The sequence below is a fragment of the Microtus pennsylvanicus genome, chromosome 11 (genome assembly GCF_037038515.1).
Source record: "Microtus pennsylvanicus isolate mMicPen1 chromosome 11, mMicPen1.hap1, whole genome shotgun sequence".
NCBI classification, from domain to species: domain Eukaryota; kingdom Metazoa; phylum Chordata; class Mammalia; order Rodentia; family Cricetidae; genus Microtus; species Microtus pennsylvanicus.
In genome coordinates, this window is record NC_134589.1 from 1,362,115 (window position 1) to 1,427,821 (window position 65,707).

Consider the following 65,707-nt stretch of genomic DNA (forward strand, 5'->3'; position numbering starts at 1 on the left):
TTTTAGCTTTTTTCCCCCTGATCATTACCCAGAACAACTTATAACCAACATTCTAAACAAAGGAAATATCCATAGTCCATTTTTTTGGGAATGTGGGTGTAGTTTTCCAGGATACTTCCTGCTGATTGGGGGTGCCTGATGCTTGATTTTTCTCCTAAGCCTACAGATATTTTTAAACACACACTAAACCATTTAGAGGTTTTCTTCTTTGAATCTATCTTTACTGAATATCACTCTCTTTTTCTGACCACATGAGTCTTTAATTTGCTAAGCAATATAGCTAGGATTAAAGCCGTGGCTTTGATGGCTGGATCCAGCCCATTCTTTAGCTTTCTGAGAGTCCAGCCTCATGGCAGAGGTACCAACAGGAGCCATGTTTATTGCCACAACTCTATGGCATTTTAAGGTTCCTGCCACCTCCCAAAAGCATGCAGTCAGCTTTTCATCAACACCATTTAAGTGTTTTGTGTCATGACCTCTTAAAAGAGCTGCAGGGTTTTGCAGCCAATGCTGTGTCAGGAAGCCTCTCTTAAATGAGAGCACTTGCCTCTAGCAAGCAGAGTCTACCCAAGAAAGTGCTGCTATCAATAAGCCATGCTTTACTCTGTTGACTGAGGTTTCTGTCCTGCCTGGTTCCCACAGTCATTAAGTCTCAAAGAATCACACAGAGGTCTAAATTATAAACTCATTGGCCCAGTATCTCAGGCTCCTCTTATTAACTAATTCTTATAACTTATATTAGGCCATAATTCTTATCTCAGTCACGTGGCTTTTCGGCGAGGCAGTCACATCTTACTGTCTTGCTTCCTCTGCAGCTGGGTCACGACTGCGGACTGAATCTTCCCTCTTCCCAGAATTCTCGTTGCCCAGCCTCTACTTCCTGCCTGGCTACTGACCAATCAGCATTTTATTAAAAATAATACAAGTGACAGGGCACAGACCATTGTCCCGCAGCACTCATACATATAAACATTTAAAAATGTATTTTAAAAATTAATAAATGAACTGGACAGTTGTGGTACATGCTCTTTTTGTTGTTGCTTTTGGTTTTGAGTAAGGGTTTCTCTGTAGCTTTGGAGCCTGTCCTGGAACTCACTCTGTAGACCAGGCTGGCCCCTCAAGCACAGAAATCTGCCTGCCTCTGCTTCCTGAGTGCTGGGATTAAAGGTGTGCACCTGGTACAACAGACCTTTTTACAGAGGCTGTGAATGCTCATGTTTCTCTAAATAGAAGCCACTGACCATGGAACTGGGAAGATGAGATCCCCACCTCAAAAGGTGATATATGCTTTCTTTGGGGAGCCTGAGAGTTGACTGGGAGCACAGGTGAGCCAGAGTCTCCCCGTGCAGTGGAGAGCGGGCTGCTCAGAGGAAAGATGTCTTTCAGGGGGCTTCGTATCAGCATCTCACTCCCTTTTCCTAGTTTCCCACAAACATCTCAGAAAGAACCAAGACTGGTTGAGACAACTGAGAGGGTTGGAAGACAAAATCCAGCTGTGGTAAGAAACAGCGCTGGAGGCATGGGGGACCAGGAGGTTTGAGCCACTGCCCAAGAGCTGGTTGTACTGAAACTGTGTGGCAGATGGGTTGCCTGGAAACGAAACTTCTTGAAGTACCATTCTGTAAAAGAGAGCTTTGTTTGAAAGACTCGTGCAACGAACCTACTGAACCTCTCTGTTCTCTATTCTCCACCACTATTCCCGGGACAAGTATGCTGAGCCCGTGTGGGGAGCCAGGCGAGGGTTTCTGAGTGGGTAGATTTACATGGTGAGGCAGCTCTGCCCTTCACCAGTGACAGGCTACAGTTATATGCTCCTGGGGTCTTGTTTCAATATGGATTCTAGTGTTCCTCAGGCCTCCCTGCATGAATATAAGCACATTAGTTACCGCTCTATAGAACCCTGCCGACCCTGAGGAAGAGTCTGGAGAGTGGGTCACCTCCTGGAGTGTTCCCCTCGCCATGGAACCCTTGGGATGAGTGGCGTGACATGAAGAACCAGCCTCAGGGTTAACCCCGATCCCAGGGCTCTCCACCCTCAAGAAGCAGCTCCACACCGCAACCCCACCGACTCCAGAAGAGTTCATCCCTGATTATTTCCTGTAACATGTGTGGCCCTGGGTGTGTACATGCCCACACTTTGTAACAAGGCGAGGTTCCTGTGGATGCTGAGCAAGGACGGGGGAGCAAGGCTCCCTGAAAGCGGAAGGAAAGATGATTCTGATGTGTGATTGTAAGTCAGACTGAATGCTGCAAGGACCAGGATGTAAAGGAACTGGGAACATGACTGGGGATCAGCCCGGCAGCTGCCACCCTTCAGAGGCCACCCCAGGACCCCATAGCACGTACTGACTAAGGGTACTTGAGCAGGTGACACAAGGGCAAGGAGCATCAAATGAAAGAACAAGTCCTGATGCCAACCTGCACCTTCTGCCGGGCTGCCCTTGACTTGGTATTTCCCTAGCCCAATACTACTGTAATCCGATATTTCTCTCCCATCTGCCTGCTCCCAACTACTCAGCTGCTGTTTCCCAAACAATTGACTCAAAGGCTTATAGGAATTATCAATACCCAGCCAATAGTTCAGGCTTATTACTAACTAGCTGTTACCTTTTTTTTTTTTTTGGTTTTCCAAGACAGGGTTTCTCTGTAGTTTATGGAGTCTGTCCTGAAACTAGCTCTTGTAGACCAGGCTGGCCTTGAACTCATTAACCCATATTCCTTATTGATGCTCTACCACATGGTATTAGCATGGCACATTCATATCCTGCTTCCTGTGTCTGCCTGGCGACTCCTGACTCCACCCTTCTCCTTCCCATCATCCTTGGTTGGTCGCTCCGCCTATACTTCCTGCCTGGCTGCTGGCCAATTAGCGTTTTATTAAGCCAACGGGAGAGACAAATCTTCACAGTATACAAGAGGATTATTCCACAGCACACTACACCCACCCTTCCAGTCCCTCTCAGCAGGGTGGGTGAGTGGCTCAGGGGCTCCCTGGAACCAGCACTCAGTGATGAAGATGAAGATACTGAACACAAGGATGCACGAGGCCTCTCCTCTGACCTAATATTTGCTTGTATCTGTGTGTGTGTGTGTTGTGGGTGTGGTCCAGTGATAGTTGTGGGCGTGGTCCACAGATAGAGCATTTGTCTAGCATTGCCTCATACCCTGGATTTAACCCCTAACATTGGTAGGGAAAAGCTTGAGAAGTTTGCATGCCTAGAATCCCAGTTCTTTTCTTAAGATTTATTATATATATAATATAATATATATTACATATATATTATTCTGCATGTATATATGCCTTCAGGCCAGAAGAGGGCACCAGATCTTATTACAGATGGTTGTGAGCCACCATGTGGTTGTTGGGAATTGAACTCAGGATATCTGGAAAAACAGACAGTGCTCTTAACCTCTGAGCCACCTCTCCAACCCCTGTTGTTTTTTTTCAAGACAGGATTTCTGTGTAGCCCTGGCTGTCCTGGAACCTGCTTTGTAGTCCATGCTGGTCTCTGCCTCCTGAGTACTAGCATTAAAGGTGTGCACCACCATGGCCCAGAAAGTCCCAGTAACTCTTGGGTCCAAGAGTTCCAAGCTAATCTGAACAACAGAGTGGAACTCATCCTCATAAATAAAGACGCTAACAAGGAGGGCATGGAAGCTCAGGCCTATAACCCCAGCACGGAGGCTGGAGCAGGAGGGTTGCTGCTGAGTTTAAACCAGCCTGGGCTACAGAGTGAAACTCCATCTTACAAGTACGACAAAAACAAGGGGAAGGAGGGTGGAGATAAAGAACAGAAACTCCGAGGCATAAGGAGTAATTCCACGTTCACAGAAGCCCTGTACTCTGAGACTCTAGCTACACCCAGCGAGAGATAAAGAGCCCCTACACACTCCCCAAAGAAATACCACATTCAGAACAACTTTTAGCCCTACAGTTCAGATGGGGTCAATAAATTGAGGTGCGGGATTCCAAAATAATAATAATAATAAGTTTCTTGAAGCTGGCAGAACGGACTAGAGGATCCTGGGTTAGCTTCTGCCGTACCTTCATCCGTTACTCAGTGGCAGTGAATCATGACGAACACACACAAACCCATCGCCAGCCCTCTTGACCCTTTTTCCTCGTCACCCGCTTTTCAGGATGAATCATCTTCCCAGGCTTTCCACCTGAGAAGGGAGGGCCAAGCAGAAAGTTCTGAAACTGGAATGAAAACTTGATCTCTCCCATTATCCTTCTTTTCCCCTTTTATTTTCACTTCATTCTCCGGGATTATCAACAGCAGGGGGAAGTTTCTGCACAGGAAGAGTAGCGGCAGAATGCACCGGAAGCAGTTGTAGTTGGGGGTGGGGGGACGGGTGCTGGGGAGGTGCACAACTCTTAATGACAGAGCATGCATGTACCCAAAGAGATACTGCACGGCTGCAGGTGAAGTCCCTAGCACCGTGTGGAGATGAGGATCACCCGTGAGCATCCTCCAGGGCCCAGTACCATCTTGGGGCATTTTGGGAACATGGGCTGGGGTCTGGACTGTGCCCCTCAACAGCCGCGTCCTTTCGAGCTCTCTGACCCATGCAGAACCGAGAGGACACCGCTGCAGAATGGGGTAAGAAATTACACCACTGTGTCCCACCATCAAAACAGGACCCCGCGTGGTGGCGCTCGTACGATTCTGGCTCCCAGGAGGCAGAGGCAGGAGCATCGCCCGGAATTCAAAGCCAGTCTGTGTCCGCTATATAACGAAACCTGTATCCAAGTAGAAATAAAACAAAAACAAACAAAACCGAAAATACCCACGCAGGTTCTGTCCCATAGACCTCGGCCTTGGCTGGCGTGGAGATCTGCAGGGAGCGTGAGCCGTCAGCGTCCGGGTCCGTGACAAAACCTAACCCGGCAGGAGCTCGCTCCGCCGGGCGAGCCCCGAAACCAGTCCCGCGAGACGTCGCCTGGGCGCGGCGCGTTGCCAAGGACGACGGCGCGGGGCTGCGCAGGCGCGCTGGGGGCGCGCTCGCCTCGCGGGTCGCCGCCGCGCCTTTCCCTTTAAGCTCGGGCCAGCCGCGTCGCCGCTTCATGAATGGAGCCCACGTGACCAAACATCATGTGACGTCTGAGGAGCGGCGGCGGCGGCGGCGGATTCTGAGCCCGGTCCGGCCCGGCCTTCCTAGCGCGCTCGGCCCGGCCCGCGCGAGCGCCCAGTCCCCCTACGCCCCCGGCCCGGACCCCTCCACACCCGCCCCAGCCCCGCGCAGCCCCGGAGCGCGCGCGCGCGGCCCCGCCCCAGCCCCGCCTTGGCCCGCCCGGGCCCCGCAGTGTGGTGAGTGCGCGCGGGGCTGGGGCGGGCGGCGGGGCCTGGCCTCGGGGTTGCGGCGCACCCCACGGCGGCGGCGCGTGCCTCGGTTTCTCCGCCGGCCCGAAGCCGGCTGGCTCTTCGCCGGTGCCACCCCGGAGCTGGTGGACCGGGCGAGGGCGAGACTGGGAGCGGGCGTGCTCGCGGCGGACCCCGGGTGCCCCGCGGGGGGCGCGATTGCAGGGCGAGGTCCGCGCGTCTGGCCCCGGGTCAGCGCGGTGACTCGCACCGAGCTGCTGACTCATCAGGTGTCCGTCGGCTTCCGAGCGGGCGGGGTCGCGCGGGCTGGCAGGGGTGGCGGGGAGACCCTGCTGAGCGGCTTGGGCTCGCCACGCGCGTGCGAGCCCAGCGGAGACGTGCTGAGTCATCAGCATGAGGTCACTCGGTGCTCCTGCTGACGCTGGGCCGGGGCGGGGGGCCCAGGCCCCGCTATCGGGCCGTCTGAGCGGGAGGCAGGGCTAGATCCGGGCGGCGAAGGTCGGGCCAGGATCCGGGGTCGTGTTTAAGTTTGACGGACCTGTGAGTTGGAGGCAGAGGCCGAGGCATTGCAGGGGCGCGCCGCAGGTTACTCCCGCGGTGGAAGGTAAAGCCCCAGGCTTACGCATCCCTCCAAGGCTCTTGGGCTCCCGGTCCAGGTCCCACGCCTGGTCCAGTTCCCCAAACTGGGAGACCGGTCGGAGTACGCCGAGGGGAGGAGCTTAGGTGGGCCGAGCCTGCTTGTCTGAGAAGGAGGCTTTCCTTCTGAGTGACCCTGGCTGAGTCGGCCCCGGACGGAAAAGCCTGGGAGCCAGGGGAGAAGAAGGGTGTGTGGCTGGAAGGAAGCCGGGGCAGCTCTGCCAGCTAAGGGAGGAAAGGGTGGATCTAGTAGCCGGTGGGAGTTTTCAGGTGCAAGCATAGAGCGGAGAATGTAGTTCTCATTTACCTCTACGTTAACCCTGTCAGAAGAGTTTGGGGTCCCACTGTTGCCTGTAGTTGGGGAAAAAGTGTGTGCCCTGTTGGATGTCTGACCTGATGGCTGCGAAGTCTTGGGAAGTGACAGCCTGTGTGAGGTGTGGCCTCCACCTTTGTGTGAATGTGTGGATATTTACGGTCTTCTCCGTACTGCTTTCCTTGCCCGGGGTGTCATGGCTAGCTGAAGTTGACCTTGTGGATTGTGCATAGGGCTGTCCCCTCAAACACTTACCACACCGAGCTCCGAGGCTGTTTGTAGGTACCAGCTGTTTTCATTTAGGGGTGGGACTTTATGGCCTATGAAAATTCCAGGTCTCAGAAAGCTGTTTAAGCTTTGGAGTCACCGTGCTTCTGTGGACGCAAAGTTTGAAGTTCTTTTCCAATAATGTCAGTATCTGAAGGAGGAGAGACCTAAGTTCATGTCTCTTGAACTGGAGTTTGCAGGCAAGGTTGAGCAAGGGTCGGTGTCTTGCCTGAGTCTGATGTTCAGATTGTCCAGTTGTTAGCCTGAGTGGGTGGCCCCAGTCCCATGGTGCCTTGTGATTATCCATAGCTGTCAGTATTAGGAGGAGGGCTGAGTTTGGGGGGGGGGGGGCTGGTCTTGACCGACTTCTCTGAGCTTCTTCCTCAGGCTCTGCAAAGCGCTCTCTGAACTACCCCCCAGCACAGCTGTCCCCCAAAACTGTCTGCCTAATCACTGTGTGAGCCAGGCAGGCAGCTGGAAGCACTGGCTTTGCTGAGGCTTGCTGCTCCCCCTTAAGCGTACATATGAGTATACCATGCACGTTTGCGCGCGTGCACACACACACCTTTGATCGGGAGGCAGTTGGCTGTACTTGTGCTGAGTTCAGGCCTTCAGTGGAGGGTGAAATCTGTTGAGGAGGCACTTTTCAGCTCCCAGCCACCACACTCTGCACTTTCTGTGCAATCGCAGGAAGTTGCTGTTTTGAGCTGTGAGGGGAGCTCCTACTAGGGCTGTCTCTCCCACCTCTGCTTGCGCTCCTGGTGCGGGTCTGGGGCCAGCCTGTAAGAAAGGCTGATGCCCTTCAGACCTCCAGTTCTGGCTTCCCTTTTTCTCTTTGATCTGACAGGACTCTTGTCTTTGAAAATGCTCTTAATCTGGTCCTGGAGAGAAGGTCCTCTGCGTAATATTCGCATGTAGCCACACCTCCTGTGCAAGACCAGGAGTGGCAGGGCCTCTGCCTCCTTAGCTCACACGCTGGTTCTCTTGAGAAGTGTAAGGCGCACCCCACCCCGCCCCACCCCGTACCCCCAGCACATTGTTGCCCGAGGTGCTTACAGCCTCCTCTGAAAGAGACTGCAGCCACCTCACCTGCAGTCCCTTCCCACTTCCCTGCTTCCAACCTGGAAAGGGGAGGAGGTCGCTTTACCTGTGGGACCGATAGGTGTTGGACTAAGCGGGGATTCCCAGCCTGGGTGTACACAACTGTTCTTGGCAAGGCTTTAGAAAGCTGAGCACGAGAGTGAGAGCCAGAGGGGAGGCTGACTGTAGGAGGTAGCTGTTTTGCTTTTGTTCCCTGGCCCTGTGGTCACTGACCCTAGGCAGAGAGCCAGAGACTAGCCTGTGACCCAAAGGGGCTAACTCTTGCCTGCTTCCAGCCAGCAGTGCCCTCCCCTCTGCTCATTGTGGGGCCCTTGTGAAACGCACAGTGTCGGGTGGGGCAGGAGCACAGGATGCTGCAACCAAGCCACAGGATGGTTACTCCATCTGTAGAGGAGGTGGACAGGGAGGACTGGAGGGCCTGGGCTCAGCTCCTCCCAGCTGGACTGCCTGCTACCTGGAAGGTGAGAGGGTTCCCAGTCAGCAGTTAGAGCAAACCTGGTTGGTCCTCTGCCAAAAGGAGGCAGGAAGCAGCCTCCTAAGTCCTAGAGGGAGAAAGGACTTTCTTTTGTCCTCAGGGTCAGCTTAGGGAAGCATGTGTGGGAAGTAGGACCCTGGAGTACAGGTTCCCGGACTGACCCTTGCCTGCTCTTGGTCCCAGTAGTGGGTCTCCTGGGGGACTGTTGGCTGGCCTCAAGAACGGGAGAACCGCTCAGGAAGAGAGGGAGGCGATGTGCTGAGTCAGCGTGAGTCGCCAGGAACAGCGCGCTCCGGGGCAGCACTGGGGTTATTTTTAAAGCTCAGCTTCCTTCTAGGCTTGCCCCTCCTGCAGCCCAGACCTTCTAATCTCGCTCTGCTCCTTTTGTCTTTTGCTTTCACACCGCGGGTTCTTCCCTGGGTAAGACCTCCTGATCTCCCCGCTGGCTCTCTAGGGAAGGGCCTTCTGAAGCAGCCCGGCTCAGGAAAAGCAAGGTGCCAGGGCTGTCCTCAGGTCAGGTGAGGGGCAAAGTTCTGTGGGCTGAGCTCTGGACAACAAACTTCCTGTTGGGGTGTGAAAGGAGTCTACAGGGTCCTGACCTCTGCTCCATGTCTTACAGAGTGCCTGCTCATTGTGCCCCCGGGTTATGACGACCCCCAATAAAGGAAACAAGGCCTTAAAGGTGAGTGGAGACGCTGGGTTTGGGGGGTGGGGAGGTAGCAAGCTTTCCTGCTCTGCTGTGACCCCGTGTGCTGTTCCGCTCCAGGTGAAGCGGGAGCCAGGAGAGAATGGCACCAGCCTGACCGACGAGGAGCTGGTGACCATGTCGGTGCGAGAGTTAAACCAGCACCTGCGAGGCCTATCCAAGGAAGAGATCATCCAGCTGAAGCAGCGCCGGCGCACACTCAAGAACCGCGGCTACGCGGCTAGCTGCCGAGTGAAGCGGGTGACGCAGAAGGAGGAGCTGGAGAAGCAGAAGGCGGAGCTGCAGCAGGAGGTGGAGAAGCTGGCCTCTGAAAACGCCAGCATGAAGCTGGAGCTTGACGCGCTGCGCTCCAAGTATGAGGCGCTGCAGAACTTTGCCAGGACCGTGGCCCGCAGCCCTGTGGCCCCAGCTCGGGGTCCGCTTGCTGCTGGCCTGGGGCCCTTGGTCCCTGGCAAGGTAGCTGCCACCAGCGTCATCACGATAGTAAAGTCCAAGACAGATGCTCGGTCATAGGGACACGTGCAGTTGCCAGGCAGGTCTTTAAGGGGCCACTAAGTGCGTGGCAAAGTTGGCAGCCCTGTCCCTCTTCCTTTCCTTTTCCTGTCTCTTCTCTCCCTTCCCCTTTTTCTTCCCTGCAAAGCACAACCTGCACCCAGGGGCGTTGGGCTGAGCCCCCTTGATATCATCCTTGTCGTCACGCGTGTGTTTTGTACGTTGGGATTGGTCAGTTCAACAGTGATGTTGGGTTGCCCCTAACCCCTTTGTACCAAGGCCATGCAGGCTAGGAGTCCAGAGTGGGCACCGTGGGAGTGGACAAGAGTACAAGTGGGCTGGTGTACTGGCTTAGGTCTGCCCTTCCTCTCTGGTGGCTGCAGGGGGACTTTAGAGCTCTCTCTTCAGATTCCAGTGGGCCTGTCAGCTTGATCCAGAAAGGGGAGATGGCTCTGTCCTGAAAAGTGGTTATGTCTTGAAGGCCCTGGATGAGTAGGGCCATCAGCCCTGGCACTGGGGCAGGAACCATGGTGCTGGAGCCTGGCACAGTGCACTGGATAAGACCAAATCGCCGGTTATAAGTGTGGGTGGCCGGTGTGTCAGTGTGTCCTGCGGTGGGTCCGGTGTCGCTGTTTACATGACCTGTGTGTGGTTATATAGCCCTTTATTTAAAAGAGAAGTTCCTTTTACGAAGTTATTAAATTATATGTTTAAGAGCTAAAAAGAAAAAAAAAAAAAGAAGAGCTGCAGAGTATTTATAAAATTGTCTTAAAAACAAAAAAAAAAAGAAACACATTTGACCGTATAAATGGAAAAGGGAAGAAAGTATAGTAGAAACTTTGCTAGTTAAAAAAAAAAAATCCCTTTCTTGTAAACTTGGGGACAGCTCTGTGGCTGTTGGAGTTTAGTTTTTATACACAGAGTTATGAGACATTACTTATAAAACTTAGTTTAAAAAAAGAAAAAAAAATAAGCCAAGCTGCGAGCCGACCAGAGGCCGTCCTCTTTGATATCTCTTTTGCAATTGTACCGAAAGTGACTTACTCCTTTGCCCTTCCTGCTTCCGTCTTGCCGGTGCCGTGGTGTTGTCCGTGCCTGGTGAGGTTTTGTGCAGCCGTAGAGTGCTGGTGCTTCTGGTGACCTTTGACCTGTGGCTGTCCCTGTGTGTGGGTCTTTTTTTCGTGTGTGTGTTTGTTCGGTTTTTTTTTGTTTGTTCTTTTTTTTTTTTTTGTCGTTGTGGTGGTGGTTTTGCTTCTGCTGGCTTGCTGGACCTGGGTTGGGCTGGGGTCCCAGGCAGAGCTTACTCCACTGGAGTATGGGAGACTGCCTGCCGGCTCACATTCTGCACTTGTCCGTTCCCCTGCCACGGGGTCCCTCTGAGCCTTGGCTTCGCATGTGGGTCTAGGGCTTGGGTTGGCGGAGTGGCAGAGTCAGTGAAATTGGGAGTCGTGTTGGGCCCCCATGCTGCTTCCGCATCCACCACCTCTGGTCCTGGATGGTGGCATTGCAGGGACCAAGGAGTCACTGTGGGTGCCCACGGGGCTGCGTCCTACCTGTCCCTGGCTGTCTTCCTCCTGGCCTCAGCTTTGTTCCTCTAGGCTTCAACTGGGGCCTCGGCTAGGCCACCCCAGAGGCCTACCTTGTGGGTTGGGAATCCTATCACCCACCTATCCCTAAAATCCCATTCTGTGGGATGTTGTTTCCCGGGCAGATTGGTCAGGGGCCCCGCTTGGGGGCCACCTATTCTTCCCTGCCTCACTGTGAGAGCCTGGAGGCCTCCACCATTGCCAGACAAGGGCTTTGGCTTCAGGGCCGGGTCTGTCTCTTCCCCATTGTCTGCAGCTCTTGGCTCTGGGCCCTTATGCCTCCCTTCAGGATCTGTGTCTTCCAGGGATCCGCTGTTCGGCTTGGAGGTGCTTCTCCGCAGGGTCCAAGCCTGCCTCCTCACCCCAGCTATCCAGGGGAGGCTGCCCACCTTCCAGGCTTGGCTCAGGAAGCTCCTCGTAGGCGGATGCCCACCTGGTCGCATGGCCCTTGTCCTCTTGCTGGCGTTGCTGGTGTCTTCTCTGGGGGCCTGGATCCCTGACAAGCACAGAAGTGTGAGCTGGTGAAAGGAAACACAGGCCTAATAGGCCTTTACCTCGTGGGCAGCGGATTTTCACTCAGTTTAACCCAGCATGCAGTGCTCTGGGAGCAGGACCTCTGCCAGCCCTGGCGTTGTGGTGGGCTTCTTTGGCTTAAGGTGCTCAGACACTCCCGCTGATGCCGGGGTCAGATGTGAGTGGGAGTCCCTACTGTCAGTTATACGTTACCAGGTGACCTCACCCCCTCCCTTGGGCTCTCTAACTGGTGCCCAGATGAGTTGCTGATCCTGACCGTGGCAGCAGAGCTGGGTGGATTATGCCCATGCCTAGCAGAGGAGAGGGGCGGGCTTTTCAAGTTCTCTGGTCCTGGCTGAGTGGTAGCAAACAGTTGAGCGTGGCCGTCCATGTGGGGAGAGGAGGCTGAGGCCGTGCGTGTGTTGAACAGAAGCAGCAGATGGTAGCTTCTGCACTGGGTAGGGCCGTGCTCGTGACCTTCAGATCTGCAGCCTCTGCGCCCCAAGTCGGGAACATTCCCTGCTGAGCCCCTCTCTTCCCTTCTTGATTTCGCGACAGTAGATCTGTGTCCAGGCGTGACTCCTGGCTGTCTCTCTGATCATTGTTTATCCTGTTTTCCTACTGTGAGGGTGTTGTGTTTGACTTTCCGACACAGCTACGGAGAGCTTTGGCTGAGGCTCTCCCAGATTACTCTGCTAAGTAAACCGTTATTGTGCGACTTCCCTCCTCCCTTGACTCTGCCTGACCTCCTTCCTTGGACATGGACACTCAGATTTCACAGGAGAGTATGGTCCCGGAGAGTCCTCCCCCTCCACTGTGTCTGGCTGCTAACCTGGGTGTTTGTACCGTTAGCGTAGGGCCTCCATGGCAACCCTGAGTTATTCTGGGTTCGCTGTCTTCACCAGGCGTTCCTGCAGGCTCTCCTCAGTCCACCATCTCGGTCTGTGTGTACTCTGTGTGTGCTAGCAGCAGCCTTGGTGTTCGCTGCCAGGGTGTGCAGCTTTGATAAGCTACAACCCACTTGGAGATGGTGAGGCCACTTCCCTGCTACCTCCCTCTGTGGTGTGGCCACTTGGCCAAAGCTCCCATCCACAGCTGGGATGTCTGAGCCACAGCCTGCTGCACTGTTTCCGCTCTGGGATCTTCTGAGTTACTTTTTTTAGGCTGTGGTTTGGTGAAAGGAACCAACACATTAACGATTTTTTCCCCCCCAAAAGCCACTGAATAATTCCTCTTGGCATGTTTTCATGTCCCCATTGGCTGCCTGGTTTGGGAGCCCTTGTGGAGAAGAGGACAGAATCGGTACCACGCAGAGGTGTGGAACTGTGAGAGCGGCTCGTGGACTGCCTGTTTCTGGCATGTGTCCTGGGTGTGTGCTACACCTGCTGGGCCCGCTGCACACGATTCTGTCCCTGGAGTGGCAGCATTAACAGCATGGGTATCTCTGGAAGTTTGAAGTGGACTGTCCTAGGAAGTGTCCCTGACAGAATTCCCTGTTCTCTACGACCCCAGTTGGGTTTTCAGCCCCTCCAGCAACTCTATGCCCCCAGTCAGTCCTATCTTTCCTCCCATCCTCTCTGTCTGCTAGTCCTTGAAGCCTTTAACCAAATGGGAGTGGGTACAGAAAGCCTTCTCCTGGCAACTTAGGGCAACAGGACAAGGGCTATTGTGTGTCCAGCTCTGTTGGTCTCCTGGTGCTGAGAGATGTGTCCAAGCAGAGTTGATCAGCCCCTGCCTGCCCTGCAGGGCTGAAGCCAGGGGGAGGTTAGCAGAGAGTACCCTAAATGGGGTGGGAGTCCTAAGATCTAAGTGAGGGGGGTCTGGGGTGTGGCTGCAAGGTGAGACCCAGTCTCCTGCACCTGGGTAGAGTCATCAGGGATCTGGCTGCGAGGTGAGGCCTGGGTGTTCGCACCAGTGCAGGGCGATCAGCCGTCTGGCCTCAGCAGACAGCAGCCTTGGTGCCCACCCGTGCCCTGCGCAGTATTTATTGCTAAATTATTGTCCAGGAGGGGCGGCGCTGGGCCTGACCCCCCGGGTATTTATTGCTGTACATAGTGTATGTTTGTGATATATAAGGTTTTCTTTATTTTGTATATGATCAATAAACGCCTTTTAAAGAGACCTGCTGGTGTTTCTTTGCAAAGAGAAGGGAGGGGGCAAAATTAGGGTGGGAAGGGCGAGTCGGAAGGGGCGTGGTGCACCGGGCGCGCGCATGCGTCTCTGCGGCTGCCGGGCGAGGCGGAAGCGGAAGCCGGAAGCGCAGTCCACGGAGCGATGGCAGCCGGTGGCGGTCTGAGCCGCTCGGAGCGCAAGGCAGCTGAGCGTGTCCGGAGGCTGCGGGAGGAGCAGCAGCGGGAGCGCCTCCGCCAGGTAGGCTACCGTCGCGTCCGCGGCCGGACCCGCGCGTGCAATCGCTCACCTCTCGCCCGTCCGCAGGTGTCACGCATCCTGAGGAAGGCGGCTGCAGAGCGCAGCGCGGAGGAGGGCCGGCTGCTGGCCGAGAGCGAGGATCTGGTGACCGAGCTGCAGGGTCGGAGCCGGCGGCGTGAGGGCCTCAAGCGGCGTCAGGAGGAGGCGAGTCGCGGGCTGCAGGCTGCGGGAGGCGGGCTGCAGGCTGCGGGAGGCGGGCTGCAGGCGGCGGGCTGCGGTCCGTATGACCAGCCCGGATCCCCGCAGGTGTGTGATGACCCGGAGGAGCTGCGGAGGAAGGTCCGGGAACTGGCCGGAGCTGTCCGGAATGCCAAACACTTGGTGGTCTACACAGGCGCCGGGATCAGCACGGTAGGCGCGGGCCTGCGGGCTGGGTCAGGTGTAGGGCGCCCCCTTCTGGGACACAAACTTGGACTGCGCAGTGCTGGAGTTGGGTAACTACCCAAGTTCAGTCACCTCTGAAGCAGCTCCAAGGCGTCCTCTTTTCTCAGGGACCCAAAACAACTCTGGATTTAAGATTTAACTAAGGCAAGCAGAGCATGGTGGCACACTCCTTTAATCCCTAGCACTCCGGAGGCAGACGGATCTTTGTAAGGTCAAAGCCAACGTGGTCTACATAGGGAGTTCCAGGACAGCTAAGGCTATGCAGAGATTTTGTTTTAAAAATGGTAATTAATAATAATAATAACAATACCTTGTTTTAAAAATGGCATTGTTATTATTATTAATAATAATAGTAGTAAATTAACTAAGCGAAAGACTTTGGGGGCACTTGACTTCTGACAGCCAGTTAAATAGGGCATAGTAGCCAACTGCCTGCTGGTGTCTTCTCCGTTAAAGTGAAGGAGACAGACTATTGGCCCCCATGATGTGGACAGACTGGAGCCCTAGACTTTCTCCTGGTCTCCTACTCCTTAAGAAAGACAATAGAAAACCAGTGTTATATCCCAGACCTCTAACCTCGGGACTCAGTAGGTGGAGCCTGGGAGAGGAGGAAGAGCAAAACCAAAAGCTTGAGGCTACCCTGGCTCACAGCTTGAAGCAAAACCCTGTCTCAAAACAAACAAACAAACAAAAAAGAAGAAGGAAAGATTCACAGTACAATGGGTACAGATGAGAAATGCCGTACTCTTGGCTCGGAACTGACATATTTATATGATCAAGGGTGAGTGTGGCCTGTCTGGCATAAGTAGGGTCAACCTGTTCTCAAGCATCCCCGAGGTGGTCTGGAGAGAAACCTCCACCTCCGTGGAGCACTTGCCGTGTGAGCTCGAAGACCTGGGTTTGAAAAGGCTGCGCAGTGGCACCCTCCTCTAATCACAGCCCTGGAAGGACAACCCAAGAAGACTCCCGAAGCCTGCTGGCTAGCCAGCCCAGCCAAATCCATGAGCTCCGGGTTCAGTGAGAGACCTTGTTGTGGAGCACGAAGCGGGAAGGGTAGTGAGATGGCTCAGTGCTTGAGCTTGGCCCTCAGAACCCGCGTGGTGGAGGAGAGAACTGACCGCTACAGGCTGTCGTCTGACTTCCACTTATGTGTTGTGGCGCTAGCGTGCCCCCCTCAACAAATGGGTTCAGAACGAATAAGGTGGAGATCGATTGAGAGTCACGTACACAGGCACACATACATGTGCATGTCTGCACATGTGTGCACAGATGTAAATACATATAGAAACATACGGTAAAGAAGGCCTTTGTTAGAAAATAACAGCCACAGTCATAAACAGACGAGCACAGTGTCAAACACGCGAACCTCAAGGCTGGGGAGCCCTTGGGCAGCCTTGCTGTTGGCATGGCACTGGCACTCTGCAGGGAATCGTGGCATTGGGGAGCAGACAGCCGTGGCCCAGTAGCAATGTAAGGAGCATTTGCTGCTCTTACTCGGACGTCTGGGACTCTCAGCCCTGCACTGATCGGCCCAGTTACAACTTTATAGCAGTGATATCGAATCATCGCCTCCTCCAACCTGGCCATAACTAAATACTGCGTGCAGCTTGAAAATGTTCTCATCCTTTCTCGTCCTTCGTGTATTGGGGTTTCTGGTCAGGGCGGGTACCTCCCCAAGCCTAAGCAGCAGTGAGGACACAGGGTTGCGCCAGCCAGGATCCAAAGACTCTTAGATCCTAAACGCTTTCTGTTTTCCATAGAAAATTAGCTGACATTTATCTCATCCAGGAGGTTTTGTCTATAAACTCGGAGTTAAAGCTACTCAGAACTCCAGGATATAAGAATTTGGACAGAGGTGTGCTTCCTCGCGGGGCTTACTCTTTGCTGAACATGACTTGAACACTAAGTCCTGTTCCTTTGGACACCTGTGAGCCCTTCAATGTTTGAGGTAGATGCCCTGAGGTAGGGCAGGATTCGGAGGAGTCTGGAAGGGTGAACTTGCCCAGACAGGTCAGCGGTGGATGGAGCGGACACTGGTCTGTTGACAAACCTGGAGTACGGCATTCCCTACATGGGCGTTCTGTGGTGCCTGGGGTGACTCCCTCTCAGTAGACTTATCTTTTGGTCCAACTGTGCAGGCAGCTTCTATCCCAGACTATCGGGGCCCTAATGGAGTGTGGACACTGCTTCAAAAAGGAAGGCGTGTAAGGTGAGCATCTTCCAGCTTTTTCGCCTGCCTAGAGAGCACTCGGACCTGCCTGATGCAGCTCTCACCTCTGTTCTCCTGTACCCCACAGTGCCACCGACCTGAGTGATGCGGAGCCCACTCTCACACACATGTGTATCACCCGTTTGCATGAGCAGAAGCTGGTAAGAGCCCAGGAGGGAAGCTGCTGCGTCACCTCCCAGTCGACCCCATGAAGAACGGTCCCAAGCACCTCAGGCTCCTGTTTGACCCCTGTCACGAACTGTTAGTCCCAGCTTCCCATTCAGTCTCGGTTGGGTTGGGGTGAGTGGCGCTTTAGACAACATCGTGGCTACCGGGGAGGTTTGTCAGAAACCTCCAGAGAGCTGCTGAGCAAGTAGAGGAAGGAATCTGCCTGGGCTCTTGGGGGACCTGAAAGAGAATGACCCGAGAGGGTATTGGTCCAATGCCCCAAGCTGCTCCCCAACTTGAAGGAGTAGTACAGACGCTTGCTCTCCTGGATGCTCCCAGTGTATCAGAGCTAGTCAGGGAGCATATGGCTCCTTCCCTTGGCCAGACTGGGCTCAGGAGAATCTCCCTGCTGCGGGGTGCCTCCTCCATCCCCTCCTGACTGGGCCCAGGATAATCTCCCTGCTGCGGGGTGCTTCCTCCATTCCCTCCTGACTGGACTCAGGATAATCTCCCTGCTGCAGGGTGCTTCCTCCATCCCCTCCTGACTGAACTCAGGATAATCTCCCTGCTGCGGGGTGCCTCCTCCATCCCCTCCTGACTGGGCCCAGGGTAATCTCCCTGCTGCGGGGTGCCTCCTCCATCCCCTCCTGACTACCTCCATGTTCTGCTTCCCAGGTGCAGCACGTGGTGTCTCAGAACTGTGATGGACTCCATCTGCGCAGCGGGCTGCCGCGCACTGCCATCTCCGAGCTCCACGGGAATATGTATATTGAAGTGAGCAGTACCAGAGGGGCACAGGGCCTGGGTGACGGACAGATCTCACTTATCGTGCCCTCTTGTCCCCAGGTCTGCACCTCCTGCATCCCTAACAGGGAGTATGTACGAGTGTTCGATGTGACAGAGAGAACCGCCCTTCACCGACACCAGACCGGCCGGTCCTGCCATAAGTGTGGGACTCAGCTTCGGGACACCATTGTGCACTTTGGGGAGAGGGGGACATTGGGGCAGCCTCTGAACTGGGAGGCAGCGACCGAGGCTGCCAGCAAAGCAGACACGATCCTGTGTTTAGGGTCCAGCTTGAAGGTGCGTGCTGGCAGTCCCGTGAACTCATCGCAGGTTGAGCGTGTTCCGGGCCTGCCTGCCCAGCACTATTTAGCGAGCTTTAGATTCGCCGTCTTAATCATCATCTCTTACTGCATTGCATCTGTCCATCCCGGCAGGTACTCAAGAAGTATCCCCGCCTCTGGTGCATGACAAAGCCTCCTAGCCGGCGGCCCAAACTCTACATTGTGAACTTGCAGGTAACATGGGTGCTTAGCGCGTCTTCATACCCGAGTCTTAGCTCAGAAGGGCCAGGGAGATGTGCCGCATCAGTGTGTCCTGGGAGCCTTGTGCAGGATGTGTTCCTGGAGAGGGCTGCAGCCTGCAGGGGAAGCAGAGGACGGGAGGTCACTCTTGTCTGCCTTTCTCGTCTTCAGTGGACCCCTAAGGACGACTGGGCTGCTTTGAAGCTTCATGGGAAATGCGATGATGTCATGCAGCTCCTCATGGATGAACTGGGCCTGGAGATCCCTGTCTACGACCGGTGAGTGGGTGCAGCAGGGCCCCGTTCCTGCCCTTCCGTGTGACGGGCTGTGTCTGTCTTCTGTGAGCCTCCAGAGGGACTGGCTGAGGCGAGGCTCCATCACCTGTGCACACCCTTCCACCCTGACTGGTATGGCGCCTCGAATCTCTGTGAGGAGAGGGGGGCCTGCCATCGTGTAGATCTCTGCAGCCTGGGTGCACCTGTGCGGGTGAGCATGGCGCGACTCCGGTCAGACAGAATCTGTGTCCTTGGTTTTGGGATGTTTGGGGAAAGCGTAATCAAATTGCCTTGATGCAGAATATGTGCTATTTTAGACTTGGTGTGTATTGAGTGAAAAGTTTACACTTTCTTTCTCTGTGAATTTTCAGGGTCTTAGAGGGGAAATCAGTAACTTCTTTTAATCAAAGGGTTCAAGAAATTAAGGATCCCTTCACCTCTGGGCCTGGCAATTCTTGTATGTTATGTTTGTGGTGTGTTCTGTGACATGGGCCTCTCCTGTGCTGTATTGTTTTTTGTTGTTATTGTTGGTTTGTTTTTTGGATTTTTTTTTAACATTAACTTAGCTCATTTTTTTTAATCAGTGCTTATCTGTATCTTATGTTTATAATATGTGGTTCTGCATCTCAGTCAGAAACATGATTTCTTCATGGTGTAGTCTGTAGGCCATGCCTCCCTGGTCAGCTGGCCTTCCCTCCCATCCCTGTCATACCGTCTGGGAAGGGGAAAAGAGTCTGGTCCACCTGCCCCCATCCATAGCAACTTATCCTTGGTGATGGAGCCGCCCTGCAGCTAGCAGTGCCCCTCCTGTGTGTGCCGAGCCCACTAGGAATGGATGAAAACACTAAAGAGGCCAGCCAGGGCTGTTGCTGGCCTTGGAGTTGCCACCCAAGGAGATTATCCCTTGAAGCTCTTCTGTAGCTTGTTGACACCGAAGCTGCTACTAGCCAAAGCCCGCCCACCGTTGAGACAGTTGGCCTCAGACAGCTTTCCCGTGCCTGGGAGGGTTGTGACTGAGAGGGGCTCAGACCTGCCTGATGCTGCTTTTCCTCCTGTCAGGTGGCAAGACCCCATTTTCTCCTTGGCCACTCCCCTCCGTGCTGGCGAAGAAGGCAGCCACAGCCGGAAGTCGCTGAGCAGGAGCCGAGAAGACGCCCCACCTGGGGACCAGAGTGCCCCGCTTAGCTCAGCTCCCCCCATTCTAGGAGGCTGGTTTGGCAGGGGCTGTGCCAAGCGTGCGAAGAGGAAGAAAGCTGCATAGCCAGGTGTCGACAGAGAACCATGGGCACTTTGTAGACGGCGCGGACGCTTGTTCAGGGGCCTCTGTCACCGTGAAGGCTGCAGCGCCCCCACAGGATCCAGTGGGAAGAACTCTTGGGGGTGACAGTTCACGGTGATGTTTCTTTAGCCATTTGTCCTTGTGATTGCACCCACTGGGGCTTGACTTTCAAGGACACCTTCCTCCCTTCACCCGCTTCAAAGGTGGCAGCAAGGCCTTTCTTCGTTTTTCCGGCCTGGCCAGCAGAGGAGCCCCCCACTGCCTTACCTCACTCCAGGCTAGTCTCAGGGCCTCACTATTTCTACTACTTACGACTAAAGTGTGTTCACTTTATAGAAACCTTTTTCTGTGTTGGGTATGTGGCACAGGGGCCGGTCCAAGCCCCCAGTCTGAGCAAGTCTTAATAAACATCTCTCTACTGCCTTGGTGTCTCAGTGACTGCTTCATGCACCGCGGAGTATCTGAAAATACCTGAGGGCCAGCTACGCAGTGCTTATGAAAATCTCAGCCCCGCTTGGGGGGGGGGGGAGCAGCGCCCACCTTTAATCCCAGCACTTGGGGAGGCAGAGGCAGGTGGATCTCTGAGTTAGAGGCCAGCCTGGTCTACAAGAGCCACTAACCCAGGACAGCCAGGGCTGTTACATGGAAAAACCTTGTATCAAAAAAAAAAAAAAAAGTAAATCCAGTCCCTAGGAATGCTCAAGGCGTGGGGGCGAACCTGCCGTACTAGCCTGCTCCCTTTTCCCTTTGGACGCAGAGCCGGAGGGATTTCTACAGGACACTCCGTGGGAGTTGACCCTGCTTGGACTAGGACCTCCGACGCACATCATTGGCCGCCAATGTTGGCCATTGGGGGCGGGGCCGGGCCGGGGGCGGGGCCTGGAGTCGCGCTCGCAATTGGCCGCGGCAGGCGGGTGAGACCCGCGTGAGCGCGCGCAAGCGTTGGGGGCGGGGCCAGAGTCCTGCGAGTCGCGGGAGCGCCCCGGTCTTACGGGGGCCTGCGGTGCCATGATCCGGAACGGGCACGGGGAGGTCGGCGCTGCCGGGCGGAGGGTCCCGGCGGGCCAGCGCGCCGTGCGGGTGTGGTGCGACGGCTGGTGAGTGCGGCGGCGGCGAGGGGTGGGCGGCCGCCGCGGGATCACGCACCGGCCGTTGGCGGATCCCGAGTCTTCCGAGGCCGCACGAGGCACTCCGGCCCCCGGCCACTCGGAAGTGTTGCGTGCGGGTGCACCGGGCAGCGCTCTACCCGGAGACCGGAAATGCGGCCGTCCGACCGCGGTGGTTCTGACCCAGGTTCCCGGGGTTGGAAGGCCAAGGGCTCCCTGGCGAGTCAGCCCGTGGCGCTGCTTCGCTCTAAGAAAGTCGTGGAACTGTCAACAAGCAGAAAAGATGTTGGCCTTTCTGTAACTGCCCCCAGCCCTTCGTCATGCCTAACCCGGGTGAATGAGAAGGGATGCAGAATGGTCACTAGGGCTCTCTAGGGGATTCGGTCGGGGAGTAGACTGGACTTGGTACATTTCTCGTTTGTTTTGGTTTGGTGGTCCTGAGGATGCATCCATAGCCTGGTACAAGCTAGGCAAGTGAGCTATAACTTCTGCCCCTCCCGCTCTTCTGCACCCGAGTCACCAGCAGTGGCTTTGACTTCGTGTCAGTGGACTATGACCTTGGCTCAACCACAACACTGTGCCCTAATCCCAGACGCAGACTCTGACCTCCAACCTTGCCCTACCTGTCTAGTGGGCACAAAGGCTGGCCCAGAGTTTACCGTGGTACCTGAGCCTGCTAGGGTTGTCTGTTTTCCTGCCTCCATTCTGTGAACTGTAGCGGCTATCCTGGGCTGCTCGGGTCACCCGATGACACCCCGCTGGAGTTCTGGAGGAAGCTGAGCAGAGACTGTGACCCAGCACTGGCCCGTGGAGAAGAATACAGGTGGCCCCAGTGCACACTGGTACCCTCAGTGCCCAGCATGTTGCTGGGTTCCGGGTAGCTTTGACCTTGACGGTGTAGTCACAGCCAGACCTAGATTTGAGGATAAAGACTCCAGAACCAGGTGATGGTTCTTAACTTCTTTCAGAGTTAAGCCAGGCCACGTGGATGGGGCCGGCCTGTCTGAGGGTAGAATGGAGTCTGTTCCTAACTCAGGACTGTTGTCTTGTTTCAAAGCTTGAGTGTGGCTTGTTGATCTGGGGCTGAGTCTTGCTTAGGGTGCAGAAGGTTCCACGTTTAAGTCTTGGACAAGTTGTATTTTGTGAGCTGCGGGTGTCACTTACCGGCTCTCTGGATCTTACCAAGCCTCCTCCCTGAACTGACCTGGCACTGACTGAGACCGTTCCCTAAGTCCGGTATCTAGGGTGTGGACAACTGAGAATCGACTTTGGCTCTGTAAGCCCCAAATCCAGGGGTTTGGTTTAGTAGCCCTCCCAGGGGGCTTCCAAAGGAGCAAAGCTGCGGTCCTGCACAAGGCCCCCAGTGTCCAGCCGAGATCAGTATAAGGCCTGACCACCAACCCTGTCTGCCCTCACAGCTATGACATGGTGCATTATGGTCACTCGAATCAGCTGCGCCAGGCACGGGCCATGGGGGACTACCTCATCGTGGGTGTGCATACCGATGGTAAGGTGTCCTGTGCCTGGGACCTACTCCAACCAACAGAGCTTGCGGGGGCGGGGGAACAAATCCTGCCTCCTTCCCCAGAGTAATGCAGCCTGGTCCCACTGTAGAGAGCTGTGGCTACACTGGACAGGGCATCTCCAGCTGTATTGTCCACCCTACCCTGATTCTCTGATTCCTGAGAACAGACTTGGTTAAAGGGTATCCTTACTAACCTGGGCACACAAGCTGGCTACATGGGGTCCTGCCTTGTGGGCTAAGGCTGGGAGACTCGTGTGGTTACTTCCCGCTTCGCTTTGCGGTAGAGGCTCCTAAGGACTGGCCCCTGGAGACTGCCATCATTTGTCTTCTTTTGTCCTTTTTATTTCTCTGTCCCTAGAGGAGATTGCCAAGCATAAGGGCCCCCCCGTGTTTACCCAGGAGGAGAGGTACAAGATGGTACAGGCCATCAAATGGGTGGATGAAGTGGTGCCCGCCGCTCCCTATGTCACCACCCTGGAGACACTGGACAAGTTCAACTGTGACTTCTGTGTTCATGGCAGTGAGTGGGCGGAGCCTGGAGATGGGGGCTGGGCTCAGTCAGATGATTGACAGCTGACAGGGTCTCAGGGGTAGAGGGCTCCTCGTCCCATGCAGACAGAAAGCTCTGGGCCCATTCCCCGAGAGCACTGGCACAAATGAAAGGGTCACTCTGGTCCCAAGGGTGCCCCGAGCTATGAGCCCAGTGTGATGGTGCATGCACATGATCCTAGTGACGGGGAGACTGAAGCAAGGGCATTAAACGCTCCAGGTCACGCAGGCGATGGTGGTGTAAGCCATTAACCCCAGCACTCTGGAGGCGGAAGTAGGCGGACCTCTGAGTTGCCAGGTCTACACAGCACGTTCCAGGACAGCCAGGGCTGCACAGAGACCTTGTCTCAAGAAATAAAACAAAAGTTCCAGGTCAGCCTGGACGACACAGCAAGATCCTCTCTGTCAGAAACAACAGAATCCTTTTGTGTGTGCGTGTCACCCCTAGATGACATCACGTTGACGGTAGATGGCCGAGACACCTATGAGGAGGTGAAGCAGGCTGGGAGGTACAGGTAGGTCCAGTGGTGCTCAAGTGCATCCCTTCCTAGCTCTCACTGCTGCTCTGAGGCAGCTGGCAGGGCATTTGGGCCCACAGTCAGTACTGGATGCAAGAAGGAATTGCTTGTGGGTGACCTTTGTGTGGCCAGTCCTAGGGCAGCATTCTTTTCTAAAAAATATTTATTATGTATACAATATTATTTATTTATTTATTATGTATACAGAGCATTCCTTCCATGTATGCCTGCAGGCCAGAAGAGGGCACCAGACCCCATTACAGATGGTTGTGAGCCACCATATGGTTGCTGGGAATTGAACTCAGGACCTTTGGAAGAGCAGACAATGCTCTTAACCTCTGAGCCATCTCTCCAGCCCCCCCCTAGGGCAGCATTCTTGATCAGCACTGTGGGTAGGGCATCCATGGACTCAGTAGTGTCACGGGTGCCCCTGGAGAACTGGCCTTTTATTTTAATTAACTATAATTTAAAGAGCCAGCTGTGGCCAGTGGTTCCTACAGAAGTCAAAGCAGCCTGGAATAGAGCAGGGTATAGGGTCCTGGGTCTAAGAGAGGCCAGAGGGTACGATGTCAAAATGGGAACCAGAGCTGTGTGTCCCAAATGTGGCCTGCCTACTCCCGGGTGCTACATTGTACAGTTGAATGAACCTCTGCTTCTGTCACTGATGCGAGCCCATTGCTCTGCCCCAGTCTGGTTTTCTGTTGTGGGGGGACTGGGTTAGGGTCATGTCCCTCAGGTGGCTTCCGCCTATAGCAGAGCCTCAGCAGTGTCTGGGATGAAAACCTCCACCTTACCTCTGCCCCAGAGAGTGCAAACGCACGCAGGGTGTGTCCACCACAGACCTCGTGGGCCGCATGCTGCTGGTGACCAAGGCCCACCACAGCAGTCAGGTGAGTCCGGAGGAATGGGGTCTGGGACAAACAGGGAGGGCGGGGCACCTCCTAGCCACCCTCGGGTCCAGCCTGTGCTCTCCCTGACCATCCCATCCTTGGGCTCTGGGGCTATTGAGGGCGAGGTCCCTTAGCCTCTTGCCCTTGTGTGCAGGAGATGTCCTCCGAGTACCGGGAATATGCTGACAGCTTTGGCAAGGTGAGTCCAGCCGGCTGCGAGGCTGCTCTGGAAATAGACAGCCACCACCAGCGCTCCCCAGCCTCCCACTGTAGGCTTCCCACGGGGAAAGGTTCACCCAGGGCTTCACTGTCTGCCCTCCTCCCTCTCCTTCCCAGTGCTGGCCAGGTACTGACCACCAGGCTTGGCCAGCTAGTGGATTCTGGGAGGGAGGACAGGCAAGAGGTGGCCAGTCCCAGCAGCCACTTCTTGGAGGAGGAGCAAGAACTGCCCACCTACAGGTGGCATCTAACCAAATGGCCTGGCCCTCTCTCCCTTTGTAGCCCCCTCACCCGACACCTGCCGGGGACACACTTTCCTCAGAAGTCTCCTCCCAGGTGACCAGATGGTGGCCTCAGGGTGCCGGGTCCCTCAGAGGGCTGTGACTGCTGGCCACTGGGCTCTGCGCCTGCTCCTGGTGGTGTGTTGCCAGGCAGAGCTGGTGTTGACTGCAGTATCTTCTGTGGCCACCGGGTGGAGCCACAGTCCTGCTAGCTACAGTGGTCCTGCTTGACCTTACCATGGTGTGTCCTTGCCCCTGCCCCAAGTGCCTGCCTGGACATAGCCCCCGGCTGTGCTGCTGGGTCATTCGCAGGCTGGGGTTGGGGGGAGTCCAGCCTCTAATGCTCTCTGCACATGCGCCCAACACCCACTCCTATGACAGGGGCACAGGAAGCCCTGGGCTCCGAAGAGTGGCCCTGAGGGTGGGGGTGCTGGGAGAGGGGCACACATAGAGGCCTCTGGCACTAACTAGTTCCTTCTCTTGGCTAATAGTGCCCTGGGGGGCAGAGTCCCTGGACAGGGGTGTCCCAGTTTCTGCAGACATCCCAGAAGATCATCCAGTTTGCTTCTGGGAAGGAGCCCCAGCCTGGAGAGACAGTCATCTACGTGGCCGGTGCCTTTGACCTGTTCCGTATCCTCTCAGGGCCTCTGTGCCCCACAGTCATGCCACAGAGTGGAACCCATAGACTCAAGGCCCCAGGGTTGAGCTGGGTTGTAGCGGGTACAGCCCTCATCAGGAAAAATGGCAAAAAGTCCCTTGGGTCTACGCTGTTGAGGACAGGAGAGAGCCCTTCCTTGCTAACACCTTACTGCCGCCCCTCACCCCTTGGGTTGGGGATGGAACCAAGGGCTCTGTATCTGAGACATGTGACCACTGCTGAGCTACAGCCCCAGGTCTCGCTGTTTGGAGACAGAATTTTCCTGTGTGGTCCAGGCTGACCTAGAGCTTGCAATGCTCCTGCCTCCACCATGCAAGTGCTGGGTATGCAGGAAAACACCATGTACAGCTTGTTACCGCTTCTTAATCCTGATGTAGACATCGGGCACGTGGACTTCCTGGAGGAGGTGCACAAGCTGGCCAAGAGGCCCTACATCATCGCCGGCCTGCACTTTGACCAGGTCTCTGCCTTTCTGCTTGTTCACTTCTCAGTACCCCATGAGCTGATGGGCCATGGGATCCCTCACAGGTCTTCGCTGGGGTCAGTGGTAGGCACAGGTGGCCTCTAAAGGAGTGAGGCTCCAGGTGTCTAGTCAAGGCAGGCATGGATCTCTTCTGGAGTCCAGGACAGCCCTGCCTAGGGTTCCCTTGAGAGGGGTGCCACTCCCAGCTTCTGCCCAGGAAGGCCAGCTGGGTGGGAGGGCACCATTCCTTAGCTGAGCAAACCTCCTGGCCCTAGGAAGTAAACCGATACAAGGGCAAGAACTACCCCATCATGAACCTGCATGAGCGGACTCTGAGCGTGCTGGCCTGCCGGGTGAGTGCGCTGGAAGCGATACTTCCCTGAGCCGTAGTAAGGCGGGTGGCGGGTGGCTGGGCCCCATTGGTGCAGTTTCTGTCCCCTACTGAGGAGTCTGAGGATTTCCTTTGCCCGCTGGCCCTGCTATGTTGCCCTGTCCCAGCTGGCTCCCTGGGCCTTCTCTGCCACCCTGTAGCCCTGGCTTGCCAGACATGAGAACTGAGTGAGTTGATTTCCCGGCTGTGTCTCTGCAGTATGTTTCAGAAGTGGTCATTGGGGCACCGTACTCGGTCACAGCAGAGCTCCTGAGTCACTTCAAGGTGAGGCTTCTCTCTAGCTGACCTCCTGGGTCAGCCAGGGCCGCCAGGGCCAGCTTTCCTAGGTCTGGGCTAGCCCTGGGTGGTTGTCAGTGGTGGCAGAGCTTCTCTGAGGAGGCCTGACCCTTCCTTCCCCTTGTAGGTGGACCTAGTATGTCACGGGAAGACAGAAATTGTGCCGGACAGGGATGGCTCTGACCCCTACCAGGTGGGTTGCCCTGGTCTGAGTTGCCTCTGGGAAGTGGGAACAACCGTCCTTTCTGGTTTTGGTCTCTTGTGTGTAGAGGGGCACCTGGGGGTGTCTTTGTGGTCAGGAGGATTCTCACCACCCTCCTCTCTTTGCACTGAGGCCTCCAGGAGCCCAAGAAAAGAGGAATCTTCCGTCAGATCGACAGTGGCAGCGACCTCACCACAGACCTGATTGTGCAGAGGATCATCAAGAACAGGTGTGGCCCCTCCCTCTCCGGTGGGTCGGCCGTGGGCGGCTGGCATTGGAGGCCCTGTTGATGATGCCTGTCTGGCTGCAGGTTGGAGTACGAAGCACGGAATCAGAAGAAGGAAGCCAAGGAATTGGCCTTTCTGGAGGCCAGGAGGCAGCAGGAGGCACAGCCTGCAGGGGAGACTGACTGACTTCTGACCTGGAGGATGTCACTCACGCCCTTGCTCTGTGCCCATCTCTTCTCTCCCTACCCTGCTCTGCTTCTGTGTCCTGGTGTCAGCTCACATAATTCCAAAGGAAGCTGGCTTTGCTGGAGGGTGCTGTTCTACCGCCTGTGAGGCGCCCACCGCCCACCTTGCCACAGGCTCAGTCCTTTGCACTGAGCTGCCCAGAGAGGGTGGCCAGCACAGTGAAGCAGCCCAGCGGACAGGAGACGGAGGAGTGTTGCTGTGTGACCTTAGCGTCCACAGTTCCGACTGCCACTGCCCCAGTCTTGGTTGGGGACGCCCCTCCTGCCTGACTGGAAGCTGCAATCTGCCGGCCCAGCTTTGATGAGAGGTACAGAGGGGGATCACTTTGGGGACCTCTTGTCCCGGGTCACCCTGCAAGTGGTCACCCTCTACTGTGGGGCACGTTCTAGCACCCCATTCCTGATTCCCAGAAGATGTACTTCCCTGACGGCTGGGCCACCTTGACTGTTCTCTGCACAGACTCCGTGGTCCTCATTTTGTACCTCAGTGGCCGATGTAAATTTCTTTGGCTCCCTGAATAAAGCCTAGCGGGAGCGCCCGGTGGGCGCCTGGCCCCAGGAAGACGCAGGAAACCTGTCCACAGCAGAGATTCTTTTAGAGAAGGGAGCACGGGCCAGGCCAGGAAGCTGGGCAGCCTGTGTACCTGCCCTGGCCCTTCTGTAGACCCAGGATCCTGGCACACTACCAGGTCTGCTTGGAGCCCAGCAGCTGCCTCTTGGTGGTTGACTGTAGAGGAGTGCTGAAGTCCTGGCTTCTCCCAAACCAGGGTGATGCTGGTACTCTTATCCCACGCCTGGTCTCTGCACCTACTGAAGCAGGTAGACCTGCCTTCTCTCTTCCTTTGGAAGCAGGAGAGCCTTTGTGAGCATATCAGACCTGGGGTCAAGATCTGGAGGAGGGGCATACCTACCTCCAGCCCGTACAGTGCTCAGCCCTGCCTGCTAGGAACGGGGGTGGTGCCCACGCTAGAACCCTGGGCTGTGGAATACTCTGCACAGTCTCAGGTCAAGGAAGCCACCGAGTGTGCTGGTCTCCAGAGGAACACTTCACTGGCAGGCATGCTCTGTGCCACCCATGGCCTCTGGGTGAGGCACCACGGAGAGGAAGACACCCTCAACAGCAGGCTCAGGGGCTCCCAGACCAGAGCTCGCTCAGCTACTGAGCTGGCACCTGGGGGTGTTTGCCTTGGGCGGGAGGAAAGGCAGGACTCAAGCCAGCTGCCCACTTGGCTTTGTGGCCAGCGCCCAGAATATGTGAGGGGAGGGCCAGACTCTGGCCCTCAGGGCAGTGGGCGTTTGGGGGTGGGTCTAAGGGCTCCTGTGCAGTTAGAGCCTTACTCTAGATCAGTGCACCTCACTTCTGGTCCTGATTTGTTGAACATACAGTAGCTAAGTACTTAGTGCTTCAAGGTCTTTGGGGAGGGACTTTAAAAGGTGGGAGTCAGACAAGGTTAGGGGTGGGGGCAATAGGAATCCCAGAAGCAGCAGGATCGCCTAGGGTGAGGCAAGACACAAAGCAGGACTTCCGGAAAGAACCTAGGAACCTGGACTGCTAAGGGCAATTCTCTGACTTGAGGGGCAGCATGTTTCAGATGACCTACTAGGAACTCTGTATGCCCAGTGCCTACTACTTATGTAGGGGGGTCACCTGTGCAGACTGTGGGGTTGGGGAGCCTCTATACCTGTTCTTGCTCTGTGGAAGAGGGAAAGACCCAGCCTGGCCAGGGAAGGGGATGCTATAGGGAAGCCTAGCAGTGGCCCGAGGGCCTGCTTCGTCGTCACCCACTCCCAGGAGCACTAATCACCTCCTCCAGCAACCCTTAGCAGACACGGTTTGCTTCTTTATTCATTTAGCCATTTGCTGTGGAGCATGGTCACGGGCGCCAACCCACATGACAGGGCCTATGCTGCCTCAAGCAAGGCTGGACATGGGGGGTTCAGGGCTCAGGCTGTTGGCATTCAGCCTCCTGCAGCGATAAGAAGACGTCCGCTTTACACTGCAAAGTCCCTGGGCTGTTGAATTGCCGCCGGCAGCTCTGCAGGTTCGGGGTCACCTCTTTGACACACAGGGCCTGGGTGGGCGGTGGAGGCTAAGGTCCCGCTTGTGCCCCACCGGCTCCCGCCACCCACCACCCCCTTGCACTCACAAGGCTCCTTAGGCTAGAGCGCATCTCCAAGCGTAGGGGTCCAATTCCGGCAGGGAGTGCTGGGGACTCGGAGCGTCGCGGGGACGGGAACCTGTGGAAGTTGGACAGCAGCCCCGCGGCGCGGCCCACCGAGTAGTGCTGGGGTCCCGCCGCAGGCTTGTACCAAGCAAGGTTTGGCGGCAGGAGCAGCAAGAGCAGCGCCAGGGCGGCGGCGGCCACCGACGTCCCACACTGGGCCATGGAGCTGTGCTGTGCGCAGGAGCAGGGAAAATGTGGCTGAAGTCTGTGAACCGGACTGGGCTTTATATCTGCAATGGGATGTAGGGCGGGGGAGGCGGGAACAGAGGCCGGGAGGAGGAGCAGGGAGGAGTGGCAGTGGAGCACGGGCTGTGCACAGAGGATCAGTGGGATCTCTTACACCTTGCTGGGCCTGAACACTCATGTCACTGATGGCAGAGAGCCAATCTCTCCTTGCTGAAGTTGAACTGCCCTCTGAGGCTTACTGGCCAGAAGTATCAACGCCCCCAGGCGGGATGAGAGACTGTCTTAGGGTTACTATCGCTGTGAAGAAACATCACAACCAAAAAGCAACGTCAAGAGGAAAGGGTTTTTATGTGGTTAACATATTCCGTGCCACAGTCTACTGGAAAAGCTAAAGCAAGAACTCAGACGGGGAACCTGGAAGCCATGGGAGAGTGCTGCTTCCTGGCTTGCTTCCTGGTTTCCTCAGCCTGCTTTCTCATAGAATCCAGACCCTCCCAGATCAGTAACTAATTAAGAAATTTCCACTGGGTGCAGCGGCACCTGTCTTTAACCCCAGCACGCGGGAGGCCGGGCAGGGGGGGTCATTAAAACAAGCTCCAGGACAGCCAGGGCTGTTACACAGAAACCCTGTCTTGAAAAGAAAATCCCCAGGCTGGAGAGATGGCTTAGTGGCTTAAAGCACTGGCTGCTCTTCCAGAGGACGCAGGTTCAATTCCCAGCACCCACATGGCAGTTCACAACTGTAACTCCAGTTCCAGTGGATCACATGTCTTCTGGACTCTGCAGATATTGGGGGAATGCATGTGGTGCACAGACATGCTTGTAGGTAAAACAGTCACACGCAAAAAAATAGAAATTATATATAATAAAAAATGGCCTACAGTAGTGAGTTCTAATTGGTCTTAATAATAAAAACCTGGAGTCAGCTATTGGGGCGAAAGCTAAAAGATCAGGGAAGCAGCACAACCAGCCACTAGCTCTTACCTCTCCCTCAGACCAAAGGGGCGATCGTATCACTACAAGTCCTCGGACTGCATCTGAGCTCCTGTCTCCTCCTGCCTGGTAGTCCTCTCTCTGCCCAGCCGTAACATTTCCCATCTGCCTAGTGCTGGGATTAAAAATGTGAGATTCAACCTTGAACCTTGAACTCACAGAGATCCCTCTGCCTGTCTCCTGAGTGCTGGGATTAAAGATGTGAGGCGCCATCGCATGGCGCTCTCTCTCTCTCTCTCTCTCTCTCTCTCTCTCTCTCTCTCTCTCTCTCTCTCTCTCTCTCTCGTTTTTCAAGACAGGGTTTTTCCCAGCACTTGGGAGGCAGAGGCAGGCAGGTCTTTGTGAGTCTGAGGCCAGCCTGGTGTACAAGAGCTAGTTCAAGGACAGCCAGGGCTGTTACACAGAGAAACCCTGTCTCAAAAAACTTAAAAAAGAAGAAGAGGAGAAGAAGAAGAAAAAGAAGGAGGAGGAGGCACGGAGAAAGGCTACCTAGGTCGATGGCATAAGCTTCCTACAGGACCTGCTGTTCCTGCCTGGGAAAGGGGTTCAGGGAGAGCACAAGCTGTCGTGATGGGATTGTATCAGGGCGTCCTGACCAGAACCAGGGAGGGTTATATGCGTGGGGTTAGTTAGGGTCTTCTGATCTCCAGAGAGATTGGGGATTGAGATGAGTGGAGCTGGTCCTGAGATAACAGATCAGAAAGACCTAAATGCTATGGAACCCAGAGTGAAGCCTTGTAGTCAGAGAGCCCTGAGGTGAGCCTGGGAAGAGAAAGACCTCATGAATACTCCGTTGTACAGGAAGATGCTTCAGCAGGGTGACCTAGAATGGTGGGTTTCCCCACAGAAAGTTCCTAGGAAAAGCACAGAGGGCACCCAGGAGGGTGAGCAGGCTGGGGATGGACAAACCAGCTAGGATGAACCAGACCTGTCAGCCTAAGGAGCTCCAAATCCACAGATCTCGACGCCCCTCTGCAGCTCTTGGGTATCCTTGGGCTGAGTTACACCCATCTCTATTCATGCCAGCTGATGCCAGTGCCAGGCTCAGCATGTGAGAGATAACCGAGCAGTATGGAGCTATAGTCTCTCAGAAGCACAGATGTTTCAAGTAGGAGGTACCTCAAGGGCACTGTAGACAGCAAGCCATCATTGCCAACACCCTTGTAGATGATCCAGATGGCGGGGAGTCCTGCCCCTGCTTGCTTGGCCTGCTCTCCAGGCTGTAGGGCACAGGTGGTATGCAAATGTTTCACTGTCCATGATCACTGAGTCTCTGAGGACTGTTATGTCCAAATCCACAATCCCCACAAGCAGACAAGGAAACCAATAGTCCCGTATGTAAAAGTAAAGAGCCTTTATTTTAGTCAAGTTTTCAAACTCTGTCTCTCCGCATGTCCAACGTATTGGAATAACCGGAGAGCCCCAAGCTCAATTAGAATAGGGTTTTATAGTAGTAAAGGTGGGGGTGAGGGGTTTTTAAGACCCCTGATTGGCTGGCATTCGTTCTAGGGGTATCCTGGTTGACTGTGCACTAGCAGGTGTTTCTATCTACAGTGCTTGGAATGCCAGGAATTTCCTTTGAATGGTCTGTTCTTGGGTAGGGGTCGGGTGATCCCAGTTTGTGGTTGGTTCCTCCTGCAGCCAGGCACCTTCTCAGGGTGAACAACTGAGACTCCAGCCTCCACTGAAATTCATCCATGGCCAGAGTCCCAGGTGATAATGGTTGGAAGAAATAAAGAACTTCCTTTGGGTGACCTGCCCAGACTTAGCTCATCATGGATGGCCCTCACAAGGACAAGGTGATGAACTGACTAGGACTCCCAGATACCACCCTAAATTAATTTTCCAGGAGCCTCCAGACACCATAGGGCTGGTCTACTGTCCCCTAAGAGGCTGAAAATCCCCAGCTGTAGGAAATAAAGAAGTTTGCAAAGGGCTGTTCCTCCCGAGGGCACCAGAGGACCACATCCTCCTACCCTAGATCTGGTCTTCAGTCTGAGGAAGACACAGTAGTCTCCGAAGATCACCTGGGCATGACCAGTGCCTGCTTGGCCAGAACGGCCAGCTTTGCCCAGCTAAGGCTGGGGCTTCTTACAGATTAGGGCAGCAGATGGGCTATGTGCTCCTGCCAGTCCCCCAGCACAACACACCTTAAGGTCTCTGCCCAGCTTGGCCCTGCCTTAGTCTCTTTTACTTTTCCTGTTTCTGAGTTGTGACTCAGATTATCAAGAAGCCCTCGGCAGTTTTTTCATCAAGATGTTTATTCATAGGGGTTTTCATAACACAACACGCTACAGCTGTATCAATGTCAAGAAAGCAGCAGCCAGAGGCCTCCAGCAAGGCTCGGGACTTTAATGAGTTTACTTATTGAATAAAAGTGTCAATGATGTGATGAAAAAACGAACAAACAAAAAGACCTCCTTGTTTCAGCCAAAAGGAAGGCATCCTTGTCCCCAGTGCAGAACCAGGACCCGGGTGCCACTGTGAGGAGGGGAGGAAGGGATGGAGCCTGGCCCGGCACTGGCAGAGGGAACACAGGCCTCACTCCTTGAACTTCCACTCTTGGCGACACATGGGGCAGTGCTGCTGCACCTGCTGCGCGTTCAGCCACTTGAGGATGCAGTGCATGTGGAAGCAGTGCGAACACTGCCCCCACACCAGAGGGCAGTCGTCCCCAGGCACCTTACCTGTAAGGGGGCAGGAGGGAAGACGTGAGGACACAGGAGAGCACGTGAAGCCAAGCAGGCCCCTCCAGGGCATTGGAAATGGCTCCAGCCCACAGGCAGAGCCTCTCAGGGGAGACCACGCAGGAATGTGACCCAAACTGTCCCCAGATATGGCCCACGGCTTGAAAGACCTACAGTGACTCCCTCACACCCTTCTGTGGAAAACTGACCTAGAATACCCAGAAGGTAACATTAAAATGGCCATGGTGCCAAGGAGTCACAACCTGAGTAGGGAACTCTGTCTTCATTAAAGGCACGCTAGAACTCAGGGAGGTTCTTTCCCTGGACCCCCGAGATCAACTGTACCACCCTGGTGTTCATGGGACAGCTGCTGAGGGGACTTGATATCAGCAGGTGCCATCCTCTCTCTCACCTGAACCTTCAGCTCTCCCACCTCTATCCAAAGCCAGGGGCACAGGCTGCAGATTCTCACTCTGCAAGCCTGGAAGTCTTCCTCCATGGAGAAAGCCCAATCAGAGCCAGACAGAGTTGGTTTCATGATTAAAACTAATTAGGGCTATAGAGTTGGCTCAGCAGTTACGGCACTTGCTGATCTTGCCCAGGACCCAGGTCCAGGGGAGCCAACGCCCTCTTCTGGTCTCCACAGACACTGCACGCATGTGGTAAACACAGGTGGACATAAAACACCCATACACATAAATGAAAACAGATTAATCTTTTTTTTTTCTTAAAGTAAAATTTAAAAACAGGGGCTGGAGAGATGGCACTGGCTGCTCTTGCAGAGGACCTGGGTCCAATTCCCAGCACCCACATGTACACAACTGTCTGTAACTCCAGCTCCAGAGGACCTGAGGACACCTTCACACAGACATACATGCACCAATGTAAAAACAAAAGGGGAGACTGGGAACACAGCTCAGCTGGTAGAACGGTTGCCTAGAATGCACAAAGCCCGCATTCTACCCCCAGGTTTGCACAACCAGACAATCCTAGCACCTGTGGGCTGGAAGCAGTAGGATGAAGAATTCAAGGCCATACTCAGCTACACAAGGATTTTGAAGCCAAACCTAGGATACAAGAGACATGAGACCCCGTTCAAAAACAAGTATCCCTGGCTTCCTCAGACTAGAAACCCTACTGAAGAAGGCAGAGCACAGGGTCACTATCAGCCTGGGTCACTGCACCCAATCCATCCTGGGGAACCAGTCCATGTCTGTCACACCTGTGCTCAGCACGACTGAGCCTTTCTCTTTTCTTTCTTTCCTTTGTTTTGTTTTTCAAGACATGGTTTCCCTGTGTAGTCCTGGCTGTCCTAGAACTCATTCTGACCCAGAGTGCTGGGATTAAAGGCGTGTGCACCACCCCGGCTCCTAACTTCAGCAGAGCTCTGCTTGAAATCACCCTTTTCCAATTAGACTCAGACCCTATTGGCTCACAAACAAGATCACGGAGCTGGCTCATCTGTGGGTGGTCATGTGGAGGAGGGTGCTGTCCCTACAGGGCGAGCCGGAGCACTTGATGAGCGTGCTGGCGCACTGATGGTGATTCATGCAAGGCCTGGTTAGTGCCTTGACGAAATTTTTTTTTTTTTTAATTAAAACACTTCTTGACAAGACTTCTTTACCTTAAAGCCTCCTGGGACCTGAAACAGATTTATTACAGCCTTGGTAACTTAATTTTCACAGGAGTTTAATCTGTGAGAAAGCTGATGCTTATGGAATCTCTCCAGAAAACAGATTGGACCTGTCAAACACTCGGCACAGTGAAGTCAACTCCCTCCCATTTAAACTATCTGTGAGCCAGCCTGAGTCTCCCACTCTGTGTAGCTAACGGCCTGTTTTAAGAAAGCCTGGGTCTACTTCACATGGATGACTCTAAGTGCCTAGCCACCTAAGATGCTTTCTGGCCATCCCTTTGGTCAGACCCAGCTAGGGTCATCCAGGTTGTGCCCCGCAGCCCACGTGTGGGTCACTTATGCATAGGTAAGAACAGGTAGTTCTGTGCCTGAAGGTGGCGCTGATAAGCAAGTTCCAGAGAGTTCACAAAGCTGTCTGATGTGACAGATGCACACGAGCACTTGTCCCCTGACTCCCACACTCTGTGTGGCTCTGTTAAATAAAGATTCCTGGGGGGCTGGAGAGACGGCTCAGAGGTTAAGAGCACTGGCTGCTCTTCCAGAGGACCTCAGTTCAACTCCCAGCACTCACATGGTGGCTCACAACCATCTGTAATGAGATCTGGTGCCCTCTTCTGGCCTGCAGGAATACATACAGGCAGAACATTGTATACATGAAAGACAGACAAAAAGATTCCTTCATGCTTGGTAAGAAACACCAGCTTCAGGTAACGCGGGTCTATTAATAACAATTGCCACTTGTAGCATAGAGAGCTGGGACAGAAGACCTGACAGCAGTCAGCAAAACAAAGGAAACATTTCTCATATCTATAGACTTTAGAGGGGAGAAGCTTCTGAGCTCAGCAGATTAGTGAAGGTCCTATGCCTGATCCCCACTATAGAAGCATCCTTAAGGGTGATTTTGTTGACGAGGTTGGGTTTTTGTTTTTTGAGGCTGTATGTGTCTCACTATGTAGGCCTAGCAGGCACAGAACTCACTACACAGACCAGGAATGCCTGGAATCACAGATCTGTTCTGCCTCCTCGGTGCTGGGATCCAAGCCCCATGCCACCGTACCCAGTCTTCATGTGATTTCAAGACAAGACCAGTGGACGAGCCTGCGCCCTAGCTGCTCTAGAAGTCGAGGAAGGAGAACTCAAAGTTCAAGACAGAGTGCGTTCGAGCCAACCCTAGGAATACAGCTCAGTGTGAGAGAGCCTGCAGAGCACATGAAAGGGCCTGTGTTCAATCCCCAGTCCCATTAAATAAGAAACTGATTGACTGATTAAAAGAGTATTCCTCCCCTTCACACTTTTGGAAGTTCCTTCTCATTTTTCCTTAGTGAATCTGCATTTGTAGCAGACATGCCTATTATCCCAGCCCTCAGAAGCAAAGGCATACGGATCTCTGTGAGTTTGAGTTCAGCCTGGTCTAGAGAGATAGTTCCAGGACAGCCTAGGCAACCTAACAAAACCCTGTCTCAAAATATGAAACAACAGAAATTTAAATTTTTCTACTTAAAATAAAAATTAGAACTGTGTGCTTAGTTGCTAATCATAAATGCTATAGATAAAACTTAAACCAAAAAAAACAATGACTTCCTAGGACACACACAGCTCGCTGGGCAGCGGTGGTGCACGGCTTTAATCCCAGCACTCAGGAGACAGAGGCAGGTGGATCTCTGTAAGTTTGAGGCCAGCCTGGTCTACAGAGCTAGTTCCAGGACAGGCTCCAAAGCCACAGAGAAACCCTGTCTCGAAAAACCAAAAAAAAAAAAGCACTCAGGAGACAGAGGCAGGTGGATCTTTGTAAGTTTGAGGCCAGCCTGGTCTGCAGAGAGAGTTTCAGGACAGCCAGGGCTACACAGAGAAACCCTGTGGGAGGAGGGGAATGGGGGAACAACTCACAACTCTTGGCTGATAAGCCAGGCTGGGTGAGAATGGTGGGTCCCACCTATAATCCAGTAAACAGGAGACAGACAGACAGGCAGACCTCTCTGACCTTGAGACCAGACTGGACTACACAGTAAGTTTTAGGCTTGTCAGGGTTACAAATTGAGATCTAAATAAATAGACAGAAACTGCTTTCGCTCAATGCAATCAAACATTTCTACTTTATATAACATACTGGGGACACAGGAACAACACAAAACAGTAAGACCTTTTGCATTCAGCAAAACACATTGAGATCATAAAACTCAAATGCCTTGAAAACAAAAAGGGAAATATGAAGACGCTGTTTAGATAAAAGAGCTGAAAAACCAAGAATACTGAGATGTTGAGAATGGCTCAAACCCCAGGAATAAGACGTGTGGGGACAGATTTAAGGCCAGCCTGGTCTATATAGACATCAACTCTTTCATAAACCAGGCTGGGTGAGCATAGTGGCACACACCTTTAATCCCAGCACTCAGGGGAGAGGCAGGAGGATCTCTGTAAATTTGAGGCCAGCCTGGTCTACAGAGAGTTTCAGGACAGCCAAGGTTACACAGAGAAACCCTGTGGGGGGGGGGGGAACGACACGACAACTCACAACTTATTGAATACATCAAGACGATTAACTATTGGCTGATAAGCCAGGCTGGGAGAGCAGGGTAGGGGCGCCTTTAATCCAGTACTCAGGAGACAGAGACAGGAGGATCTCTGTAAATTATTCGAGGCCAGCCTGGTTTGCAGATCTAACGCTCTGATAACATCAAGATGATTATAAGGTTGCTAGAACAGCTTGTAAGACAAGGCTCAAGTGTGCTCATAGTTTAAGCATCTAACTTATAATTTACAATACTTTACCACAAATATCCAGCAAATGTGACAATATGGCAACCACTGTCTGAACTTCAATTTGCTGTAACAAGTTAGGGGCATTTTGAGAAAATTCAAACTGAAAATACAAGTTTGAGGAGTTAAGAGAATGTCAGATTACCACCATATAGACCAGGCAGGCTTCAAATTCAAGATCATTTGCCTCAGTCACCCAAGTGCTGTTGTCACGGGTCTGTGGTGTGTGCCACCATGCCCTGAAAAAAACAAGTGTTGGCTTTGTCTGTCTTTCTGTTTTTGCAGAGTCTCACTATGTAACCTCCAACTCAAAGATCCACTTGTTTTGCTCCCAAATTCTGATACCACAAGTGTTTGCCACCGTGCTAGATAGGCTCTTTATAGAAAAGTGGGCTTCAAGAAATATTTTCTGTCAGCTTTCCTTCAGTAGATGGAAACTAAACCTTACAGTTTTGTTTTTCTTAGTTTTTCAGGACAAGGTTTCTCTGTCCTGGAACCTGCACTGTAGACCAGGCCGAACTCAATCTCAGAGATCCTCCTGCCTCTGCCTCCCTAGCGCTGGGAAACCCAAGGTTTCTAAGGCTGGTGGAGCACCGAGGGACACTCACAGTCTGGACAGCAGCCATTAAACGCCATCCTGCAGATGCCGCAGTTCTCGTCATTGGCTACCCAGAGCCAAGTGGCCACACCGTTCCAGCACTTAATCTTCACCTTCATGGCGGCCGAGCCTGTGACCTGTGGGCAGAGAATTCCGGGGCTAAAGTTAGTCTGTAGTGCTCCAGCACTTGAGCACTTGACCAGGGGAGCTGCGACAGGGGCTAGGCGCTTCAAGGGATCCGTGCTTCCGAGGGTGTTTAGCCATGTTTAATGATGTCTTTCGAGATCTGCATCCACGCAGTGGGGCGGGGTCACACACGCCTTTAATCCCCGACTCGAGCCTTTAATCCCAGCACCCGGATCCCAGCACTCGATCCCAGGCAGAAGCAGACGGACCAGAGTTCGAGGTCAGCCCCTCCCCTCCCCCAAAAAGGGAAAAAGAAACAAAAACAAAACAAAATAATGCGTCCGTGGAAAACGTCCAGCTTTTCCTTAACAACCTGTGCTGTGCTTTTAAACCTGAGGAGGCACAGTCACTAACTTGCTAAAGAGAAACCACGCCCTCGAGCAGACGAACCCGAACTCCGACCCCGCACAGCAGGCCCGACAGCCGGGGTCCCGAAGAAGGCGCCCCGTCCGCAGACGGAACGCGACGCCGAGGCCACCCCGCCTTTTCCGGCCTCCGGGGGCGGGGCCCCGAGTCCCCGCCCACTTCGCGCCCTCGCACCTTCGCCGCCTAATCACGAGGCGCCCCGCCCTTCCGTTGCCGCCGCGCGGGAAGGTATAAAAACGACCGTGCCGCGTCCGGCTCCTCAGAAGCGGCGCTCGCTGTCCCCGAGCGCAGTGCGCAGGCGTCCGCCGGCTCCGCGCGCGCCGAGACCAATCAGAGGCTGCCGCTGGGCCGAGACGCCGGAAGACCGGGGGCAGGAGCAGGAAGTGACGCTGCGGCGTGCTGACGCGCGGGCTCGATCTGAGGCCCGATTCCGCGCCCGCCATGGCCGACAAAATGGATATGTCTTTGGACGATATCATTAAGCTGAACCGGAGCCAGCGAGGCGGTCGCGGCGGAGGCCGGGGTCGCGGCAGGGCCGGCTCCCAGGGCGGCCGCGGCGGCGCGGTGCAGGCCGCCGCGCGGGTGAATCGAGGCGGCGGGCCTATGAGGAACCGGCCCGCCATCTCTCGCGGCGCCGCGGGCGGCGGCGGCAGGAACCGGCCGGCACCCTACAGCAGAGTAAGTCCGGAGACGCGCGACGCCGACGCGGGCGGCTGCCCGGCAGCACGGAGCCGGGCGTGCGCTCCGCGAGTCCCCGCGAGGACCGCGGCGGAGGGGTGGGCGGGGGCGAGGCCGCGCGGCGAGGCCCGGCCCCAGGCCGGGATCTTCCGGGACGCTTTGTCCGGTCGCTGTCCGGCCTCGTGGCGGCGGGCGTGGGGTGCTCTCTGGACTGCGGGCCGACGTGGGAGAGTGGCGGTGGGGTGTCGAGGGCGCCCGGGGCGAGGCTCACGAGTTTCTCTGTCCTCACGGTTTTGCCTGCAGCCGAAACAACTTCCCGACAAGTGGCAGCACGACCTCTTCGACAGCGGCTTCGGGGGTGGCGCCGGCGTGGAGACGGGCGGGAAGCTGCTGGTGTCAAACCTGGACTTCGGGGTGTCAGACGCGGATATCCAGGTAGGAGACCGGAGCCGGTCGCGATGCGCGTCCCGCACAGAGGTGCGGTCCAGAACCCCCTCCCGGTTGGAGCCCGCCCACCCCGGGGCCAGCCACTGTCCCCAAGTGACTGGACCTTAGAGAAAGTAGCATTTCTATTAAGTCAGGCTGCAGGAAGGTAGCCTGGTGTGTCCCTGAAGGCGACCACCGTGAGCTCCTGCCTCTGCCAGGACTTCCAGTTTCTAACGGGCACGAGCTGCCCGGTGTGACCGGGGATGCTTGTGGTAGCGAGCTGATGGGAGACAGAGTCTCCCCCAGATGTCTGGCCTCACTGGGGTGCATGGTGTCAATGCTGTGTGCGTTACAGCCTGAAGCCCTGTGTTTTAACCAGCGACCTTTCCTGGGTCTGGGCAGGGGCATGGTCCTCATACTTGCCGTTGCCCTCTTTTCTTGTCTTTTTTTTTTTTTTTTTTTTGACTGGACCTCAGAGGCATCTCTAGAGTTTTTGGGAATTAGTTTTGGAGATGGCTAGGTCGGAGTGCTGGGCCTTTCTGGGTTTATTTCTCAGAGCCCAGCCCTTTGGCCTTGCCATGGGAAGTTAGCACGGCCATTGAGCACTCACAGTGTCTCAACACTTTTTTTAAGGTGGTTTCTGGCATCCACTGGAAACCGCTTTTGGTGACCTCCACTCCCGCTGTGTGCCTGGGTTCCCTCTCCAACTCCCAGCCTGCCTGAGGTCAGGGCAGTTTCCATGGCGCGTTTGACTTCAGACTTTGCAGCAGGCTTGAGTAGGAGGAGAGGGAAAGGTGAGCCAGAATCTGCCTTTGGGGGAGGGGCTGGGGTCAGGGGGCCCTCAGAGCTATCTGCTCTGTGGGAACTGCCCTTGGTTTTGCTCTTGGCCTCTGCTGTTTGATGAAGCAGCCATTATTCGAGTTGTAATGCCTCTGCTGAGAGAGGTAGTTCTTAATCTTCTGCTCTGTGCCAGGGCTTTGTGCTGTCCTCACCGGCATCATGGTGCAGTCCTAAAGTGGGCAGGAACCCAGGTGCTCATGATCTTCAGCGTCCCTTCCCTCACCTCTTGATGTCCACTGCCCTGCCCCTTCCCGGGTGGCTGTCAGGAAAGCGCCCTCAAAGCACACGTGCTCGCAGCACCTAATAAGCCACTCGAAGAGCAGGGCTCACTCACAACTTCACTGACCGCTGCCCTTTCCACTTCCCAGGAACTCTTTGCCGAATTTGGAACGTTGAAGAAAGCAGCCGTGCACTATGATCGCTCTGGACGAAGTTTAGGGACAGCAGACGTGCACTTTGAACGGAAAGCAGATGCCCTAAAGGCTATGAAACAATACAACGGTGTCCCTTTGGATGGTGAGTGTGGGGCTGGGCCCAGGATGCCTGCGGGGCTTATGGAGTTTGGGGCTGGCACCTCTCCCTGTAGGAATATGGGCTGCCCCTGTGGCTGAGGACACTTTGCATTTGCCCCTTTGTCTCTCTCTTCCATTCTGCCACTTCTCATGCTGCCCCACACATCTGGACCAACCTCTTGTGAACCCCCATCCAGCAAGCTACATCCCTCCCCTCCTTCAGCTCCTTCCGGAAGATTCACTTCTGTGAAGCCTTCTCAGAACCGCCATAGTACAACCTGAGTGCGGGGCTGTAGTCGTAAAGACAAAGGTACCTGTTCTTCTTCCGTCAGGTCACCCACACCTGTCCACCTATGAGCACCCTGGACACTGACCAAGCAGCCCTCTTAGCTTGAACTGAGAAGGAGTGAGGAGGTGTTGGTGGGGTTATTTATCGCCACTTTATTTTCCCACCAGACTCTCCAGGCCATATACCTTGTTGGGGGCACTGGAGACACACAAAGGCCCTTTCCAGAGCTTGCATGGAGACCAGGGTGTGGTGCCCTCTGTATCAGCTTCAGAGCCTCTGGATGAGACTTGTTGTGTTCTTTTTACCATAGGCCGTCCTATGAACATCCAGCTCGTCACATCACAGATTGACACGCAAAGAAGACCAGCACAGAGGTAAGTTCTGGGCCCTCGGGGATGGGGAAAGGCTGTGGGTTTGTGATAATGCCATCCACAAAGCACAGATAGATTAAAGTTATGTTTTCTTTGTTAGCATAAACAGAGGTGGCATGACAAGAAACCGTGGCTCTGGAAGTTTTGGTGGTGGTGGCACCCGGAGAGGAACCCGTGGAGGCAGCCGGGGAAGAGGTAGAGGTACCGGCAGGAACTCAAAGCAGCAGCTTTCTGCGGAGGAGCTGGACGCACAGCTGGATGCTTATAATGCCAGGGTAAGTCCTCGGGCTCAGAGAAGACTGGGTGGGGCTGAGTCACAGCCTGTGGTAATCTCGTGAAGTCAGAAGAAACAAGGGCTTCCTTAATGAACCTCTCTCTTTCAGATGGACACCAGTTAAACGGCCGAGCAAATCCACACAAGTAACAGAACCCAGAAGCTGCGTCCGAGATCCCTAGAGGGAGGGTTGGCGACTGGACTGTGCAGACAATGGTGGATTTGTTTTTGTTTCTTCTTTTTCTCCTGTTTTAAAATAGGATCTAAAAACTCATGTAAAGGCTTTTTTTCTTTTTTTTTTTTAAATTCTGAAACAGACCTGTTTTGTACCGAGTTATTTTTGGGATAAATTTTACTGGTTGCTGTTGTGGAGAAGGTGGCGTTTTCACCTTTGCCATAATAAACTAGAATTGTGTGTAGAACTGGAGCTGTCTGGTCCATCCTGCTGTTAGAATCTCTGTCACAGCTGGTGGCTGTGGCTAGTACCTGGTGTGAAATGGGAATCCATGGCTGAGGCCTTCTGTTTGTTTCCCTGATATTCTAATGCCTCACTCAGCTTGATCAGTGGGAAGACTGCAGAGCAGCAGCGGCCTTCTGCCCCGAGCTGCCTGTCCATTTGCTGGCACCGTGAGGTGATAAGGGGATATGGAGCAATCTGCTGTATGGTGTCTAGAGATGTGACCCATAAATTCTTGGGCTGCTCCTTTGCCTTATGGTGTGTCAGAGAAATCTGGATTTGGCTTTGAACCTCGTGTGTTTCTTGTTTTTCTGTCTTGTTATTTTGACAGGGAACAAAGACCAGGTAGGGTGCTTCTTTACTTGATAGCAGTCAGTCCTTGGAATCCGAGGATGATGCCCAGATCTCGTGTACAGTGGCGTGGCGTTTGCTTAGAGTCTATGCACATATTCTGGAAGGCTTTTCGAGATAAGCTGTATTATTTAGGGAAGACAGACAAGGTTCAAATGCTTCATTTGGGGTATTATGTCATTGGTTGGCTCTGGAGACACCTGTAAAATAATAACCAATGGGATTTGAGGCCGAAACCAATTTTTAAGAGGGTTGGGGTTAAAGATAAGAGTACCTTGGGCTGCGAGACCGGGTTGAAAAGCAGGACTTTGAGGAATAGAGCTGAGAAATGGGAGAACTCGAAACTGAAACTGTCCTCGTCTTACTGTTGGGGATAAATGGAGGACCAAGGGTGGGTGGACATCACAGGGTGACAAACCTCAGATTTTTTTTTTTTTTTTTTTTTTTTTTTTTTTTAGACGGGGTTTATCTGTGTAGCCTTGGCTGTCCTGAAACTCTTGCTCTGCAGACCAGGCTGGCCTCAACTCACAGAGATCCTCTTGCCTCTCTGCCTCCCGAGTGCTGGGATTAAAGGCATGCGTCACCACCGCCCAGCTAAAGCAATACTTTTAAGGACTGCTAGGAGCTGCTGCTTCAGTGAGTCGTGTAGGATGGCGTACACGTGACAGTGTATCTCGGTATTGTCCGGATGCATGTGCACACTTGTGTCAACAGAGGACAACCTTAGGTGTTCCCTGGGATTGCGAGTGCGTGCCACCACACCTTGCTTTTTATGTGGTTTCTGAGGCTCTGAACTCGTCCCATATTCCTCACTTTGCCATCTCTGCTTTCAACTTGAGGTAGCTAGAGATAGGTCTCAGGTGCCATGTCAAATAGATGTGTCTTCAGTTTGATCTTTGTGAGCAAAGGACTTGCAAACCACCTGGGCCAAGGTAGTCTTTCCTCTCGGCATCTAGTGTTCAGTCTTACATAACCTGCAGTATTAGATTCAGTGGTGCATGGTATATTCAGAAACCTCTAACCCTGGTTCATGGCTCAGTCTGTGTCTTGCAGCAGGACCTTCAGGTAAATGTTGTTTCTTCCTTTTAGCTAACTAATAGTTTAATAGACAAAAATGAGAAATTGGATATAGTGTAACAAAGACGGGAAAGCAGGAGTAAATAAAGGCTTGGAATTGTTTCTGTTACCTGTTCTGTGGTCACACTGTTTTCCAGGGACCTGGCCTATGCCTTGGACTCTTGAATATTCTGTAGGAATATCTCCTCCCTCCCCAGAATCAGTATAGAATCTTAAAATTATTCCTGTAATCCCAGCACTCAGGAGGGCAGAGGCAGACAGACCTCTAAGTTCAAAGCCAGCCTAGTCTACAGAGTGAGTTCTAGGATAGCCAGGGAAGAAACCCTGCTCTTGGAGTTGACAGTTCTCTTGCTACAGCCTGCCCAGTGCTGGGAATCCTGGCATGTATCACTCAATCAACTTTTGAGAAGCTGTAAACTCTTCCAAATAGTTATAACATCTTGGGTTTTGATTTCTTTTTTTGGTTTTTTTCGAGACAGGGTTTCTCTGTGGTTTTGGAGCCTGTCCTGGAACTAGCTCTTGTAGACCAGGCTGGTCTCGAACTCACAGAGATCCGCCTGCCTCTCTTGAGCCCTGCCTCCCTGACTTACTGCTGTATGGAGTCCAGGCTAGCTTTGGCCTCAGTGGCTGGCAGTTCTTTTTAGTAGTATTGAGTTGGATGGATGTCCAGTGGAATGAGGAGTTGGTTTTGTTGCTGAGCCCACTGGTGCACGCTTGCTGGGATCCCAGCTACGCAGGAGCCTGGTGTGGAAGGATCACTTGAACCCAAGACTTGAAAATGCATCTGGGCAGTATAGCAAGACCTTTTTTTTTTTTAATTCTGAGTGGATATGACAAATGTCTGTATTGAAGTCGCACAGATCACAGTTCATCACACCTCATTTCTATCGTCTAACGTCATTGCTATAGTTTAGATCTGGAGTGTCTGCCTAAGACTGGTATTTTGAAAGCTTGGCCCATGGTGCTATATTAAGAGTGGTAGAACTTTTATATTTATTTATTATTGGGTGTGTGCATATACATTTACACAAATTCTATGGCATATGTGTGATCAGAAGTCTTCCATCCTGTGGATTTTTAGCAATCCAACCTCAGGCTTGACTAGTATCTGCCCATTGAGCCAGCTTCCTGAGCCCTCTCTGCCTCCTGTGACATCGGCTTCCATTGTAATGAACTGTGCTGTTCTTAGAGGAGTGATTCTTTTTGTGAGATAGTAAGTAACCCATGTTATAATTTAGGCTGGTCTTGAACTTCACAAACAATCCCCCTGCCTCAGCCTTCTGACTGCTAGAGCTTTAGGCATGAGCTACCTTATGATGCTTGTCCTATAAAGTTGATAATCTCAGTCAGATATGTTTATCATAGTAATGAAAAATTTATATTAGAGTAGTTACGTCATTGTGTGTGTGGTTACATGCATGTGTTCATACACATGCATGAACTTGTGTTCGTGCATGCGGGAGCCACGGGGTGACATCGGGTGTCTCCCTCAATCATTCCATCTTTTTTATGCATGTGTTTGGGCTTCCATGAGTTTATATGCACCACGTATGTACAGGAGCCGAGAAGGATGTCGGGTTTCCTGGAATTGGAGTTAGGTGGTTTTGTGCAGCTATTTGAGTGCTGGTTACCAGGTCTAGCACTCAGGAGATGGTGCTCTATGATTTCGAGGCCAACCTAGTCTACATGGGGAGTTCCTCATCATTCAAGCTTCATAGAAAGACGCTGTCTACAAAAATAAAAGTGACCATGCCCATCATTTTTTTTTTAAGATTTTATTGTTAAGGGCTGGAGAGATGGCTCAGTGGTTAAGAGCATTGCCTGCTCTTCCAAAGGTCCTGAGTTCAATTCCCAGCAACCACATGGTGGCTCACAACCATCTGTAATGAGGTCTGGTGCCCTCTTCTGGCCTGCAGACATACACACAGACAGAATATTGTATACATAATAAATAAATAAATATTTTTTAAAAAAGATTTTATTGTTAATTACATGGAGATGGTATATGCACATGCATGCAGGTGACTTAACTATGGAGGCCAGAAAAGGAACCCCTGGAACTGGAGTTGCAGGTGGTTGTGAGCTACCATGTGGGTGCTGGGAATTGAACCTGGATCAAGCGATGTTAACCACTGAGTCATTTTTATAGCCCTACCTTTTTTTATTTTGGTATAGAATCTCACTGTGTATCCCTGGCTGCCTAGAACTCAGAGATTCTTCTATCTCTGTCTCCTGGATGTTAGAATTAAAGGGTGCGTACCACCATGCCTGGCTTTTAATTTAAAATCACACTTCCGTGGAGGGGGACCGCACATGTCCCCAAAGTATACGTGTGGACCCCAGAGAAAACTTGAAGCTGCTTCTCTCTCCACCATGTGGGTCCCAGGTTTGGTGACGAGTGCAGTTACCTACTGAGCATCTCGTATGCCTGTCTGCCGCATGGGTGCTGGGATCCTTGACTCAGGTCCTTGTACTTGCATGGTAGGCACTGAGCTGTCTTAACCATCTCCCCACTCTATCTCATGTATCCCAGGCTGACTTTGAACTCCCTGTATAGTGGAGTTTTGTATATGTAGTAAGTAATCCTGACTAAACTTGGGCCTCATGCATGCAAGGCAAGCATCTACTAAGGAGCTACATCCAGCCTAACTTACAGCCTTGGATCCTCCTGCTTCCACCTCTTGAATGAAGGCATACATTATATCCATAGTAATTTATCTAATACTGAGAATTAATCGCCCCAGTTTCCTGTTTAAAATTTTAAAGCTGATTGTTGTGTGTGGGTGAGTATATGATGTTTCATTCAGGTGTGGGCATGCACATGCTACTGTATGTATGCGGAGTCATTTCTCGCCTACATGTGGGTCCCAGGAAACAACTCTGGTCAGGCTTATGTGGCAGGTGCTCTGTGTAATTGTGAATATTCTAAAGTTACTGTGTAATTTGATATTCATGCTTACAGAAAAATAATAGTGCAAAGAGGTCTTGTGTAACTCAGACATTCTATTGTAAACTTTTGCCGTGTGCTTTTTCTTTCTATCTTTGTGTTTTCTAGACAGGGTCATTTTCTAGCCTGGATGAGTAGGTTAAATGAATCTTTTTGGAGATGGCGTCTTTACAGCCCAGACTATCAGTCCACCTGCATCAGCCTCTGTGCCACTATACCTGGGACTGCCTCTTCCTTTTTTCTCTCCCTTCTTGAAACAAGGTCTTAGAAGCTATAGCTCAGGCCTTCCTGGACAGACTAAACTTGATGACGATCCTCCTCCATAGCCTGACATGAATATAAGCAATCTCACACAGCTTCATTGGATCATTTGTATCTAACTGGATTTTATTCAAATAGCTTTATCTCTGGTCTCTTGGTCTCTGACATGGCTGTCTGTGCCACTGTGCTCCAACGACACCTTTTGTAATTCCCTTCTTGACTTGTTAAAGATGCTGCAGACCCACCTTCCATTTTCCCTGCCCAGACCTGGAGCCACCATTTCTCCAAGGAACACTGGGTCCTCCAGCCAGAGCTCGAAACCCTGGGTACTAACACACATATCACTACTGTGTTTATCTCTGTAGTGTCTAGTCATGTGTACTGTTGAATAACCATAAGTCGCCACTAGTGTTTCTGACTCCCAGCACCCCAGGACCCGTTCCTCTTACTTGTGATTTCTTAGCGTAACAGGGAGAAGTCTGTCTCAGATTCACTTTGTTCACTTACACGATTTGGTGCTTTAAGTGTGACCCCAAATTCTCAGCACTGCTTGCCAGCCCCTCCCTGTGAGCAACATCTGCTAACCAGACTACAGTGTGTCCGGACGTTTTTGAGTTTCAGCTTTATTAGGATGTAGTAAACGTGCTGATTTCGAGAGTTGTCTGGGAATGGGTGTAGTGGCACACACTTGAATCCCATGACTCAGGAAACAGAGGCAGGAGGATCTCTGATCTTGAGGCCAGCTTGGTAAACATAGCAAGTACCAGAACTATATAGAGAGACCCTGTCTCAAGAAACAAAAGTTGTCAGGGAATAAAGATGGAGGTACATAGTCAGTTTGTAGAGCTAGCATGCTTGAAGTCCTGGCTTGATCTCCAGGACCACATAAACTACCAGGTGGTGTATTCCTGTAATTCCAGCACTAACAAGGTACAGGAAGGAAACTCAGAAGTTCAAGGTCATCTTTGGCTACTGTGGGGAATTTAAGGTGAGCCTGATATCTGTGAAACCTGTATCAGTAGTCATTCAGGCTGGGTTTGGCATCAAAGGACTACAATCTCAGCAGTCAGGACACTAGGCAGGGTTAGTCTGGGCTATGTGGTGAGGCTCAAACACCATCCCCTGAAAGTCGAAACAGATGGTCTCTGCCTTTTTGTCCTTTTTACTAGTTAATTTATCACAGTAGCTGTATTGTTTCAGCTCCATCCTCATGTTTGCTATTTAACATTACAGCAGCAGAGCACACACAGCTAACTAAAGCAAGTGCACAGCTCTGAAGAATCCCGAGCAGTCCAGCCTGGGCCTTATAAAAGGCTTTCTGCAATTGCCCGTACCAGATACCACTCTATTCGATCAGAAATGGCAAACAAAACTGGTATAGTAGCCCAGGCCCTTAATCCCAGCACTCAGGGGGCTGAGGCAAGCAGATCTCTGAGTTCAAGGCCAGCCAGGGCTATGTAGGAAAATCCTGCCTCCAGAAAAGAAAAGCAGACAAATCTACTTGTGTAGGTAGGTTATTCCACAGGATAACCAGCTGTGCTTGGCCAGCCACGTGTTTGCTTTGCTTTGCACTCGACCTGAAATGGGCTACCCTGGAGTTCCCTTGCCAGAGCTGATCTGTGTCCACTTTGCAAGTGCCCAGTTCATGTCATATTGGCAGGTTTTTGTTTAGTTTGTTTCTGTGCCAGCTTTCTCTAACAATGTTAGCTTTTCAGGAATTATGTAAAGTTATGTCACTTTTATAAATTTGTAATTTATATGATTTACCTTTACTGTTATTGACTCTCTGGTGCCAACTGGCCAGCTATTTGTTGGAAAACAGCAAATAATAAGTCATTAAAGATTTTTAAAAATTTCTTTTTTGTGTGTGTATGCGCCCATGTGCATGCATGCAGAAGTCAGGGGAGAATGACAGGTGCCTGGCTGTATCACTCTGCCTTGCACCTTCAAGACAGGGTCTCTCACCCAACCCAGAGCTAGGCTGCCAGCCAGCAAACTCCAGTGATCCTCCTGTTCCATTCCACCCCACTCCTAAATCAATCCCCTTCCCCATGGTAAGCAATAAGGTAACATGTACATGTGTAGCCAAGCTTGTTTTTTTTTCTATTAAAAAAAAAAGATTTGGGGGCCGGGTGGTGGTGGCACACGTTTTTAATCCCAGCACTTGGGAGGCAGAGGCAGGTGGATCTCTGTGAGTTCAAGGCCAGCCTGGTCTACCAGAGCTAGCTCCAGGACAGGCTCCAAAGCTACAGAGAAACCCTGTGTTAAAAAACAAATCTAAAAAAAAAATTCACTCCTTAAAACTTGGGAAATGGACAACTGGGTAGCTTCAGGATGCCCCCAATTCTAACCAGACTCATCAACACCCTTGTGTAATTAGTAAGGACTGCTTAGAGCAGTCAGCCAGCAAGACAAACTCTGCAAGAGGCAGATACAGAGGAGACAGTCTCCACCTTGTTGAGCTCATGCTGGGGTGGTGTGGACTTTCAGTGACTTTGAGTCGTTTCTGGCCTCCTGTAGGTAACCCCAGTAAACCTCAATGTTCACCAAGTTGGACTTTGGGTATCCTTAATTTGGTATGTCACTGGTGTTTGGCTTGGTTATTTATTTCGTTCGTTCGTTGGTTGGTTTTTTTTGAGACACATGGTTTTTCTGTGTAGCCCTGGCTGTCCTGGAATTCCCTCTGTAAACCAGGCTGGTCTCAAATCAGAGGTCTTCCTGCCTCTGCCTCCTGAGTCCTGGAATTAAAGGCGTGTGCCACCACCGCCTGCCTGACTGTCACAGTTATTTTTTTATATCTGGTGTTAGTAGATGTGATATGAATAAAAATGGCCCATATAGGCTCATTTATTTGAATGCCTAGTCATCAGAGAATAGCTCTACTTGAGAAGAATTAGGAGTTATGTCCTTGCTGGAGGAAGTGTGTCGCTAGGGGTGGGCTTTGAGGTTTCAAAAGTTCAAGCCATGCCCAGTTGCGCTCTTTCTGCTGCCTGTGGATCCAGATACAGAACTCTCAACTACTCCAGCATCATGTCCCTCTGTGTGCCACTATCCTCCCTGCCATGGTGATAATGAACTAAACCTTTGTACTGTAAGACAGCCCCAATTAAATGCTTTCTTTGGTAAGAGTTGCCATGGTTTGTGGGAAGGAAAACTGGTTGAAATGTAACATGAAATTAAATAAATAATTTTAAAAAAGTTGCAGTGTTTTAGTCTGTTTACGGCCATAGAACAATGGCTAAGAGTAGATGGAATGTCTTCTCAGGAACAGTGATACACAGTGGGGCAGAAGAGATCCCACAGCTGCAAAGGGATTGCTATTCAAGCACGAGGACCGGAGTGAGAAAGCAAGCACAGGTGCAGTGGCATGTGTTTGGGTGGAAGCCTCACCCCAGCCCTGTGGAAGGAGCTGCGGGCCGCTTCCCGGCCGCCTGGCTAGCTTATGCCCCGAAATAATTACACGGAAACTATTCTTTTAAACACTGCTTGGCCCATTAGCTCTAGCCTCTTACTGGCTAACTCTCACATCTTGATTAACCCATTTCTATTAATGAGTGTAGCACCACAAGGTGGTGGCTTACCAGGAAGGATCTTAACCTGCGTCCACCTTGGAGAGGAGAGCTATAGCGTCTGCTTGACTCAGCTTCCTTCCAGCATTCTGTTCTGTCTACTCTGCCTATCTAAGTTCTGCCCTAACAGGCCAAGCAGTTTTCTTTATTAATTAACCAATGAAAGCAACAGATAGATAGAAGACCACCTACATCAGAGCCCACTCTCCTGAGAGTTGCGTTGGTCCGGACTCCACCTCTGGGAAAGCCTGCCAAGTGCTGACCCCTCCCCAGGGAGGGTCAGGACCACTCCCACAGGTTGTTTAGGCTGCCACCCAGAGAAGGGACACGTGGTCTGCCCTTCTCTCTTTTCCCCTTGCCATGCTTTTCTGGTGCCATCTGGGAGCACTACATTAAATATGGGCATCTTTTATTCGGTCTGATTTGGTCTGATTGGAATTATTTGCATCAGTGTAGAATCTCATCTAAGAAATATTCCTAACAGTATGCATTTGTAATTCTAACACTAGGAAGGCAAAGACAAGGAGATTTCTAGGGTTTACTGGCCAGACAGCTAGCCAAATGTTGAGTTCCAGGCCAAGTGAGAAAAATCTATCTCAAAAAAAAAAAAAAGAAAATAGAAAAGCCAGACAGTGGTAGCGTACCCCTTTAATCCCAGTATTTGAGAGAAAGAGGCAGGCAGACCTCTGTGAGTTTGAGCATCTCTGTGAGTTCGAGGCCAGCCTGGTCTACAGAACTAGTTCCAGGACAGGCTCCAAAGCAACATGGAGAAACCTTGTCTCTAAAAATAAAAAGTTAACTAATAAATTTTAAAAAAAAGAAATAAAAAAACCTTGTCTCAAAAAAAAAAAGGCAAAAAAAGCAAGATGAACAGCGTGAATAACATCTAACATCAGACTAGGTTTGCAGTTTGCTGGTGCATGCCTTTAAACACTTGGGATGTAGAAACAGGTCAGCCTGATCTATATAGTATGTTCCAAGCCAACCAGGGTTACTGAGTAAGCCGCTATCTAAGAAGCAACAAATTAGGCTGGGCTATGATGGCACACGCCTTTAACACGCACTTGGGAGGCAGAGGCAGGCTGATCTCTGTGAGTTTGAGGCCAGCCTGTTCTACAAGAGCTAGTGCCAGGACAGGAACCAAAGCTACAGAGAAACCCTGTCTCACAAACAAACAAACAAAGAAGCAGCAACAAATCCACAAAACTGAAAGTTGACCTCTGGCCTATAAATGAGCACACACACAAATACCCACTTACATACACTCTAAATAAATAAAAATGGGCGATTCTGGGAGATTACTTCATAAGAACCTTATCTGAGTGAATCCCAGCACCTACATACAGAGCTGGGTATGAGCCTGGTGGGCTGACATGCCTCTTCAGAGGCATGAAGATCTCTGTGAGGCTGGCCTACATAGTGAGTTGCAGGCTAGTCAGGGCTCCACAGTGAGACCTTATCTCAAAAAACAACAAACAAGCCAGTGAAAATCAAGAAAATACTGGGTATGGCTCTGGTTGCCAGTAACCTAGGATACTGGAGAGGAACAAACAGGCAGACCCTGAGAGCTGCCAGCCCGTCCAATATGGCAGCTTCCAGGTCAGTGAGACACTGTCTCAAGCCAGTAAAGGAGATGGCAATAGAGAAATAGACCTGATGTCCTGCTCAGGGCTCTGCATGCACGCACACACAAGCTTCAAAGTGGGGTCGGGGGTGAAGCACAGGCTAGACAGCTTGCCGGAAGTGTGAAATCCTAGTGCCAAATAGAAAATAACAAAGAGAAAATGCTGAGCTGGGCAATGGTGGCGCACGCCTTTAAATCCCAGCACTTGGGAGGCAGAGGCAGGTGAATCTCTTTAAGTTTGAGGCCAGCCTGGTCTACAGAGCAAGTTCCAGGACAGCCAGGGCTACACAGAGAAACCCTGTCGCAAAAATAAGAAAAAAAGAAATGCTAGTGTTTGTACTTCTTTCTGTGTGTGTGTGGTTGGGGGGTGGAGGCTGTATGAGTTTTTCTTACACCACATCCATGCAGGTTCCCTGGGAGGGCAGAGTGTATAAGATCCTTTGCAACTGAATTCATGTGGCTGTAAGCTGGGAGCAACTGAGCCATATTTCCAGATCCTTGTTATTTTGTAAATGTATATATGCATATGTACCTAAGTATATATACATCTTAGTTGTTTTTTCGTTGTTGTTGTTTTTGTTGTTGTTGTTGTTGTTTGGTTTTTCAAGACAGGGTTTCTCTGTGTTATAGCCCTGATTGTCATGGAACTTGATTTGTAGACTACATAGAGAAGCCCTGTCTCAAAACACCAAAAATAAATAAATAATATGCTTATAATAAACCACCTGGGGTCAGACTCCAGAAGCAGAGCCAGTGTAGACTAAAGTTGGGCTGAACTGAGTTTCATTCTTACCTACCCAGATGGTTTTCCTGCCAGTAGTGACTCTTGCAGGGATCTCCACAGTTCTTGTAGACCAGGCTGGCCTTGAACTCACAGAGATCCGCCTGCCTCTGCCTCCCAGTGCTGGGATTAAAGGTGTGCGCCACCACTGTCCCCCTTAATCTATGTTCTTTTTTTAAATTGATATTTATTGAGTTCTACATTTTTCTCCACTCCCTTCCCTGCCTCTCCCTTTCCCCCTTCAATCCTCCCCGAAGGTCCCCATGCTCCCAATATACTCAGGAGATCTTGTCTTTTTCTACTTTCTACTTCCCATGTAGATTAGATCTATGTATATCTCTCTTAATGTCCGCATTGTTATCTAAGTTCTCTGTGATTGTGGTTTGTAGGCTGGATTTCTTTGCTTTATGTTTTTTTTTAAAGATGTATTTATTTATTAAGCATAAAATGTACTGTTGGCAAGGAAGGCACCAGGTCTCATTGCAGATGGTTGTGAGCCACCATGTGGTTGCTGGGAATTAAACTCGGGACCTCTGGAAGAGCAGCCAGTGCTCTTACCCTCTGAGCCATCTCTCCAGCCCCTCTTTGCTTTATGTTTAAAACCACCTATGAGTGAGTACAGGTGATAATTCTTTCTGTGTCTGGGTTACCTCACTCAAAATAACGTTTTCTAGTTCCATCCATTTTCCTGCAAAATTCAAGCTGTTATTTTTTTCTACTTTGTAGTACTCCATTGTGTAAATGTACCACATTTTCCTCCTCCATTCTTCGGTCGAGAGGCATTTAGGTTGTTTCCAGGTTCTGGCTATGACAAACAAGGTTGCTATGAACATAGTTGAGCACATGTCCTTGTGGCACAATTGAGCATTTTTTGGATATATACCCAAAAGTGGTATTATTGGGTCTTGAGGAAGGTTGTTTCCTAATTTTCTGAAAAATCGCCACACTGACATCCAAAGGGGTTGTACCATCTTGCACTCCTACCAGGAATGCAGAAGTGTTCCCTTTTCCCCACAACCTCTCCAGCATAAGTTGTCATCAGTGTTTTTGATCTTGGTCATTCTTACAGGTGTAAGAATCTCAGAGTTGTTTTGATTTGCATTTCTCTGATGACTAAGGATGCTGAACATTTCCTTAAGTGTCTTTCAGCCATTTTAGATTTTTCTGTTGAGAGTTCTCTGTTTAGGTCTGTACTTCATTTTTTTTTATTGGATTATGTGATCTTTTGCTGTCCAATTTCTTGAGTTCTTTGTATATTTTGGAGATCAGACTTTTGTCTGATGTAGAGTTAGTGAAGTTCTTTTCCCATTCTGTACGCTGTTGTTTTGTCTTGTTGACTGTGTCCTTTGCTTTACAGAAGCTTTTCAGTTTCAGGAGGTCCCATTTATTAATAGTTTCTATCAGTGTCTGTGCTGCTGGGGTTATATTTATGAAGTGGTTCCCTGTGCCCATGCATTCAAGTGTACTTCCCACTTTCTCTTCTATAAGGTTCAGTGTGCCTGGCTTTATGTTGAGGTCTTTGATCCATTTGGACTTGAGTTTTGTACATGGTGATAGATATGGGTCTATTTTCATTCTTCTACATGTTGATATCCAGTTATGCCAGCACCACTTGTTAAATATACTTTCTTTTTTCCATTTGATACATTTTGGGTTTTTTTTGGGGGGGGGGGTTTCGAGACAGGGTTTCTCTGTGGCTTTGGAGCCTATCCTGGAACTAGCTCTGTAGACCAGGCTGGTCTCGAACTCCCAGAGATCCGCCTGCCTCTGCCTCCCGAGTGCTAGGATTAAAGGCATGCGCCACCATCGCCCGGCCATTTGATACATTTTGCTTCTTTATCAAAGATCAGGTATATAAAAATGTGTGGATTAATATCCAGGTCTTCTTTTTTTAAAAAAAATATTTATTTGTCATGTATACAATATTCTGCAAGCCAGAAGAGGGCACCAGACCTCATTACAGATGTGTGAGCCACCATGTGGTTGCCGGGAATTGAACTCAGGACCTTTGGAAGAACAGGCAATGCTCTTAACCACTGAGCTATCTCTCCAGCCTGATATCCAGGTCTTCTATTTGGTTCCATTGGTCCTCCTGTCTGTTCTTATGCCAATATCAGGCTGTTTTCTGTAATAGAGTTTGATGTCAGGGATTGTGATGCCTCCAGAAGTTATTGCACAGGATTGTTTTGGCTATCCTGGGTTTTTTGCTTTTCCAAATGAAGTTAAGTACCGTTCTTTTGAGGTCTTTGAAGAATTTTGCTGGGATTTTGTTGGGGAAATCTATGTTCTTATACATGGATCTGTTACCTTCACTTTGTCATGCCCATGCTGCTTGCTCTGTGTCACCTGGCATCTCTTCCTATCTTCTCCCTTCTTCTTCCCAGCATCCTTTGTGCCTGGAAATCCTGTCTAGCTATTGGCCATTCAGCTTTTTATTAAACTGATCACAGTGACATATCTTTACACAGTATAATCAAATATCTCGCAACAGACATGGGCTTTTGAAATCTTTTAGCATCCACAGTGACATGTCTCCTCCAATAATCCCAAACATTCTTAAGATTTATTTATTGAGAAGCTGGGCAGTGGTGGTGCAGGCCTTTAATCTCAGCACTCGGGAGGCAGAGGCAGATGGACCTCTATGAGTTTGAGGCTAGCCAGGTCTCAAAGCTACACAGAAACCCTGTCTTGAAAAAACAAACAAACAAAAAAAGATTTATTTATTGGGGCTGGAGAGATGGCTCAGCGGTAATGAGGTCTTGCACCCTTTTCTGGCCTGCAAGCAGACATACAGGCAGAACACTGCATATGTAAAAATAAATCTTAAAAAAAATGATTTAGGAAGCTGGAGAGATGGCTCAGTGGTTAAGGGCACTCACTGCCTGCTCTTCCAGAGGACCTGGGTTCAATCCCCAGCAACCACATGGCAGCTCACAACTGCTTGTAATTCCTATTCCAGGGGATTTGACACCTTCACATCAATGCACATAAAATAAAGTTAAATAAATTTTAAAAAGCCACCCTTAAAAAAGTTATAATGTGTATGGGTGCTCTCTACTGCATGCATGCCTTTATGCCAGAAGAAGGCATCAGATCCCACCACAGATGGCACCCTGTGCTGTTCACCACTGAGCCATCTCTCCAGCCCAAGGCCACACCTTCTAATCCTTTCCCAAACAATCCCACCAATTAGACCAAGCAGTTAAACACATGAACCTATGAAGGCCTTTCTCATTCAAACCACCACTGTGTAAGTGCAGGTTCCCTTGGAGGCCAGAAGAGGATGTTGAATCTTGCAGAACTAGAATTACAGACAGCTATGAGCTTCCCAATGCAGATTCAAGGGATCAACCAAATCCTCTGCTCTTGAGCAAGTGTTCTTAACCATTGCGTCCTCTCTCCAGCCCCTACAACTTTTATTTACTGTGTGTGCACGCATATGGAGGTCAGGGACAACTTCTCTCACCTTTGGTGAGGATTTGGTTCTCTCACCTTTACATGGCCAGGCTTGTGCAGCAAGTGGACCCGCATCCCTTGTTCCAGCCGGAGCCTGGGTACTGAACGTGTGTCTCCTCCTTTCGTGATTTTTCAGAAAAGATTAAAATAATATTACTCTCCTGGTGTGGGAAGTCCGTCTATATATGTGTTGCTTTTATTGGTTAATGAATAAAGAAGCTGTCTTGGCCTGTAATAGGGCAGAGTAGAGCTAGGCAGGGAAAACGAAACTGAATATTGGGAGAAAGAAGGCGGAGTTGGGAGACACCATGTAGCTCTGCCTGAGACAGATGCGTAACTTTGCCAGTAAGCCATAGCCACGTGACAATACACAGATTAATAGAAATGGGTTAACCAAAGATATAAGAGCTAGCTAGTAATATGCCTCAAGTGATTGCTCTAGCAGTGGCTTAAATAATATAGTTTCTGAGTGCTTATTCTGGGTGGCTGGGACCGAACAAGTGGCCTCTAACAACACCCTTTTAGAACAGTACAGAAAAATCTAAAGGGAGCACCATGCCTCATTCAAAAGTATCTGATCACACACAGTAGGAATGTGCTCACCACAGACTTCATTGTCCTGGCCATGGGTACTGTCCTAAAGAAAGTCCAGTCCTTTCAGAAGCCAACTATAGTTCGACTGTGCCCTCCCAAACTTTCTTGTTGTTGTTATTGTTGTTTGTTTTGTTTTTCGAGACAGGGTTTCTCTGTGGCTTTGGAGCCTGTCCTGGAACTAGCTCTTGTAGACCAGGCTGGCCTCAAGCTCACAGAGATCCACCTGCCTCTGCCTCCCACGTGCTGGGATTAAAGGCGTGCGCCACTACCGCCCAACATCCTCCCAGACTTTATAGGTGAAAATCCAGACTCTTAAGGTAATTGCATAGAAGGGAGGGCCGCTGGGAGGTGATCAGTTGCTTGTCTAAGAATATTAATCTACAAAATACCTTGATCCAGAGCTTCCAGCTTCCAAATGTATGCTAAATACATGTTTGTAGGCCATTAGGTCAATGATGGTTTGTTACAGCCACCGAATAGGACTAAAAAGGGAAATTCCCAGACCAATACACTAGGTTTTCTTGGTTTACTTTGGCTCTGTAATTCTGGGCTGGCAAGTGCTGTCCAAAAGCGCTACACCTCAAAGCCAACAGTTTTGGGGTTTCTTTTCGAAGATTTTTAAAATTACTTTTTTGTTTGTTTTCTGAGAGACAGGGTTTCTCTGTGTGACTTTGGAGCCTGTCTTGGAACTTACTCTGTAGGCCAGGCTGGCCTTGGACTCCCAGAGATCCACCTGCCTCTGCCTCATGAGTGTGGGGATTAAAGTCATAGATGACCACCACCCTCCATCAATATTTTTTAAGCACTTGAATCTTACAAATTGTGATATAAGCTAAGCTAAAAGAATTTACAATCAGGGAAAATGCTGACTGGGCTTTTAGATTTTTTTGTTCTTTTTTTTTTTTTCAAATGTCAGTTACTGTAGCTAGACCCTATGAAAAAGCTTGGTGGCAGGAATAGGCTGGAGAGATGACAGCTCAGCATCTGAGAACACTGGGTCCTCTTTCAGAGAGGTTCTGGTTCAATTCCCAGTACTCACATGGTCACTCACAGCTAGTCTAACTCCAACTGCAGAGCATCCAGCGCCCTCTTCCGACCTCTGCAGGTACTGCATACACGTGGTGTGCAGACATACAGGCAGGGAAACCTTTTACATACATGAAATAAATCTAAAAAATAAAAAATTGGGCGGTGGTGGCACACGCCTTTAATCCCACACTCGGAGGCAGAGGCAGGCAGATCTCTGAGTTCGAGGCCAGCCTGATCTACAGAGCGAGTTCCTGGACTGACTCCAAAGCTACAGAGAAACCCTGTCTAGAAAAACCAAAAAAGTAAAAAATAAAATAAGAAAGCCACTTTGGAAGATTTGCACTTGGAGTGCTTCTGACTAGGACGTTGTGGGTGGGTCAGAGTTCAAACCAGGCCCATTCAGGTGCAGGACCACGAGGCTCCTGCAAAACAAGCACGAGACACACCTGGGCACACCTGTGCTGTGTGTGGAAGGCAAGCCAAATCTATCAGAGAATAAGAGCGGGAAAACCAGGTGGTGATGGAGTTTGGTTTTGAAATACTTTGCCATAGAACAGCTAGGATAGGGTATAGCAGATCCAGCTTCCTTGGAGACAAAAATACTTCATGAAATAATTAAGCTTAAAAGAAAAAATATTAAAAAAGAACAAAGAAATAATAAAGCTTGAAAGAACTCTTGGCTTGCTTCAAAGTTGCTGACGTGTGGCCAGAGGCAATAAATGCTTGGATGAACTAACGAAGCCCGTAATTGCTGAAGATAGATGATGGGGCCACCGCATTCCTAATGTCATCTTTGAAGCCTGATGCCTGCAGCCAGCAGCTGTTGCCCACATGCCTCAGGGCAGGTATGCCCGGCAGAGGACACCCGTGGTGACTTTTTGTTGGATCCCAGTGCGAGGCCACCCTTGGGGAAGCCACTATGGCGTGCTCGGCCGCGGTAGCAGGAACTGAACCTTCAGGGGGAACTGGAGCTGCAGCCACCAACGCACGACAGGAAGGCCCTCGGCTAGGTCGGGTCCTTCCTTCCTGCAGACTGCGGAGCGCACGCGCCCGGTCCCCGGAGCGAGGCGCCCTCCACGGTGCAGCCGGGGACAATGGGACAGGGCGCGGGCGCAGCTACGGCAGAGCCCTGGGGGCCAGGGTGGTCGCGCGCCGCCGCTCTGGACGACACGGCCCTCGTCTCGCAGGCACAGGCACCGGACACTCGGTGCCAGGCGCGAAGCGGCCGGCCCACGCGGGACGCGCCCACGAGGCACGCCGCAAAATGGCGACCGCGCCGACCGGCGCCCCCTGCCGGCGCATGCGCAGAGCGGCCCCGCCCGCGAGAGCGGAAGTCTTGTGACCCCGGAAGTGACCGTCGGAGCGGCGGGCGGCGGACGACGTTCGTCACTTGGTGCGGGAGGGAGCGCGAGAGCGGCGGTCGAGCCTCCGGTGAGTGGGCGCCTTGCGCGGGCGCGGGGCGGCGCGGCGCGCGAGGGGAGCGGGGCGGCTTTGTGCGGCGCCCCCGGCGGCTGCGGCGCTCGCGAGCGGGCGGGGCGCGGTCACGACAGCGGGCGGGGCAGGCTCGGGGCGCCTCGGAGGTCCCGTCCGAAGGGTCGCGGCTGCCCAGGCCAGGGCGCCAGGTGCCCGTGGGACCCAATCTCCGGCCACGCGGGCGGGGTCCGGCGTGGAAGCCTCGCCCGGAGCTCCCGCCGCGCGGCCCCGCCCCGCCCGGATTGCGGGCCCTGCGGAAGTGCGGGCCGCGCCCTGGATGCTGTCGCCCGCGGCCACGCTTGGCCGCGTCGGGCGGGGTCGCCCGGAGCCTCACGGTGTCGGACCCCCGCTTTCTGTGTTTGTTTGGCGGACACCTCGCGGAGGGACAACGGCGTGGGGGCCTTGTGGCCGGCTGTCCGCTCATCACTGCGCTTAGCCTGCAGGGATCCGAGTGGGTTTCTGGGAGGAGACATTGGGGGAATCTGCGGAACTGAAAGACACCCGAGGCGCTTTCGTCCGGGATGGTTCTGCACCGCCACTGACGCTTTAGGGTCAGGGCCCAGAAACAGGTTCCTGAGATTTATTTATAAGCGGTGCACCAGTTCCCGAGTTGCATTCGCAGACCCTCACACTACCGTGCAATTTAGGATCTCCTTTGGGCTCTTAGGATTTAGAGCCGTCGCCACATGGTTGAGCTTAGGACGGCAATCCATTGGCAGGAACGCTCAGACGCTTGTCCTGCACGTGGTTTAGACACAGAGCATCCTCCTTTAGGAGAACTTACCTCCAGGACCCAGTAAGAGTGTCTTGGAATTAGAGCCTGGGCAGCTAGGGGCAGCAGGAGGCCCCAAGGGAGGTAGTGATCCATCCGCCAGTTCAGTTCGGTCTGGAGGCTACTCATTCTTTAAGGGGAGGAAAGGTGTTTTGCTTCTGTAAGGCACAGGCTGTGGTCCCCATTTTGTTGCTTCGTGATGTACTTAGGGTGTCGCCCTCTCAGATGAGGCTCTGAGTTAGTTGAGCAGTGGCAGCAGCCTCCTGTGTCCTCACGAAGTTCCCCACGCGTGATTACCTCCATCATTCCCTGCCGGTGTCAGGGTCTCCCTAGGTTGGAAGGCCTCCAGGCGGCCATAGTCCCGCTCACTCCCTACCCACAGGTGTCCCAGGCTAGCGGTGAGCATGGCAGAACAGGAGCCCACTGCTGAGCAGCTTGCCCAGATAGCGGCCGAGAATGAGGAAGATGAGCACTCTGTCAACTACAAGCCCCCAGCCCAGAAGAGCATCCAGGAGATCCAGGAACTGGACAAGGATGATGAGAGCCTTCGGAAGTACAAGGAGGCCCTGCTGGGCCGAGTGGCTGTCTCTGCAGGTAGGTGGGTTGGAATAAGTATGTCACCTGACCCTGTCACCACCCCCTTTCCAGTTGGCCTCCTTCCTTTCAGAGAGTTGAAAAAAATCTAAGGAATGGGGCCCTGACTCTTGACTCTTACTCTCCAGACCCCAATGTCCCCAACGTCATTGTGACCCGCCTGACCTTGGTGTGCAGCTCTTCCCCAGGCCCTCTGGAACTGGACCTGACAGGTGAGTGGGTCCTGGAGTCCCTGGGTGGGGCAGCTGGCTTCCAGTCGCTCCCCCTAAAAATAATTTTCTGCACTGGTGCCCTCTGGTGGGACAGAGGAGAAGTGCAACTAGGTGCTCTCCAAGGCTCTGCTTTGTGTCAAGGAAGGGGCTGTGGGAAGTGAGTGTGGGGGCAGGGTGGGAAGCCTCCAAAGCCTTCGGCTGAACCTCCTCCCCAATACAGGTGATCTGGAGAGCTTCAAGAAACAGTCATTTGTGTTGAAGGAAGGTGTGGAGTACCGGATAAAAATCTCTTTCCGGGTAAGGGAAAGGCTTCGTGAGGCCCGGCATAGAGGGGTAGAGGAGCAGGACCGGAGAGCCAGCTGACCCTTGCTCTGTGTTCCCACAGGTGAACAGAGAGATCGTGTCAGGCATGAAGTACATCCAGCACACATACAGGAAAGGGGTCAAAAGTAAGTGGGTGCACTGTGGAGTGGGAGCCTGTGGGTTTGGGGAGAGGCTCACAGCACCGTGACCTTGTCCTTCCTGCCCCGCAGTTGACAAGACTGACTACATGGTCGGGAGCTACGGACCCCGGGCTGAGGAGTACGAGTTCCTCACACCCATGGAGGAGGCCCCCAAAGGCATGCTGGCGCGGGGCAGTTACAACATCAAGTCCCGCTTCACAGACGACGACAAGACTGACCACCTGTCCTGGGAGTGGAACCTCACCATCAAAAAGGAATGGAAGGACTGAGTTCCAGCCGGGAGGCGGGCAGGGCGACGGACAGACAGAAGGACCGACATGCCCCACCCCAAACCCCTACCCCCACCCCCCAAACCAAAGTGCTGACAGGACCCTCCCTCACCATTCCTCCCTGGTCCTCTCAAGGCAGGCAGCTCTTCTGTCTGCCCCTCCTCCACCTCCTGCCTGCAGGCCCCTGTGGTCTCCAGTGTCACATTGCTGCTTCTGCCTGTGCGGTGGGGGAGGGGTTCCAGCCCAGGCCTCCAATCTGCTGTGTCCCTCCAGGTTCCCTCTGTCTTCCCTTCCTCAGGCCCTGGCTTCTAGAATGGAATGGAACACTGGGTTGCCCAGCCCACTTGTCTCTGCCCCAGCTGAGCTAGGTTGCTCAGTGTGGGCAGGGTTGGGCTGTCTGTCCTTTAGCCCCACCACTCCCTGGCCAGGTCATCCATCACTGTCAGTCACTGTCTAACCATGATGCCTTAACATGTGGAACGTGTACTGGGGGCCGTCGCTAACTCTTAACTCCCCTGTCTGCATGAGCATGTGGTCTCCCCTGTCCTTGCCTTGTCTGCCATCCCCATCCTGGTGACCCACCCACGGAGGCCTGGGGTGCTGCTGTTGCTTCCTGCAGGCCTGGCCAGCTCTTCCCACTCCCCGTGGCCAGGGTTGGGGTGGCTCCAGTAGCTAGGGGAGGGTCAATTGCCAAAACTCAATGCCTCCAGCCCCATCTAGGAGGCAGGATAGGGTGCCTCATTCCTCTGCCTTCTCTGTCCTTAGAGGCAGCACTCGAAGCCCCTGTCCCAACAGAGAGCCCCTGAGGGACAAAGCCAGCCGAGCCTTACTTGTCTCACCTGGGCCCTAGGGCCTGAACCTCGTGCCTGGCCTGTCAGTATTTATTGCCTCCATCTGGGCCAGCTGGCCTGATGCCTCTGCCCTGGCTCTTGGTGCCACCATCCCTGGGCAGGCCCTCCCTGGACCCAGCCAGGACAAACGTGGGACCAAGTGCACACAGTTGGGAGCTGTCTCCTGTGCCTCCCCTCCCCTTCCCTGGTCCCCCGTGTGGAGTCTGCCAGGCCTAGGCCTCAACAGGCAGAGGAGCCTGTCCCTGCTTCTCTTCTGACTGGGAAATAAACACCCCTGAAGGAGTCTGGGGTGGTGTGGTCTATGCTCCTTGTGGGGCTTGGAGGGAATGGCAAGGCTCCCATGGTGGGTGGAGTTTTCTGGCTAGGGGTGGCCTGCTGCTCACAGCCCTGTTGTGTCTTTGCTACTGGCTTCCTGTAGAGAAGTGAATATAAAAGAAACCCTGGAACCATGGTGACAGACTCATTAATCTAGACCCTCCTGGCAGTTGGCCCTGGGCACAGAGGGATCACTTGGGTCAGCACGCCCTAGCAGGAACTTGTCCTCAGGATGTAGTCTCGCCGGCCATGCCTGGATATCTTCACTTGGGTTCTCTCACACAGATGTCAACAGAATAGGGGTTCCACTAGAAGATCTAGAACCTTAAGAGACCGATCCGGGTCCACACAACTTGTGTAGCTGGAACAGGAAGTTGGTACCCCAGAAGCCTCGCTCCACATTCCAGTATGGTGCTCTCTAAAGCACCTACAAGGCTAGGGACAGGATCATTGCCCCGTGTGGAAGCATGTAGAGGAACCCTGAGAAGCGGCTGGGCCTTAACCAGTGCAGCATTAGCTGCTGCATAGCCCTGCAATGACCACAGGGAGGCAGGATTACATGTCTGAGCACAATGAAAGACGTAACCTCAGCCCCGCCCTGCCCTTACAGGGATGTGTGCTCAGTGACCAGAAAACACCAAGCAGGAGTCACCAGAAACTTAATTTTGACCTGGTGCCAGTTTTGGAAGCCACCTTCTGGTTAAGTTGTTCAGTAAGTAAAGCGGTTGTACTCTCCATGCAACTAGCAGTGGTCACTGCTTCCCTGGAGCCTCCCAGGCTTGCTTTTGGGGTCCACCACTGTTGGCCGGTGGAGTGAAACTGCTGGGCCAGTCAGGAGATGCCTTTTTATAAGTCGGGCCATGTCAGTCATCCCAACCAGTCCATGGGAACCCACAGAATAGCAGAGCCACTAACCTGATATTAGCAGCCCCTCGCAGTAAGCAGCCAAATTGTTGACCCAAGCCTCTCCCAGAAATGTTCCTGGCACCAGCAGTCAGGCAGGCCTAAGCAGGGTGAGGCTCTTTCCTCAAGCCCTGCAGCTTGACAAAGCCAGGACCGGCCAGTCAACTCTTAAATCTTTAATCTGTCAGCAATTGTTTATTGAGGAGGGGCTTATGAAGTTCACATCGGATCAAGAAACTTAATCTTACAACTCCAGGTTCGTCCTAGCCTGGTAGGTGTGTGAACTCAGACCCTGAGTGCCAAGTGTGCAAGCACACTGCCAACAACTAGGACTTTGCCCTGGCTCCTCCCTGAGCAGGTTAACTTACGATGTCCTAATAAAGTGAATGACGTGTTCCTTAGGTCCCAAGTCTAACCAGATCTCACCCCAAGAGGCAGAGGCTTCCCCATCCACTTACCTCTATCCATGGCTCCAGGAATTCCAAGGTTTCTAGCTTCTCAGGCACCTCCAGATGGGCCTCCCTCCCCAAGAAAGGTCATGGTTGTAGGTAGTACCAGTCACTGAGCAGTCGGCTTCTATGGTGTATGTAAGTAATCAGCTATTTTGATTTACAAGAACCTTCTCCATGCCCAGCACCATCCTGTATCAAGGCTACTCTACCCATGGGCTATGTATACCATGTCCTGCTTCCCGCTTCCCACTGGGCTGTCACCAGCTCTCAGCTCACGCTCCAGTACAGATGTTGTGACCAGTGGCACCGACCTGCTGTTCACCCCACTGGACATCTGACAAGCCTGCAACCTGAAAAATAGCAGTAATACTCAAAACCGACCAATAACTCAACCTTTAGCTCCGAGTGAGACTCTTTCCTGAAGGATATCCTGATGCAGTTCCAAAAGTGGCCAGGGAAATGGGCTCCAGCCAGTGTGGGTTTTGCATGACCTGGACTCTAGGTCCAAACTACCTCTTCTGCAGTGGGAGCTGCTCTTAGAAGTTATCAGCTTGGCCCTCAAGGCTATAGCCCATAGATGTTCAGATGATCCAACCTGCATTCTTAGGTTGGGACATAATACCTCTATGTTATTTGGCTACTCAACAAACCCAGAGGGTCCAAGAATTTCAGGCCTCCCTCTGGCTTCTCAAGAACACACTGCTGTGCCTGTTTGGGTCTGTGTAGAAGACCAATGCAGAAAGTAGACATTCATCAGTCTTAGATACTGTGAGTACCTGGGGAGAGGGGTGCTTCAGGGCTGGCCCCTCTTTCACAAAATGTCAGTAGCCCTACCTACCCTGTTATCCAGACAGGGCAGTTGCCTACACTGAGAGCCTTGTCCATCCTGTGCCTGCCCTAACAGCCCAGAGATAAACTGAGATCCGATCCTATCTACTTCAGCCTGTCTTTTATGCACCTGGAATGCTCCCGGGATGGTCCACTTCTTTTTTTGTATTCTGCTGTGTCCTGGAGGCAAGTTATCTTTAAACCACCACACTCAAAGCCCTACTCTGTTTACCTCCGTAGACAAAACACCCGACCCCTACTTGTCCTTCAGCTCCTGGTACTCACCAGGGGTAGCTGAATGTACCTGGAAGTCCAGTGATTTAGGAGGCAGAGGCACCTAAATTGCTAAAAGTTCAGGGCCACAGTTTCAAGACAATGAATGACTGATG

At 52.3% G+C, this 65,707-nt stretch overlaps 7 protein-coding genes across 30 annotated transcripts; 5 read left to right on the top strand and 2 right to left on the bottom strand.

Moving 5' to 3' along the window:
* The first annotated feature begins 4,968 nt into the window (after positions 1–4,968).
* On the top strand, positions 4,969–13,534 carry Mafg (MAF bZIP transcription factor G). 17 transcript variants are annotated; one of them, XM_075989825.1, is made up of 4 exons: positions 5,339–5,593; positions 8,542–8,634; positions 8,736–8,798; positions 8,883–13,534. In XM_075989825.1, the coding sequence occupies exons 3-4, from the start codon at positions 8,763–8,765 to the stop codon at positions 9,333–9,335; spliced, it is 489 nt and encodes a 162-aa protein (XP_075845940.1). In that variant the 5' UTR covers positions 5,339–5,593; positions 8,542–8,634; positions 8,736–8,762; the 3' UTR covers positions 9,336–13,534. The 17 variants fall into 17 exon arrangements, with proteins under 17 accessions (XP_075845927.1, XP_075845937.1, XP_075845940.1 ...); XM_075989826.1 differs by having other exon boundaries at positions 8,542–8,629; XM_075989822.1 differs by lacking the exons at positions 5,339–5,593; positions 8,542–8,634 and adding an exon at positions 4,978–5,312.
* Positions 13,535–13,635: 101 nt separating this feature from the next.
* On the top strand, positions 13,636–19,887 carry Sirt7 (sirtuin 7). Of its 4 annotated transcripts, XM_075989809.1 has the most exons (11): positions 13,636–13,783; positions 13,850–13,987; positions 14,090–14,194; positions 16,366–16,436; positions 16,525–16,597; positions 17,280–17,378; positions 17,451–17,687; positions 17,825–17,905; positions 18,083–18,189; positions 18,558–18,643; positions 19,246–19,887. In XM_075989809.1, the coding sequence occupies exons 1-11, from the start codon at positions 13,688–13,690 to the stop codon at positions 19,320–19,322; spliced, it is 1,170 nt and encodes a 389-aa protein (XP_075845924.1). In that variant the 5' UTR covers positions 13,636–13,687; the 3' UTR covers positions 19,323–19,887. The 4 variants fall into 4 exon arrangements, with proteins under 4 accessions (XP_075845924.1, XP_075845922.1, XP_075845923.1 ...); XM_075989807.1 differs by having other exon boundaries at positions 17,280–17,687; XM_075989808.1 differs by lacking the exon at positions 18,558–18,643.
* Positions 19,888–20,401: 514 nt separating this feature from the next.
* Positions 20,402–27,592, top strand: Pcyt2 (phosphate cytidylyltransferase 2, ethanolamine). 2 transcript variants are annotated; one of them, XM_075989828.1, is made up of 14 exons: positions 20,402–20,562; positions 21,990–22,078; positions 22,455–22,616; positions 23,094–23,160; positions 23,969–24,053; positions 24,208–24,252; positions 24,555–24,608; positions 25,045–25,183; positions 25,589–25,671; positions 25,950–26,027; positions 26,264–26,329; positions 26,469–26,534; positions 26,684–26,772; positions 26,854–27,592. In XM_075989828.1, exons 1-14 carry the CDS (start codon positions 20,474–20,476, stop codon positions 26,954–26,956), a joined length of 1,215 nt encoding a protein of 404 aa, XP_075845943.1. In that variant the 5' UTR covers positions 20,402–20,473; the 3' UTR covers positions 26,957–27,592. The 2 variants fall into 2 exon arrangements, with proteins under 2 accessions (XP_075845943.1, XP_075845944.1); XM_075989829.1 differs by lacking the exon at positions 24,555–24,608.
* Positions 27,593–28,849: 1,257 nt separating this feature from the next.
* Positions 28,850–29,485, bottom strand: Npb (neuropeptide B). Its single transcript, XM_075989831.1, has 2 exons — positions 29,163–29,485; positions 28,850–29,087 (listed from the first exon to the last, which is right to left on the bottom strand). Exons 1-2 carry the CDS (start codon positions 29,400–29,402, stop codon positions 28,953–28,955), a joined length of 375 nt encoding a protein of 124 aa, XP_075845946.1. The 5' UTR covers positions 29,403–29,485; the 3' UTR covers positions 28,850–28,952.
* Positions 29,486–32,725: 3,240 nt separating this feature from the next.
* Anapc11 (anaphase promoting complex subunit 11) lies at positions 32,726–38,954 on the bottom strand. 3 transcript variants are annotated; one of them, XM_075989836.1, is made up of 3 exons: positions 38,824–38,954; positions 38,108–38,234; positions 32,726–33,106 (listed from the first exon to the last, which is right to left on the bottom strand). In XM_075989836.1, the coding sequence occupies exons 2-3, from the start codon at positions 38,214–38,216 to the stop codon at positions 32,961–32,963; spliced, it is 255 nt and encodes an 84-aa protein (XP_075845951.1). In that variant the 5' UTR covers positions 38,217–38,234; positions 38,824–38,954; the 3' UTR covers positions 32,726–32,960. The 3 variants fall into 3 exon arrangements, with proteins under 3 accessions (XP_075845951.1, XP_075845950.1, XP_075845949.1); XM_075989835.1 differs by lacking the exon at positions 38,824–38,954 and adding an exon at positions 38,674–38,802; XM_075989834.1 differs by lacking the exon at positions 38,824–38,954 and adding an exon at positions 38,638–38,791.
* Positions 38,950–42,461, top strand: Alyref (Aly/REF export factor). Its single transcript, XM_075989833.1, has 6 exons — positions 38,950–39,327; positions 39,631–39,762; positions 40,962–41,109; positions 41,705–41,768; positions 41,866–42,040; positions 42,149–42,461. Exons 1-6 carry the CDS (start codon positions 39,091–39,093, stop codon positions 42,161–42,163), a joined length of 771 nt encoding a protein of 256 aa, XP_075845948.1. The 5' UTR covers positions 38,950–39,090; the 3' UTR covers positions 42,164–42,461.
* A 17,033-nt stretch (positions 42,462–59,494) lies between these two features.
* Positions 59,495–63,105, top strand: Arhgdia (Rho GDP dissociation inhibitor alpha). Of its 2 annotated transcripts, none has more exons than XM_075989837.1 (6): positions 59,495–59,616; positions 60,813–61,024; positions 61,153–61,236; positions 61,457–61,533; positions 61,622–61,685; positions 61,770–63,105. In XM_075989837.1, exons 2-6 carry the CDS (start codon positions 60,835–60,837, stop codon positions 61,967–61,969), a joined length of 615 nt encoding a protein of 204 aa, XP_075845952.1. In that variant the 5' UTR covers positions 59,495–59,616; positions 60,813–60,834; the 3' UTR covers positions 61,970–63,105. The 2 variants fall into 2 exon arrangements, with proteins under 2 accessions (XP_075845952.1, XP_075845953.1); XM_075989838.1 differs by lacking the exon at positions 59,495–59,616 and adding an exon at positions 59,922–60,109.
* Positions 63,106–65,707: the final 2,602 nt, after the last annotated feature.

What these genes read in the sequence shown, in the direction of transcription:
- Mafg (XM_075989810.1), top strand. Translation starts at nt 7,992, where the DNA reads ATGCTGCAACCAAGCCACAGGATGGTTACTCCATCTGTAGAGGAGGTG. An exon ending in GACTGCCTGCTACCTGGAAG is followed by an intron (nt 8,103 to 8,735) that starts GTGAGAGGGTTC and finishes CATGTCTTACAG; the next exon opens with AGTGCCTGCTCATTGTGCCC.
- Sirt7 (XM_075989806.1), top strand. Translation starts at nt 13,688, where the DNA reads ATGGCAGCCGGTGGCGGTCTGAGCCGCTCGGAGCGCAAGGCAGCTGAG. An exon ending in TCAAGCGGCGTCAGGAGGAG is followed by an intron (nt 13,988 to 14,089) that starts GCGAGTCGCGGG and finishes GGATCCCCGCAG; the next exon opens with GTGTGTGATGACCCGGAGGA. An exon ending in CAGGCGCCGGGATCAGCACG is followed by an intron (nt 14,195 to 16,365) that starts GTAGGCGCGGGC and finishes CCAACTGTGCAG; the next exon opens with GCAGCTTCTATCCCAGACTA.
- Pcyt2 (XM_075989828.1), top strand. Translation starts at nt 20,474, where the DNA reads ATGATCCGGAACGGGCACGGGGAGGTCGGCGCTGCCGGGCGGAGGGTC. An exon ending in ATGCTGACAGCTTTGGCAAG is followed by an intron (nt 24,253 to 24,554) that starts GTGAGTCCAGCC and finishes CTCCCTTTGTAG; the next exon opens with CCCCCTCACCCGACACCTGC. An exon ending in AGCTCCTGAGTCACTTCAAG is followed by an intron (nt 26,330 to 26,468) that starts GTGAGGCTTCTC and finishes TTCCCCTTGTAG; the next exon opens with GTGGACCTAGTATGTCACGG.
- Npb (XM_075989831.1), bottom strand. Translation starts at nt 29,402, where the DNA reads ATGGCCCAGTGTGGGACGTCGGTGGCCGCCGCCGCCCTGGCGCTGCTC. An exon ending in GCTCTAGCCTAAGGAGCCTT is followed by an intron (nt 29,088 to 29,162) that starts GTGAGTGCAAGG and finishes CCGCCCACCCAG; the next exon opens with GCCCTGTGTGTCAAAGAGGT.
- Arhgdia (XM_075989837.1), top strand. Translation starts at nt 60,835, where the DNA reads ATGGCAGAACAGGAGCCCACTGCTGAGCAGCTTGCCCAGATAGCGGCC. An exon ending in TCTGGAACTGGACCTGACAG is followed by an intron (nt 61,237 to 61,456) that starts GTGAGTGGGTCC and finishes TCCCCAATACAG; the next exon opens with GTGATCTGGAGAGCTTCAAG. An exon ending in GGATAAAAATCTCTTTCCGG is followed by an intron (nt 61,534 to 61,621) that starts GTAAGGGAAAGG and finishes GTGTTCCCACAG; the next exon opens with GTGAACAGAGAGATCGTGTC.
- Alyref (XM_075989833.1), top strand. Translation starts at nt 39,091, where the DNA reads ATGGCCGACAAAATGGATATGTCTTTGGACGATATCATTAAGCTGAAC. An exon ending in GGCCGGCACCCTACAGCAGA is followed by an intron (nt 39,328 to 39,630) that starts GTAAGTCCGGAG and finishes TTTTGCCTGCAG; the next exon opens with CCGAAACAACTTCCCGACAA. An exon ending in CAACGGTGTCCCTTTGGATG is followed by an intron (nt 41,110 to 41,704) that starts GTGAGTGTGGGG and finishes TTTTTACCATAG; the next exon opens with GCCGTCCTATGAACATCCAG.
- Anapc11 (XM_075989836.1), bottom strand. Translation starts at nt 38,216, where the DNA reads ATGAAGGTGAAGATTAAGTGCTGGAACGGTGTGGCCACTTGGCTCTGG. An exon ending in TAATGGCTGCTGTCCAGACT is followed by an intron (nt 33,107 to 38,107) that starts GTGAGTGTCCCT and finishes GCCCCCTTACAG; the next exon opens with GTAAGGTGCCTGGGGACGAC.